Below are 68,586 nucleotides of genomic sequence, written 5' to 3' on the forward strand. Positions count from 1 at the left end.
CAGTCAAAGGTTGAACCAAGAAGTTTTTAAAAATTAGGGTTTTGACACTTAACCACTTAATTTTCAGAATTAAAGCACAAATATGAATTGACAATTTGCAATAGAAGGGTAGATCTGAAACAAGCATTAACAATTAAACATTTCACAAGGTTAATTACTAAAAAGAAAATTTTAGGGTTTTTATGCAATTAACCTCTAAAATTTGCAAAAGATTGCAAAAGATCAAACATGGAAATGTAATTAAGGAAGCAAATTTTTCAGATCTAACAATGAATAATCAGAATTAGGATGTTCACGTCGGGTTCACCAAAATGTAAAGCGGAAAAATCGAACCCTAGTTGTTCTCCCCTCCCCAACTCCAAGGAGAGAGAAGGGAGGTCACTAGGGTTGATGGTTTTCACTTAGGAGAGACTTTACATTCAAAAGAGGGGTTGAAACCCACAAGATTTAATCCCACACAATGCAGGATTGGATTCTAAATGAGTTTCAAGGGTTAAGACATCAAGGATACCCTCTTTTGTAAAGAAATGTAGATAGAATGATTGAACTAGGAATGCATGTAGAAGCAAGAAAGATTCGCTTGTAAACAGAGATAGGGATATGGGATGAAGCTGCGGACCTGGAATTAGCAGTAAAATGTCGAGACGGTGCTGTTCTGCAAATTTGAGCGAAAGTTGACGGGACGATGGCGCCCGGCGTGCACGCGGTCCTCTGAAAAATCCGCGAAACGAAGGGGGATCTGCTCGTCTCTGCACAAGGATTCCAGATCTTCAATTACAGCCGCGTACCTACAACATGCAAAGGTGTAATGTATGTTGTATGTAATGTGTTGTAAGTGATCTCCTCTTTAATGGTTGAATCCTTGTCTTTGAATGCAACACCTAGCCTTGAATGGAGACTTAGAATACTCAATTGCTTGAAGGAATGCTTGAATGCTTGAATGTTTGAATGTTTGAATATCGCTTCCGCGTCTTGCCCTTGCTTCTTTCCTTCCTTCCTTTCTAGGAGAGGAAAAGTAGTTTATATACTTGTCAATTAGGGTTGAGAGACTGATTTTTCCGACCTTAGGCCGACCTAGAAACATTATTTTCCAATTTGCAAACTTCAAGACCCGATGCCCAAAAGGAGACCGGGCCCAAAATAGGGCCAGGGACCAGGGCGCTGGGCGCCATGGTCCTAGGGGACCATGGCGTCTAGCGCCATGGTCCTAAAGGACTAGGGCGCTGGGCGCCATGGTCCCACCTCCCGGGACAGCAGGGTGCAAGGAGGGATCATGCCAAGGTGCAGAAAAATGCAGTTTTTGGTGTCACAAGCAGGTTTCGAGGTCTCCATTCAGGTTCAACATTGCGCCGCCATCGTGAAGACCCAAATGCAGTCGAAATTGCAAGTGTCGCAATTTTAGGACGCTACAGTATTATATCCCCATCAGCTACCAATAGGGGGCATAGGTTTCAAGCTAATATGAGGGGCACTAGTTTCAAGCTAATATGAGGCGCACCATGGTTGAGATGGTCCAACTCCTAAAAGGACTATATGAACCACTGAGTACTGGTAAACCTATAAAAAATGGGATCAAAGGGAGTAGCTCTAGAGTTGATAGGGAATTAGCTAACCCAAATACAAGAGCCTTTAAAGCCAATTTTTTGGAAAAGGAAGGGACAACACCAATGAAAGAAGAGCAACCCAATCAAGGAGATAAAATGACTTTATCTACTTTATCTAAGTTAGTTGTTCTTGTTCTTATTTGTTCTTTTCATAAGTTAGTTGTATGAGTCACATTTGGTTTGCAATGACTTTATCTACTTGAAACCTACTTTGGATGTTTTTCTTAAGATTATAGCCTTTGACTCCCTTGCATGTTTTCAACATTTCCCCCCATCAGGTTTCCATTTTAGGTTATCAGCCTAATGGGAATGGTACAACTCTATCTTAGTAGAAAAATCCATTTGCCTTCAACATATTCTCCCCAAGTTTGGTATCTAGCTTGAATGACCATTTGTCATATTCTATAAAAACTCTAGTACCATAAAAAATTTCATAGCACCAGTCACATAAAGGTTCACATTCACTAGAATCAAGATCTTATTCACAGACCAATTGTTCATATCCAACACCTCCTAAATTCCAAATAGATGTCAACACCTTCACAAAACACTTTACAATAAGTTTTTTCATATATGATATTTTCTAGAGATGTAAGAGGTTACTTCTTTAAGGTATACTTAACTCTTCATTTCTCTCTACTTGGGTAGTTTTTTTTCCATTATTTATGAGTTGGGTTTTATCTCTCTTTTGAAGGGGTTTCTTCTCTTGAGGGGAATTTATTTGTACATATATATCTCATAAAGATTCAATTGCTAGGACCCATCATTTCACCCACCTAGTCTACACATAAGGATGGTGTTAAATTCTAGGTTTCTAATTTATTTTTAGTTGGATTTATTTTATTTTCCTACACATTTAGTTTAGTTGGATTATTTATAAGTGAGTGGGTCAAACTGACCATAGACGAATATTATGGTAGGTGGCATATTTTATGAGTGTAAATCCCACTATTTTTTGGTAGTTAGAGCTATTTTTCTCATTGATTGGTTTTGTCTCCCTTCCTTCCAATATATGTATCCACTCCTCTAGCTTATTTTGTATTCATGTTATTATAAGCTCTTGTGATTTCTTGTTTCTTAATTATTTACTTATCTCTCTTGATAACTAACTCTAATCTTCTATTTTACTTTCTGTATCATTTGTTATTGTTGGGAATTAACCTTTACTTGGTAGAGTTAATTTCCTTTTACTTGTTACTTGTAAGAATATTCCTAAGGAATCCCTACAAGTCCTTTGTCTTATTTGAGTTGTCTCATCTCATTTTATTTATTCCAAATATGTAGAATTTATGTTGTACAAGCCCTTGATATGGGTAGTAACCCAAACCACAATCTAGATTTGGTGATCTAGTGGGTTATTATCTAGGAAGTTTTGGTGATCCAATTTTCCCTAACCACCCTTGCTTATGCCCCAATGTTTGTATGTATTGTAAATATGATTTTTTTGCTCATTAATGGGGCTAGGCAAGTTGAGTCATGAAAATATTGAAGGGAGGCAAAAGGGCAGCCACCTCAAGAGGTGTATAAATTGAGTTTTGATGGTGCTTCTAAAGGGAATATCAAGAAGTGCAAGGTGGGATGCATCATCCATGACTAGTTGAGGATGATAGTATGAAAGGCATCTAAGCATCTTAGACCTAGAAATAATAATGAGGTTGAATTGCAGGGTCTCCTTCTAGTTGTGCACCTCTACACTAAGATGTCGAAGGTGGAGATTGAAGATGACTCTTAGTAATCAATGTAATAAGATCCAAAAATTTGAAGGTTGAAAACTTATTCTCTCCTTAACTCAATGATTTCCCTTGTGTCAAACATGGAAGGCTATCACAAAAACCATGTGCATAGGAAAGCTAACAATGACATGGACAACCTTGACAACTTTGCTATTGATGGCCAAGGAACTAGTTGTAGAATCATCAATAACCTTGAAGTGTTTGGATGATTTGAATGACATTCACAAGGACACAATAATTTGATTAATTCTTCTTCATGCAAGTATATTTAAAGTTAGGGTGTCAAATGGTTTCGCAATTCACTATGCAATATTCATCAAATCAAATCCCTACACCATTTGCTCATGTGAATCCATTGATGCTTTTCCTATTTCATTATGGAGTCACAATGTATTTGCATCCTCGTATGGTGCATTTCTCCTCATTGCCTTGGTGCCATAAATAACCCTACGACTAGTATGCTCTCAACGTCAAATGGCTTTCTTGGAGATGGTCTCGGAGCAACATTTGTAGAGTGTTTTTAAAACCCAACATGACCTCATTCTGTTTGTAGTTCGATGAGTTTTGGTAATGATTTATTCCATGCAAATTATCAATACAGGGTTAATACTGATCTTTCATCAATGTTTTGTTGAAATGGTAGAGCCAACATAGAACAAAAAAAACTAAACCATGATTGCAAAGAATGGCACAAATGAAAAATCTTATTGATTTGATTTTGTAGGATAAAATATATTATCAGATCCACATATTCATTCTAAATGTGTGCCTTTAAATTGGCAATACAAAATAGCAAATGGTTGTGTAACTACACAACTGAAAACACAACCGCCGGTAGTTTTATTAATTAAATCTAAACTAATGTAATAACACCAACATTCCCCCCCTTATTACATTAATCTAAACAAGAGTGGAAGTTGCAAGGGTTTTAATCCAACCCTCGAGTGACTTTGATGAAGCGCATTCACCAATCCTCCTCACTCGCCCAAGAAACATCGAACTGACTGCATCAGTGGATCTCTTGACCGCAAAACCTGAAACTGTCTACACAAGAACAAAAGTTCCCACCTCCCCTGCACAATGAGACACATTTCCTCCAAAATTCCACATCTCCTCTGAGTGTGTTTAATGCCTCCTCCGGTGCTGCACATGAGACGCCTTTCCTCTAAAAGTCCAGTCCACATCTCCTCCGAGTGAGTCTAACGCCTCCTCAAGTGCTATGGAAACTTGACACTGCCGCTATGCCTGCACAATCTTGTCCCTCCCCTTGCTCCTAGAAGGGACAATCACACTACCAAGCTCCCTCTTCTCTTCAGGAACACAAATAAATCGCGCCCCCTTTTTAGGGACAAATCTACCAAGCCCCGGCTTTACAGGGACACAGATAGGTTGCTTCTCATGCAATGATCATCTCTAAGCGAGAAGCTAACTCGAGATGATAAAAGATCCTCCTGCCTCCGTTGCCTTCGACCTCCTGTCAATATTCACTATTCTCTAAAGTAGAAATCTTGTATCAACCCCTATATCATCTAATGGACTGTCACCATCAGATGAGTCATTTTTATGTACTGCAAATCCACAAAAGTTGGCCTCACCTTCTGTTGCAACAAAAGATGTATCTTTCTTTAACTTTCCATCGATTAGATCTTTGGCCCATTGAAAACAGTTCATCTGCACATGCCCATTTTTCTGACAATAAAAGCATTTGAAATCTCTTCTACTGGAAACATTAGATTTATTCCTAGCAACAAAAGCACATTCTTCAGGAAGTTGATAGTTCTTATTAGTTCTATTTCCTTCATCAATTAGAGAAGAGATTATTGTTTCCAAGCTAGGATTTATTTTGTTTAGAGTAAAGACAATATGGTCAAAACTAGAAGGCAAACTGTTAAGTAATATTGCCTTGGCATCATCATCAGCGACATTAGCATTTATACTTGCAAGTTGATTAAGGAGAGCACGAAAAATGCTTATATGCTGAATAATATTATCACCTCCATTCATCTTTGACCCGAACAATTTCTGCTTAATAGACATCTTGGCACTGGAAGCCTGAGAACCAAACAAGACATTGAGCCCGTCCCATATTGTTTTTGACGTCTTTGATAAATCAATATGATGCAAGTATGCATCTAATAAACCAAGACCAATCAATGTCGTGGCCCTACGATCTTTTATCATCCACTTCGTTGTTGCATCTGCATCTTGTGGCTTTGTTATAGTCCCATCCACAATCTCCCACAAATCTTTCTCAATTAATGACAGTTGCACTTTAGTTTGCCATGTGTGAAATTCATGCCCTTCGAATTTAGGAATTGTAACTATTTTATCCATAATCTTTATCACTCAAAGACAAATAAAATGATAACAAAAGATTTGTGATGTCATCCTATAAAGAGACAGTCTATTTCATACCTCTTTTCTTGAAACATGATTGCAAGATTCTAGTTTGGCGTTTGGACTTGAATCATATCTCCATTTTCACTTCCACCTTCCTTTTATTGTTCCTCTCTCACCATTACAAACACTGAAATCATATCACTGCCATCTACAGTTCTTCTAAGTCACGCCCAATAACCGCTTTGTCTCCTCTGCAATGCAGCAAATGCAGAAGCCAACCCCTATCTTATTCATCCATTAGCCATAGATCATAGAAACAAGTTTTTTCTCTGATACCATGTTGAAATGGTAGAGCCAACATAGAACAAAAAAAACTAAACCATGATTGCAGAGAATGGCACAAATGAAAAATCTTATTGATTTGATTTTGTAGGATAAAATATATTATCAGATCCACATATTCATTCTAAATGTGTGCTTTTAAATAGGCAATACAAAACAGCAAATGGTTGTGTAACTGCACAACTGAAAACACAACCACCGATAGTTTTATTAATTAAATCTAAACTAATAACACCAACATGTTTGTGGCTTCTCTCTTGCACCTAGGGGGGCTAAAAGATATGGTGAAGAGTATGTCCTTAACGTTGATAAAAAAAAATACTTTTTGGGAAATCTGGATGTAGCGTTGGATGTGGCATGTTATGGCACGAGTGTTCCCCTTCCCGCTAATTTTCACACTCTTGGAATGCAAGGAATTGGTGGGTTAATATGCATTTGTGACTCCCTCCTGTCCAACATCGGTAGTAGAATGGCACCAAAAAGTTACCAATGGGGCCAACTTTCTGAAGAAAACCTTGTGCTTGGTGGTGACGGATGGAGTGGAATTTGTTCAAGACTTTCCAAAAGATTAATCAATGTCTCCTCAGCAATATAACAATGTTTGGTTCTTTGCTTTTGTTCTAAAGCTACTAAGAAAAGTTTATAGAATAGATTATAATCTTTCACCAAGATTTTGTAAATGTCCTGACAATTGAAAGGGATTAATCTGATATAGATTATAATCTTTGGACAAGGTTTTGTAAATGTCCGACAGTTAAAAGGGCTTAATCTGATATTTTAAATCTCAATATAAAATCTACGTAAATTTTCACACGTTTTGTTTAATACCACAACACACAGAGAGACGAACAGTCAAGTTGGAGCCTAATGTAGTTAATGTAATGAATGGGTATGTTTTCCCAATTTGTACTTAGTTTCCACGTTTAGTTAGTGATTTAAGTTTTGTATTTCTATGAAGTCTTTTGGTTGGAGCCTACTGTAGTTAATGTAATAAATGGGAATGTGGTCAGAGGTAGATGTGAAGTGGGAATCAGTGAAATGGCCTTGTCGAATGTACAAGCAAGCCCAACCTAAATGCGTCATATGGTAAGATGGTGATGAAGAATGTGGTAAGATTTGATGAGAAGTGAGAATCAGTAAAATAGCCTAGCAGAATTAACATGCAAGCCCAACCTATATGCATCCTCTATTAAGATGGTGACCGTTGAACCAGGTGCACTATCATTCACATATTCAACCACTAGCTATTGTAGGCAGTGAAAGTTGGTGTTCCAGTCAAATATAACCACTTATCCAACACTTCGTTATACAACCATTGTTGTAGTGTCCCCTTTTGGAAGGATCCTAAATTTTGACCTAGAATCACAAATTTAAGTGAAATAAATCAATATAAACCTCTACTTACATCTTACAACCATATTACAAAATATTTGAAATATAATTTATAAGAGCAAATATTGGAACGCTGATGCTCATTCCCTCTTGCACGTAGACCGGAACTACCTGCTGATGCATTCCCTTCTATTTAAGATTTTAGGTATCCTAATCAACAATTATAAGAACTTATGTAGCAATAATTAAGTTAAACTATTTAGATAATTCATACAATAACTATTCGTGATTCCATTCCCATAATTAATCAAATTTAGGGTTTGGAGAGGAAATCCACAAAGGTGCCCCAATTACTATTGAGTACAATTAAGGTCAAAAGCAAGCAGCACCTGACCAAGACAACTCACCCCTTGGTCCACAAGCAGCAAGAACATTCCATGGAGATTTCATCCCTTCAAGGGGCTACTTACTTCGAGGGAACCCGGGTTATAAAGGAAGACTATTCAGCCCAATTGAGCCCAAGAGTACACAATGCTTGACCAAGACAACTCGCCTTTTAGCCCATTAGCAATGGAAAATCCCGTAATGATTCTGTCCTTGAGGTGGGCTACTTAATTCTAAGGAACCTATGTCTATCACCTCTCCCTACCATGTTTCCTTCCATTCCCATATGATTGCTTATGGGGATAGATTAATAAGCATAACAAGTTTATTAATACTTAGTAAGAAATAATAAAAGATGATAGATGTATAAAATAACATTATCCACATTGCATATAATAATGCCACAACCTGTAATAAATAATTATTTCTTTTCTGATCTGATATTGATCTCTATATCTGATTGCTAGTGTATTGTAAAAATTGTTTACTCTTAAAAGCTATGTTACCTAGAGACTTGTTTCCTACCCTGTGAGACGCGTATCGAAGACGGAAACACATTTCTGGTACCGCAAACATTTCCAGGAACTTCCTTATGCACAAGCCACTTAGATAGGCTATGGTACCAGTATTATAAGGAATTTTAATTTCAATTTTTGTTCAATTTTAAATTTAACATTAAACTTTACCACTCTTCTTGTTTTCAAAGCTCTATGTCATGAATTTTTCTAGAAATCATTAAATTATATTTAAAAAAATGACATCTCGAAATACCTGTTGTGATCTAATTCACACATCTCCCCATCGCAGATGGGAACCCCTGTTTTCACTTTTTTTAGGTTTTGCCTTAGCTCTGCATTTTCATAAACCTTCATTTTGAGAGAGTTGGGAGTTAGAGTTTGGAGGTCATCCAAGCCAGATTGAGAATTTATGCTCAGAATTAAATTTGAATGTTGCCAAAGTGTTTAGAAGGTCTGAAGGACGAAAATCGCAATTGCTTTGGGTCATTTCTGAAAACTTGTTATTTTTAGAAATTTTTGCTCTTTTTTGCTTTTTTTTGCTTTTTTGAAACTAGCATCTAGATTTTGTTCTTTAAGCTATTTTATTACTACCTATTTTGTCGTAATTTGAAAAACTCGCCTCTAGATATAAAAAGCAGGGCTTCAAAAAAACAAAAATCTCAGATTAGGGTTTTGTTCTTTAGGTCATTCTGACCCTATCCATGTCTTCAGATTTGAAATATTTTGCTTCTAAGTATAAAAAAGCAAGGGTTTGAAAAAAATTTATTTTTTCGAGAATAGAATTTTGATCCTCATGCCAAATTATTCCTACCCATGTTCTTAGATTTTGAAAATTGTGTCTTTAAGGGTAAAAAGCAGAATGCAAACCCTAATTAGGGTTTTGTTTTAGAAGATCAACTATAAAATCAGTACCCATGTTCTCAGATTTCATAAATGAGGTCTCCAAGTGCAAAAAGAAAAATGGAAATCCATATTAGGGTTTTTGTCTAGATGAACCAACAAGGTATGAACATGGCATGAACACTATTAACCAAGTCATAAGAAGGCAAGTAAAGTGGCACATTGAAAATTTCACTCCGGATCAAGAAATAAAAAAATGGCAGACAAATTTGACAAAGCCCAAGGTTAAGCAAGAGGAATGGCAAACGATCAGTTAAAATTGTCTAAGGATGTCAAATGTGGAAGAAGTTTGAGCAGGATCAATTAAAAAATTGTCCAAGAAAAATTGTCCGACAAGTGTTAAACTCCTACCAAGGGTTAACTAACTCATGGAAAGGGTTACTTAACTCTTGTCTGAGGTTAACCTTATTAATGCACCAAAAACAAAGTGCACCTCATGTGCAAGCAAGAAATTCTTTCCAAGTCCACTTTAAAAACATGGCATAAAGAAGATGTGCAAAATTCACCAAAGCTTGAGAAAGAATGTAGGGCCCACTTAGGTGAAATTGAAGATGGCATAGAATAAAAATGATATAAAATTCCTCCTTGGCAATAAAATCTGGCATGAAATTCCAAGAGAATAAAAAATGGCAAGTATGATGACTTGGCATTTAAACAATTAAAGTCACAAAAAAAAATTAAAAAAAAAATAAATTTTGTGGCATGCCTTCCTCAAATTCGAATTTCTAGAAGGAGATTTAAAACAAATAAAACTTTCTAATTTTTTAGAATCTTTCAAGCTTCCTTCTAGAAGAAGGCAAAGGGTTTCAATTTTCTAAAGAATAAAACACAAAGCTTCTAGAAATCGCTAAGAAGCTATAAAGATATGATTCCCATTCATTAATACTTTGTTTGCCAAGGAGAAGTTCGTAAAGCAAAGAAGGAAGCATGAAAACTCTGTCAAAATTCGCCAAAGTTAAGAGAAGCTAGTAGCTTCAATACATGATCAGATTATCCAACTTCAGAATTTGCCATGAGAATAAGAAATCAAGCATGTCTATAGGTTTGGAGATCAAAGTGAACAACTCTCAGGCATAAAAATTATTAGATTCATGCCAAAATCCAACTAGATTAGCAAATTTTCAAAAGAATTTGGATGAGAAATAAAGCAAAATCAAGGGTTTGAAGGAAATAAGTTCGATATTCTCCTTAAATTCGCCATTGATAACAGTTTAAAGGTAAAAAATTTGCTTTGATCATCTCCAAAAGGAAGAATAAAACAGGTCCAAGGGTTTGAAAAGACATTCAAAAGATTCAAGTTCGCCATCACCAAGGTTTGCTGACAAAATTATGAGTTCACCATGATCATCCTTGAATTTACCTTGGGAAAAGAATTCAAATCTGCACATAGACTTCTCAAAAATCTTTCAAAACTGCCAAAAAAATTCATTCAAAATCGTCCAAGACAGCAAATTGAAAGTGGACTTGCCCAAGGAAGAATAAATTATACCATGTCAAAAAGAAAGTAATCTAAATTCACATTGTCCAACTATTGCTATCATGATCTGCAAGGAAGCTTTAATCATCCCTAAACCCTCCTTGGAAGAGAAAGATTGTTCGAATCTGATATACATGTGATAACCTTCCAAGTTTGAAATAAAGCATGAATTGAAATTTGTCCAAAGATGTGAAAAGTCTGCCCTTCCATATCGAAGGAAGAAAGCCTTCCAAAATTTGCTAAGGAATGAAACATGTCCAAAGAAACTAAGCACAAAATTTGTCCAATAAATTGAGAACTTCGCCTTGTCAAGAGGAAGACATATAAGCATGAAAACTTTTCTATAAAATTTTGACATCATCCAAGTCTGTCAAGAAGGAGACAAATAAAGCATCACATAAAGATGGAATAAATTTTGCCAAAAAGATGTGACAAAAAGACAAACTGTCTATGGACACCAAACACAACAACTTCCAAAATTCACCAAGTATAAGAAAAATAGTCCAAGACAAAAGAGATGCATGATTGTCAAAGCTTACCAAGACATAAAGATTCACCTAAACATGATTGACCAAAAGTTCTTCCAAAATCAGATCCAAGATGTCAAGACTGAGACAAAATTGTCTGAACTTATCAGACCCTAAGACATAAAGAAATTGTCCAAACCTTTGCAAGTTTATTCCAATTATCTAGACATGAATGAAATAAGTGAAGATACATAGCCAGAGACCTTAAATTTTAGGACAAATTTTCTATGCCAAGAGGATAAAATTTTGATCACAATTCACATGAAATCAGACCAGCAAGTTGGAAGATAATTTTATTTTCCATAATTTGCGAAATTATTATTTTCAACACTTGGAAGATTTTCAAAATTCAAAATTTCTAGAAAGTTCTAGAAAATTCCTGGATAAAATCAAATTTTTGAGAGAAGAAATAAAACTTTCCATTTTAGAAAGATTAAAACAAAAAATAAATAAATAAAAAACAATAAAAAACTTATTTTAAAAAAAAGCAATAAAACAAATCAAAACTTCTAAATTTAAGAACCCTAAACTCTGAATATTTTCAACCAATTCACTTTCACAATTCATTATTCAGGTTGAAAATTTTGGAGAGCTCTGAAGAGAAGTTTTCTCTTAAAGTTCTGAAGAATTGTCCAAAAGTAAAAATTTCTAAGTGTTAGAGGTCAAGAAATCAAGAACTTTCTCTGATTTTAGGACATATTTTCAGAATTAGAGGTAAATTTAAATCATAAAGAGGATTCAAAATCTCAATTTGACTAAATTTCCACACCCTTTTGTCTTAATTTTATCAATTTCTTGGCCAAACCCTTCACTTTCAATCTGCTTTTTCGAAGAAAAAAAAACCCTTTTTCAGGCTGAAAGTGAAAATTTTAGGAAAGAGAATTAAAAATCAAAATTAAATTATGGAAATAATGTTAAGTTTCATTTGTTTTGTAGATAACAATGAAGTTCGCCAGCAAGGGAGTGCAACAAGAATCTAAAATCAAGTCAAAAAGGAAGAATATCACTGACATAGATCTCAGGCATGTTGATATGGAAGAATTCAAGAAAAGAATGTATGGATATGATGGACATATTCCTACACCGATTGCTCGCAAGATGATGTAGAATGGAATTTTCCAAATTGCTAGATTTCCACCAGCCAAGGAATGTACTAAATTGATAGTCGAATGTGCTTTGCATTATAAAGCACAGCCGAGAGAAATTATTGCACCAGATAGAAGAGTCTTGGCTAATCTTTCAGAATTGTCCATCCAAGAGATCTTTGGCATACCTGTTGTGACGTATTCACACATCGTCCCATTGCAAATTGGGACCCCCACTTTTTTCTTTCTAGGGTTAGCCCTTTTGGTTTTGTTGTTAGTCGTTTTAGTGTCTTAGCCTTTGCATTGAAGGGATTGTGTCAAGTGGATCTCAAGAGGTCAGGTCAATTGAGTGATTAGGGGTTATTTAGATCATTCCTAGGGTGTTTTTTGTGTACTATCCAGTCGCACTTCAAGTTGCTAAATCAAACCTTGGTTGAATGCATAATGTCCTCATAGGTCCCATCCCTTACATCAACGACAGAGCGAATTCGCCTTGAGTTTGGAATGTCATCCTGGTCCTCAAATATCCTGAAATTTGGCTAAGTCTGGAATGTCATCCTAATCCAGAAATTTGACTAAGTCTAGAAAATTGAAGAATCCTCCAAAAACTAGATTTTGCATTATAACTCCTGGAGCTCCGAAACCACTCTCAAACATCCTGACAATATATATGGAATATAACTTAAAGTATAAGAAAGAAGAAATATATATGAATCCTGACGGAGAGACTGACATGTCAATTTTCGCTCCTGACCCTTCCAAAGGGTCCAAAGAAAATTTCCTTATATCTCCCTTCTTGGTCCTAATTTGCCTCATAAACCTTATCCCTATGGCGTGGTTGAGAGAGTATTGAGGTGTGAAACAAAGTGAAGTGATGAAAAGTGAAGGATTTGAGCATAATTACAAATTTCACTCTTGACCCTTCTAAAGGGTCCAAAGCGAAATTCCCATATCCTTTATTTTGCTCTTTGATATGACCAAATTTGTTGACTTCTAAGGCGTGTTGGGAAGGCTTTGATGCATGTTTTCCTTTTGAAAGGAGGTTTGAGGCGATGAAATGGTGAAAATCAACCTAGAGCGAGAATTTCGCTCCTGACCCTTCCAAAGGGTCCAGAGCGAAATCCTCATTTTGACCCTCTATTTTGCCTTAAGCACTAGAAGTACCTTGTTTTGAGCTAATTTTGTGGTGGATTGCCTTGATTATGGTGAAAGGAGGTTAGATAAATCAAGTTTGAAGTGAATTGAGGAGAGAAGAGGTGTGAAATCAATCCAAAGTGTGAATTTCGCTCCTGACCCTTCTAAAGGGTCCAGAGCGAAATTATCTACAAACACTATTTTCTTCCTTGTTTGGACCAACATTCGTGTTCCTTGGACATGGTGGGGCTAGATTGATATTTTCTTCCCTTAGGAAGTGAATGAAAACATTGAAAAGTGAGGATTTTGTCTAAGATTGGGAATTTCGCTCCTGACCCTTCCAAAGGGTCCAGAGCGAAATTCTTGAAAACACCCATTTTCTCCTTAGATGAGGTCAAAACCTTGGCTCTTACGGGATGATTGAGGGTGGAGTGATGTAGTCTTTCCTTTTGAGGTAGATTGGAGTTGAAGAAATGAAGAATCAAGCCTAAATTTTGAATTTTGCTCCTGACCCTTCCAAAGGGTCCAGAGCGAAATTCTCAAAATCTCTTTTTTCTTTAAATTTTGTGTCAAGACAAACGTTGATCAAGGTGAATTGAGCTTGAAGATACCTCTAGGCATGCCTTTGAATAACTCGCAACCACCAAAAGTGAAGGTTTTGAGCTAAAACAAGAATTTCGCTCTTGACCCTTCCAAAGGGTCCAGAGCGAAATTCTCTATAGGTCTTGTCCTTGGCCATGATTTGGAGTGAATTTCTCCTTTCAGGCCTTCTTAGGGGTCAAACAAGTGTTTCTTTCATGAGAGAGGGATCCAAAGATGAGAGTCCAGGAAAAGAGAGGAGAAAAGAAGTGTGAAGTGAGCCTAAGGAAGAATTTCGCTCCGGACCCTTTTAAAGGGTCCAGAGTGAAACTCTTAAAACCTCTATTTTGCTCCCAATTTTGCATCAAGCCTAGTGTTGATTGAAATTATAAGCATCCTTAGGCATGCATTTGAGTAAGTTGTGGTCACAAAATGTGAATATTTTGTCCTAAAATGCAAATTTCTCTCCTGACCCTTCCAAAGGGTTCAGAGCGAAATTCATTATAAGTCTTGTCCTTGGCCAAGGTCCAAAGCGAAATCCTTCTTTTTGGTCTTTTTGGGGGTCAAGTCAATGATGTCTTCAGGAGAAAGTGATTCAAAGGTCAAGTGAATTTCAAAGCTAAAGGAATGTGAATTAAGCCTAAAATGCAAAATTCCGCTCCTGACCCTTCCAAAGGGTCCAGAGCGAAATTCCTAGGAGGTCTAATATTTTGCCTAGGTCCTTGAGCAAAACCTATTCCTAGGCAATTTCGGAGGAGATTGACTTGATCTTGGTAAGGTAATATTCAAAAGGATGTCTAATTAAGCTAAAACTCAAATTTCACTCTTGAACCTTCCAAAGGATCCAGAGCAAAATTCTTATAGGGCTTGTCCCTAGGGAGGATCCTAAAGCAAATTCCATTTTGATCCCTTTTTGTTAATGATTTAAGGTAAAAGTGCTATGACCAGGATAAATATATCATGTGTGCTTAATCATCTTTTGGTTTGTTTTGTAGATGGAAGAAGGTCAGGTCAGGACAAGGACGACCTATTCCAGTCCCATCATCATCAAGGACATTCCAAATGCATTAAGGAGGACTTAAGGTGTTTTGAAGCGTTGGAAGACTACAGGTGTTCGAAGAGTTGCAAGCTATCTCCAAAACCTTCATTTCGCCACACAAAGGAACCACATGATGACAGAGAAGAAGGATCTTACAAATACTTCAAGGCAAAGTATGCTATCAGAGAAAGAAATGACTTGACCATGTGAAGGCCTCATCAAGCACATGGAAGTTAAAGAGGTACATCATTCATCGCATCAAAAGACAGAGGAGGATTAACCAAGACACAAACGTCAGACAAGGTGGCATCCCAGTCACTTTTCCTCCAGTTGGATTGGTCCACCTCAACATGTCTAGATTCAATGTACCTGACTCATCGAGGATGACACAAACTTCAATGTACCTACCCCTGCTTCCTATTGGTCCTCACTCCTTGAATTTAATTTTCTCATTGGCTAAGGAAGTTTGTTATAACAAACCCTAATTAGGGTTTCTATCTTGTAATCCTAGTCATTGATTCTAAGTCAATAAGAGCCATCAATTTGTAAAGGGTTCTCTATATAAAGCCCTGGCTCTTCATTTGTAAAGGTTAATAGTGAGAGAATAGATAAGAGTTAGGAGTTAGTAGCTAGAATAGTGAATAAAATAGCAATTAGAGTAGATTAGGAGGACAAGGCAAGAAATTGTTGCCCTTGATTGTAAATAAACTCCATTTTCATTGAATTCATGGTGAAATGTGTCGTTTCTTTACAATATGCATGGTCTCTTGTTGAATCTTCGTATGAGATGGTAAATAATTAGATTAAATGGAGAGAACTGTTGAATGTACTTGAGTGGAATCCGCCTAGTCCAAACCACTAGCCTCTTGCTGACTATAAGTGTGCCTTGCGTGGTCAACTGGCATAGAACAAGCTTAACCTCGAGTTGTTACATGTCCATTGCTCATGCATTATCTTGAATGATGACCAATGTCTGATGGTGTACGATTTGAACATATTTGAAGCATCCCTTAGAAGATCGCATTGAGTTGGTGTCGGATTGTTCGATGTGATGGTGAGACCCAGCCCAGTAGGACTACACCTAGTCATTCATCCATCTTTTCGCATTCTAGGTCTTAGGCTAGACTCTTAGACCCTGCATCTTTTGCTATTTCTTCATTCTCCCAGTGAGTAGATAGGACTTGAGTTCCAACAAATCAGACGCTCAAGCATTTGGATGTAAGTCCCCTTGTGATTCCAGCAAATCACATCATACTGTAAGAGCTTATCCACAAGTAGAGAACCTACATATCAGAACCTTGGAGTTGCCTCGATTGATCCTTAGGTGAAATCTTCAGCATTCGGGGAAGCTTTTTTCAAGAGAGGATAAGATAACTTTAGGTATTTTATTCTGTGTTTGGTCATGTACAAAAGACACATCAACAATACCGAAGCACAATAAAACTACCTATAAGACTAAGGAGCAAGCACAGAGGGTTTATGATAGTCATTCTAAACTCTATGATACGAATGTGAATAAGTTTTGGCTGGAGAAGAAGAGACCTCAAGGAAAAGTACCAAAATATTTGTTGTGTCCATTCTTCAAAGAAGAATATGGAGATCTCATCCTACTGCTGAATCGAATAATGGGTAGCTCTAAGGGTCAATTGCTCCAAACATAGATGTATTATTTCATGGACGAGATCACTGCAGGAACCAAGTTGTTCAATTGGTCACGTATAATCAGTGAAAATCTTCATGATCAGCTAATCAACTTGGATAGGATGAAGGCATTCCACATGAGTTCATACATAATCTATCTATTGGTTGCAACCTATAGATATTCAAGATTGATCTATAAGGGCATAGTAGGGAATGGTGAGAATGAATTTAAGTCATATGATTGTTATCCTCAATTGCAACTTAAGGATAAGAGTTTCTGAAAATGAGGCATTCCTGATGTACGTCACCAGAACGCTATAGGGAGGCACTCACAACTGACTTTCTCATGAATCTAAAAGTTTGATTAGCAGATATATTGGATCCTAGTTTATCCAGTTTTCAAAGTTCACCTATATCAGAATACAAGGTTTCACTGGTCATCCTTACCAATTGCCAATCTACGCAGCCAACAGGATGGCCTTGCTAGAAGTTCTCAGACAATTGGAGACATATCAGAGCTTCAAAAGAACAAAGCAGAAAGTAGTTATATCATTTCCATTCTTTATTGGAAATATGGAAGAATCTTGTTCGGCACAGGCAGTTGAAAGTGTTAGGCTAGAGATGCAGTGGTACCCTTTTACCTTCTACCAATTCAGAGCTAATTTTGATCCTCACCATAACATCATATCAACAAAGGAAGACAAATTCAAACATATAGTGAATATAGAAGACTATTAGGCAAATGCGGAAAATGAATTTGATATTAGAAAAAGAATGTGTTCCAAGCTGTCATTAAATTTCATCAGGACAATCAGACCTTTCCTTGTGCCCGATCAGCTGGAAGATGATGGAGAACATATTCAGCCCGACTTTGATGAGCATGCACCCCTTTCTCATATCAAGTGGTTGGAGCCAGATCATGCAGACTTAACCATCCTAATGAAACCAGTCATGAAATATACCAGGTGGTGGGTTGGTCAGCAATGTCAAAGGTTGAATAGGAAAAATGTAACTTTGACTTATAATCTTATGGGAGTAGCAAAAAGATATTCTTCAAATGAAGAAGCAACACAAAGTGCCAGGCCAAGCGAGAACGCTAAAAGGAAAGGAAAGGCAATTGAAATTGAAGAACCTATTCAGAAAAGGAAGAGGATAGAACCATCTCATTCCGCCACATCAAGGAATGAAAAATACATATTAAATATTGATGAATCATTGGTTGAATTAGAAATTCCTTCTCTGGTCCATAGAGAAAATGCAGAAGCAGTCCATCAAGAAGATGAATAGCCGTCATCGCCTACTAGAATAGAAATCCTAGAATCAGAGCATGATACAGATTAAAAATGAACACACAAGCAGAAGGAGAGTTTCAAGAAGGAATGATTTCCGCTCTCCGAGGAATTGTAAATGACCAAGAAAAAAAATAGGATCAAGAAGTGTAAGGTGTTGAGCAACATGTTGTTCCTGCATGGTTGAGAGAAATATTAAAAATGAACGCACAAGAAGTGGAAGAGCCAGAAGAGGATGACATGGCTGATTTCTTAGCCAGGTTAGAGCAAACTATTGTGAAGAAGCCGGCTAAGAGATATTCTACCATCCAGAGAGATGAAGCAGGCAATCACATAGTACAAATAGCAGTGCCTAAAGTAGATAAGGCAAAAGGGGACATTAGTCCACATGAGTTTGAGATCACCACTTTTGACGTGGGACCAACTACAAAGGCCCAAGCAAAGGAAGATCCAGACAATTCAATTGCATCCATAAAGGCGCAGGTGGATGAAGAAATAGAAAAGAAGCAACGATACAAGAAAGAAGTGGAAAGTCTAAGAGATTATATTCGACAATTGACTACCAAGCCACTCAATCAAGCAAATCCAGAGACACTCCTACTTTTGGATTTGCAACAGGTGGTCAAAGGTTTTGAGGAAGATGCAGTAACAGCCAGAGAAACTAGAGATTGGATAGAGAGTATAAAAGAAGCAGCCAAGTTCGTAGAAGGGATCACATCAGCATATGATCAAACTTCTTCTTTGCTTTCCAAGATTGAGACTTTGGCAGAAATATGGGTCGATTTCCAAGATGTCCAAGATAGAATCATTCCATCCCTTAGAGAGTTGAGAGGAATCTCATCTCAAGAGTTGGTCAATCAAGAGATAATTGAAGCAAGGGCTGCTTATGATTTCCATAGTTGGCTCTGGACACTGATTGCATAGAATGAGGTCTTGGAGAAAGTGAAAATTGATGTTGATAAAATAGAAAAGCAGATAAAAGCCATTTGGGATAAGACTTGTCTTATATTTGCAGAAGTACTTGAGAAAGGAACAATCCGAGAGAGGGATATGCAGTTAGAGAATCTGAAGATCAAAATACAAGACATCTGCTTTGCCATCTCAGGACCGGTCTTGAAAACCACCTGGCTAAAATATCAAATCGTCTTTCCATCAGGGATGCCTTTCAAAAGAAGCAAGTAAACTAGGAAATCACCTTTGCTTTGTGTGTCGATGACTTGGAAGGATTAAAATTCAAAGTCAACCTATTGCCACATCTCCATGGATGAGATTGACTAGATTGTGTCCAAGTTCATCGAATATCAGAAGAAGGGGATGCAATCCTAAAAGATAGTATCTTGTGCCACTTGTCTTATGTGCGGTTAATCATAGATTTTATTTTGGGAAACCCTAATTAGGGTTGTGTTGTTTGAATCTTGACCATTGATCTTAAATCGATCTCAGCCATTCATTTCTCTTCCAAAACTCTATATAAACCCCTCTCATTCTCTTATTTCATTGTTGTGGAGAGTTTTATGGGATTGTTGCTCAGAGCTATTTGAGTAATAAAATATTCATTATCAGTATTGTTTTGAAATCTTTTTATTGCTAAATGGTTCCATGGTTACATACTCTCTTCAACAATTAGATTAGATTTGCTTAAATAATTTGTGTCAAGTTGTTAGATGAATGATAGATCTGATAGTATTGATTGGTAAAATCTTGCTCATACTTTTGTTGGATGGATGTTTTTCTTTCAATGTGCAAAGTTAGTCTGAGTTGTTTTTAATATGGATGTTTAACTTCTACTTGGAATGATATTGTTCAATTGTTGGTATCCTTCCTAAGTGTGAAAACCTTAACCATAAACCTTAGAAGATTGCACCCGCTTTGTGTAGTTGTCCGAGTGTGGCGAAACATAGCATCGTTTCCGGTTTCACCCAGTCATTACCGTCTCTTGAGTTCATATGAATAGCTCAGAAGTAGTATAGAATCCCTAAACTTTCATCCTTTTATCTTTTTTTTTGAAGTCCTAAATCCAAAATCCAAAAACATAAAGCAAAAATTGTTAAATCTGCCTAAGTTCAACCTGTGAATGATTTGAGTTTGCATGTAAGTCCCCCTTGAGATTTTCAGCACACACTACCCAAGCAGCTATCCCACTAAAGTTGCTCATTCGCACATATATACCTTGGAGTCACCTTGTGGTCTTCTCGCAATCTTGGCACAAATAGTGATTTTGTTCAAAAAAGGATGATATTTTATTCTAATGTTCGATAGATGATAAAACGTACTCCAACAATACCCCCATCTCCTATTTTTTAAAATTAGCTGTACCAGTACGGATACCAGCCTCCAGCGTCGTGTCAGTATCCCCATCTCCCGATAACCTTGCTTATAAAAGAGAAAAATTTCTATATACATATGAGATCTTATTCGATTTCTTCCTTGTACTTTTATTTTCCTCTTATCCCCCTTTTGTCTCCCTCCTTTCTCCTCCGATTTATATCTTCTTGACCTTTTGTGAAGGAAGACGTCTCTTCATTAAGAGTCACATCCATTCTTAATAAGCACAAGCGAATTGATTGATTCATGAAACATCTGAAAAGTTTCATCCTACGTATCTCACGGAATACGCGGGGAGCAAGTATAAGCAAGTCACGTGAATGCAACAGAGGCTTTGTGGGACCGGTACAAGCACGCAAATAAGGGCTTTTGTTGGCTCTGATCATTTTGTGGGATTTGTACAAGGTTGTGTTGGTTCTGGGTCCCATTTGGACTGCATCCCATCAGGTTAGATTCTTCTTTGTCTTTTCTGAATTGTTTTTGCTGCCTTTTCTGTCTCTTTCTTGGCAATGGAAAAACAAACTCTTCCAATTTCAGAGAATATTCTTGAACTTCCAGAACTTTTTGAAACAAATCATTTGGGGCAAGTGAAAATTGCCTCAACTACTAAAACTGGTAAATGGATCTGGGTTAATGCCAAACAGTTTAGGGGTATCTTGAAACGTAGATGTGCTCGGTTAAGATATGCACAGGAGAGAAAAAAACAATATCGTAAGAGAAGTAATCAGAGTCTCAGTTGCAAAGGTCACTCCAAGAAATCCCCTTGGTTAGGTAGAGGGAATTGCATGCCCTTTCGCAGCAGCGACCCTGGCGACTCTGACATTTATAGCCCTATTTCCACTCCTCTAACTTGGTCATTTGAATTATATGTGCAAGAACTATTAAATGCCAAAAGGAGGTTGGAGGCTTTGGAGGCTAAAGAACATCAAAAAGAGATTAGAATACAGGTGTTGATAGCAGCTTATAAGTCCCTAGCAGACAAAAATAAAGCATTAAAAGAACAAATATCATTTCTGTAGGATGCGCTCGCTGTTGGGAAATCTGAGTGGCAAAACATGAAGGATGGATGGCAAAATGTGAAAGATGAATGGCGAATTTTAAAGGTTTCAGTAGCAGCACATAATGAGGGGCTTAATGCCAAGGCATTCCATGGTGGGATGGAGGAATCTTTGGATCAAACACGCCTAATTAAGAAGGCAGAAAGCATAGAAGGTAAAAGCAGTTTCTCAAAAGTTACCAAAACTTGGGCCAACATCAGCAAAGAGACTACAAACATGGGTAAGAAAAAAAAAATTCAGGTAGACGAAACACAAGATAAAGAGCTCAAAGAAAGGCAAAGAAGAGCAACAAATGTAATCATCAAGGGAGTGAGGGATTATGGGAAAAATGAACACACTCTTGACCTTGCAAGAGACTTCTTAAGAGATATGCTACTTTGGCAAGGGCAAATCACTAAATCTTGGAGAGTTGGCAAATTATGTGATGGGAAAAATAGGCCTATAAAGGTTATCTTACCAAGTGTTCGCGACAAACAAAATTTGTTAAGTAAGAAGCAACTTCTAAAAGGTACTCATTTTTTCTTGGATGAAGATCTAACTATGAGACAACTAGAAGAAAGAAGGGCTGAAATGGCAAAGATTAGGGCAGCTAGAGATGAAGGAAAAAGAGCGTGGTTGTTCAATGGCAAAGCAATAATTGCATATTTTGGTCCCCAAAATAGGACAGAGCAACAAGAGAGCAGCAAAACAACAACAACAAATGGAGCTGGGTACATTGCAACAAAAACCTTTCAGCCACATAGAGATGAAGACTTAGCACCGAGTCTTGCATCCCAAGGCAAATAGTAATCAAGATCTACCCAGGCCTCTTTGAGTCTAGTTTGTTGGAATTGTAGAGGCTACCCTTGGACACGTGGGCCTGGGTTAGGGCCTATTGCGGAAGGTAGAGACGTTATTTGTCTTGTTGAGACTCATGAACACGAAGGTTGTAAAACTCCCATGTTCGAAAGTTATTCAAAAATGACAGTGTGGAACAAAGCAGCTAGCAATGGCAAGGGTCATGGTGGGATATTGGTGTTAGTGAAAGAAAAAGAAGGGTGTCTCATTCAGCTTGAAAAAGAGGACTCCAATAAACAGTTTTTATGGTTTAAGATCTCAGAAAATTACAATTTTATTAGGATTGCAGCATGTTATTTTGCTCCGCAAGTCTCCAAAACTTACAAGAAATGTGGTCTTGACAGCAAAGACCCCTTTGCTGCCCTAAAAAAAGATATTGATGTGTTCTCTCAGCTTGGCAAGGTCCTCCTTGTGGGAGATTTCAATGCTAGAACTGCAAGTGAACAGGCTTGCATCTTTAGCTGTAAAGATGATTGTAATCCTATTTGGCTCCTAGAAGAAGAAAATCATCAATGGGAGAGAATGTCAGAAGACACCAAAGATTGCAACCAATTTGGGGAAGAGTTGCTTACTCTCTGTGGCATGTTTGACTTAATTATCTGTAATGGTCTGATTAGATGGACAAATTCCAGCAATTTCACTTGCAACACTTACAATGGGGCGAGTGTGGTTGACTACGTTGTTTGTTCGCATAGCCTATGTGAAAAAATCGAAGATATGGTGATTGGTGAACATTTATGGGACCTCAAATCAGATCACAAACCGATCTATTTAAGTATTGTTTGGGCAAAAAAGAGGTATTATGTGGAAAAAAATCAACCTTCCCTACAACAACATTCAAAGGGCAAAATTCTTTTGACGCAAGAAAATGCTTGTATCTTCCAGGCTGCTTTGGAGAGACTTCTTAAATGGGAGAAAAAGACATTTCATGATCTTAACAGTCATAAGTTAACAAATCTGATCCATGTGGCCCTCTTAAAATGCAAAAGAACAAAAAACAAAAAATCTGAGACAAATTGTTTCCCAGTGAATGCTTGGTTTGATGAGGAATGCAAAATGGCTAGAAGAGGTTTAAGAAAGTCAAATAATAAAGAGACTCACATCAAAGCTTACAAACAGATTTTAAAGAAAAAGAAAGCTGATTTTATGTGTACTAGGAGGGAAAAGTTAATTTTTCTTAGCAAATATAATCCCAAACTTTTTTGGAAAGAGTTGCAATCAAAAAAGAAACAGATTGACAATAGTATCACAGCCACTCAATGGTTTGATTATGCTAGGCAACTTTATGAACATGATTTGGTGGTGGCTCCCCCACCCTTGGTCAACATTTCTACTAATCTTTTCACCGTGCAAGAAATTGAAATGGGTATTAAGAAATTGGGTGTTGGTAAAGCTAAAGACTTAGGTGAACTTCAAGCAGAGTTTCTCAAGTGGGGCATGAAAGTCCTTGCCCCTCATATTGCAAAAATATTCAATAACATCATTCCTCATGGGTTTCCTATAGATTGGACTACAAGTCTTGCTATACCTCTTTTCAAAAATGGAGATGTCAATAACCCCTCCAACTATAGGACTATAATGATCAATCCTTTGTTTGCTAAGTTATTTGGCAACATGATAGAAAATAGAATCAGCAAATGGGCAGAAGAAAATCATAAACGTGCAAAAAGCGAAGCCGGTTTCAAACCTAAACATTCCACAGTTGATCATGGTATTACTTTGAGACACATCATCGAAAAAACCTGGGAGAAGAAGGAAGATGTCTTTTGTTGCTTTGTTGATTTCAAAAAAGCTTTTGACAGTCCCACGTGACAAACTGTGGCACAGAATGGAAGAGCTTGGTATCCCGGCTCATCTTAGAGTTGCTATTCATAGGCTTTATGAGGAGGTTAAAGTGAAAATCAGAACTCCTGATGGCATTTCAACTAGTTTTCGGAGTGATATTGGTGTCAAACAAGGGTGTCCTCTTTCCCCTACCTTGTTTGGCTTATACATTGACAAACTTGAAGAATGGTTAAACATGCAGAATGGTGATGGTATTCAATTGGGTGAATTTGTGATAAGGCTACTCCTTTATGCTGATGACATCATTTTGCTTGCTAATTCCGCCCTTGGTTTGCAAGAGCACTTATTTGCCCTTGAGCGCTTTTGCAATATTGTGGGAATGCAAGTTAATATCAGCAAGACGAAAATCGTGGTTTTCTCGAGGAGGAAACAAGAGCAACATAAGTTTTACTTTGAAGGTAGCATTCTTGAAGAAGTTGCAGATTACAAATACCTTGGAATTGATTTCAACAAGAGTCTTAGTTGGGAAGGTTGTAGGAAGAAGAGAACTCTAGGCAGCTGGAAGGCACTCTATGCACTTCAAAATAGATGCAAAGAGGCTGAGCTTTGGGATTGGAAAACCATCCAAACACTTTTTAGGCTTTTGGTGTTGCCGGTTATTCTATATGGTTGTGAAGTTTGGGCCAGCAGTACCTTAGATTCTCAATGGAAGCAAATTGAGAGAATTCAAAAACGTTTGATCACAAGCAAGTTCAAAATTAAAAGCACGGTCCCATATGATATCATGTTAAGTGAAACGGGTGCTGCCCCTATTGAAGCAGCTGCTATGGTGCGTCTCATTAGCTATTTAAAAAGAACCGAGCAAATGGGAGAAGATAGATAGCCTAAGGTTGTTGTCAACGACACTTTGTGCAAAAGGAAGAAAACATGGATGAAACAAAACATCAAATGGTTGAAAAAATGGGATATTTATTTGAACTCATGCCCCACAAATAGCAAGGAGATAAAGGTCTTCGTTATGGAAAAGTTTTACAAGAAAAATTGAAGCATTGGGTTTGGAAGGAAGAAACAATACTATATTAATGAGTTCAACCCCAATTATGATCATCTTCAAAAAGTCTATATAAGGGCTAATATATCATGGAAGGCTAAAATTCTAATCACACAGCTTAGAACCAACTCTCACCAACTTTGGTGTGAGACAGGGCAGGGGAAAAGGCCAAAAGAGATTTGGGAAGAAAGAGTTTGCTCGTTTTGCGTCAGCGGGAGTGTGGAAACTGAAAAACATTTTATCTTGGAGTGTGAAGCACTTAAAGTCAGCCAGGAGAAGTTTGCCAATTTCCTAACTGCCAGCACATGGTATAACCTGTTCAGCGAGGAGCATATCGTGAAGATGGGTGCTCTCATCATCAGCCTGAATAAGCAGAGATCAGACCTTAAAAAACTGATTCAGCTTGATCAGATTGTCCCATAGACTATTCTTAGCCTCGTGGACGTTAAAATTCTTTCTTCTTCTTCTTCCATAATCAGTGGCCTATTAATTTTAACGCTGCTAACACGACCTATTCTTGCCCATCGATTTGATTAAACATGGTATTAAAAAATGCTTGTTGCTGTTTACAATTTCTCCATATTATGGATATGGATCACTGGCTTAATTTATATTAATCGTTGATATTAATCATTGTTTAGACAATTATTCTGGCAGAGAATCGCCGATCATGGGCTTCAGTTTGGCTTAGTTAATTAGTAATAATCGTAAACGTTGTTTTATGCAAGCCGTTGCCAAACTTATTGTCTTTAATATTTGAAGTTGGTAACATTATCCACAGCTCTCAAGTATCAAAACACAAATTGGCCCTTCAAGGAATCATTAGTTGTAAGGATTGAAAGTTCGGTGCATGGCAATTGCACGGTGCAAAAACCAATCATTGTCTATTCCATAAAAGCAAAGATCTTTATAAGGATTAATTCAGCCGACCAATAGAACGATTTTTTCAACTAATTGAAATTTGATCAGGAAAAAAATTGGATATTTAATAAAACCCTGAGAATTACATCGAGATAGAGGAAAAATGCTGTTTTTAAAATTTCATGCCAAATTAAATTAAGTCACAATTTTACAGATACAATCAAGATCTAATTGAGATTACCGATACAAATGCAATTAAATCACAAATTTGTCAGTTTTTATATACCTCAACATTTGTGCCCATATACAGGGAGAAATTAGTGATCTGAACCTGTTGTGGGCCAATTACTTGCGAGTTAACACAATCTTTTACAGAGTTTTGCTACTGTGGTGTATTCAATGTGAATGAACCGCCAAAAGACCTCGTAAACAAGTTAAAAAACAAAGTGGAAATGTTGTTTAATTAAATCTTAAAGGAAGTTTAATTAAATCTTCAAGGAAATTTACAAAGAAAATAGTAACAAATTAGTTCAATTTTTCCCCCAACAATGTTAAATATAAATATTTTACAGATTTGTGTTTCAGAGGACAAACAAAATAAACAATAGACTGTTGAAATACCCCTTTGCTTTTCTTTAGTTCTATAGAATGACAGCATATGAACATGGTATCCTACTTTAAATGCGGCAAAAATTGAGTAAAACCAAGAGTGCAGAAGTTTTCAAAAATGCTGTGGTCACAGCCTACATTTGCACTTCGTATCTTCATAAACGACTCTTACACAATATGGTTCTGCCATTCCTCATTTGTCGCAAGCGAAAAATTCATTGGTTAAGTGAAACTCTGTAGTGTAAATTTGCAGCAACATGTTTTATTTGGACTTGACACCACACTTGACAAAAGATATGCTGAGAGCTTGTAGTACAGTTCAATTTCATCCATAACAAATACAAAACAAAACTGATACTGAAGGCGTCTTAGGGCTTAGAGTTGTCATCTAGCAGGTAAAATGACTTCCAATGCTGCAAGATTCAACTAAAAGAGCAACAATAGGTCATCAAAATCAAATTCTGCTCGATTTTCTAGGTTTCATTCTTATCTTCTTTTTTAGCTTCAACCTCACTGGACTCCTCAACTTCATACTCATCAGCATCATCGTCGTACTCATCATCACCATCTTCAAACCAACCACCCTTTGCGTATTTATTGTAGAGGCTTCCTTTGCCCTCAGATTCACTTATGAAATCCATGCCGTAAGACGTATTTCTAGATTTCACTAAAAGCCAACGAAGTAACCTATCATCTTTATTCAAATATTCCAGCTCCTTAGGGAATTTTGGAGTAACCATCATCGTCATCTGCATCATTTGACCCTACAATCAAGATAACCAAAAATGTTTTATCATAATCTGCAATGTGGACTAATTTTCTTGTGAATTAGACAAGAACTAAATCAATAATTCATATTCTAAAAATGCTGGAGTTTTTTTTATTAGCTTTCCTCCTGATACTAGAGCATATGAAGACGAGCAATATAAGAAATGAAACAGAGCCAGTTACCCTGCTAGATTAATCACAAACATCCACTTTCGAACAATATTCAGAATGTGCTAGTGTTTAGATAGAGAAGGTCCAGCATCCAGATTTTACTTTGCAATGTCCTTTGGGGAAAACTTAAATGGCCAAAGTCATACTGAAGTTTCACTCTTCTTGAGCAGGATTGAAGCATGGAATAGGCACAAAGACTTAACTTACATTTTAAGGAAACACCATGGGCTGGTTGTAAATACTACCTCTTTCCTACAACATGCAAAATACTGCCACAAAAAATCTTCTTAAATGGTTAATAAGGAATAAAAGAAATACTCACAAGGATAAATAGATGGCTCCAAAGTCGGCTGAAGTTAAATTTTGATGGGGCCTCCAAAGGCAACCTAGGTGTTGCAGGGGCTAGATACGTGATAAGGGATTACTGTGGTGCTTTTGTTTTAGATGAGGCTAAATTCTTTGGTACCAAAATGAATAATGAAGCAGAGGTGGAAGCCCTTTTGCTAGGCCACAAGGCTGCTTATACAAGAAAAGTTATGCAGAAATGGTGATTTGCATATTAATGTTAAATTTTAATGCAGTGAATAGGTATTTTTCTCCAAATTGGAAACATCCAGAAATTAAGGTGAATGTTGATTTGAATATTAATGTTAATGCAGTGAATAAGCATTTTTCTCCAAATTGGAAGCTTTGGGTCCTTTTGGAGGAAGCATTGTTGTGGAAAGCGAAGTTTCTTTATGTTTAACTCATTCATTGTTATAGAGAACAAAATGGTGTGTCGGATTTTTTGGCTAATGAGGGGGTACCACTCTTGGAGATTACTCATATTGTTAGCAAGAATAGTAATGAGTGGCCCAACATTGCTTTGTTGCTAGACTAGTATCAAACTCCTTAGAATGGGTCTTATGATTGGCTAATTCTGGTTGGAAGTCTCTAGATTGTGTCTTCATAATTTGGACATCAGCAGCAAGGAGGTTGCGCATTTCTTAGGTTGCCTAAACTATTTTCGTGTATGGAAGCCTCATATTTGGTTTGTAAGTGTGTAGCAATTGTGAAGTGCTATATTGATTTTATATTGGCATTGGGCTGCAATGTGATATGGACACTAGGGGAATGGGCAGTGGTGGCAGGTGCAGTGTTTGGTTTTTGCTTTGGCACACTACTAATAGTGAGGCAAAACAGTGTGCAGACCCATTAGATTTGGGAAGGTGACAGATCGTCACCTTAAAAAGATCTTCTGCTGTAACAATGAGCTGAAGTTGCAGGTGATAAAAAGTAATATTAGTTTCTACCAGCTTGAAAGATACTGGGTATGTAGGTTTCAGGGGCTCCATTATGGACGAGTTCTTGAGTAAATTAGAGGTAGTGGTTGTGGATAAAGTTGTGCACAGACGTGTCTTGGCCATATTGGTGAAATCCCTAAAGGTAAAAGTCTCTATTAATGAAGATGTGGAGGGTTCCATTGCTGAATCAAGGATGGCCAGAGTGGAAGGAAAAACTTCCATGGATTGGATAGAAGTGGATTTAAGTGATATGAATGTGACAATCAAGGAGCTAATGTTACACATGAAAAGCTGGAGCTAATGTTTTGTTAAGACCTACACCAGGTAATAAAATACATGGTTAGTGACTTAGAATGGAGGTCACTATGGAGTTGACAAGTGGCTATACAATGCCACTTCTGGAGAATGACAAGCCAGTGCATACAGTAAGGCAGACAGAGCTCATTTATGGTTTAAATTTCTCTGGCCTCGAGGTGGCAGTGGGGCCAGCAGTGCCTACAGTGCAGCTGGTCACTATTTCTAGTAAGGATATTTACATTAAGGTGCATGACTGTTGGTGACAGCTCCCCCTATGTATGGCATGGCACAATGGTTGACTTGTGTGTGGTGCATAGGCAATATAAAATTTATGTTGATGTTTTACTGTTAGGTTGCTATGCTTTTGCTAGTTATAATGCTAGTATGTTGGTCTTGGGGTGCATCTTGGTTCTTACAATACATCTTTATGTTGGGTGGTGGTTCCAATTTGATGGTGTTGCATTATGGTATAAGTTATAGGAGGAGCCCCATTAATTGAACCCCATATCATATCTAAAATAAATATAACCAAGAAGCAGCCCTTTCCTAGTAACTTAACCATTTCATATCAAATAAATACAGCAGAGTATATAGTGTATTAACGCTTCTAAGTTTTATATTATTATTTATAATATACATTCTATAAATACTTAGTACAGCCAAATCACTATTTTAGTATTACACAATATGCTAAAATATGATCTTTTTCATTTTTTTTTGGTTACTTGAAAGTTTATTTTATATTATTAGACAAATCAATATAAATTGTTTAAAACATTTCTTATTGTTTTTTTTTGAAATCACGCTATGAAAACTCTGTTCTCTATGTTTTTTTATGCACTGCTGGGGAGTGAGTGAACATAGCTATCTATACAATTGGGTATATCTTTCAAAGTGACATGAAAGCAAGTTATTTGAAATACTCAACTTCTGATTGGAAAATTACTGGAATTATAAGAAAAGTATACTAACATACCTCAAGGGATCGTAAACAAAGCATTCATCAGCATTACAAAGTTCAGTATGAGAGCCAAATGTGAATTAATATCAAAATAAAACTAAGTCCTGCAACAAGTCACAGTTATATCTTCCAATAGCTGCACTATTTCAGCGTGTATCTTTAGCAAGTGAAATTGCATCTCAAATGTCCTCACAATCTTCTCATATCTATGTCGAAGCCAACAGAAAAAACATGATGTAGACAAATCAGTGGCTACATATTTTCATGCAAATGAAGCCTTTTCAATGTTATCCAAAGTCGTATGTGTTAGTTAACAGATTTGTCCTTTCAGAATAACAAACAAATTAACTCTCTTCACCCAAGTATGAAAAAAAACCACTAACAAACAATTGGCGAGACCATTATTGTATTAATGATCTTCCTCTGAATTTTAGAAGAACAGCTCCCTCTTATGATATAATTTGGGTTTTTCAGGGGTGTGCTTTTAACCAGAAAGCACATAAGGCGAATTAACACCTGAGCATAGGCATGCTACAAATGCGATTACAGATTTAAAATTAAAAGGGGAACAAAGATAGATGACATAAAGTTCACCCGCTTAGCACCCACAGTGGATAAACAAGAGAAAGATTCGACAATTCCATTCCAGATATATGAATAGTTCAGAATTCAAAGATTCTGCATTAAACATATGCATAACTTAATAAGGATGGGAAAACATCAAAAAGAAACACATGGCTCAAAGACCATTCTGCCCCTGCACAACAATTATGTCTCAAACAAAAAAAATTCACTCTCCCTAATACAAAACTTACATTAAAATACCTCTGATGTCAAAGCATCAGGAGGATCAATACCTTTCAGTTACAGTAGCCGTTCTCGTTTCTTTTAAAGAATCACTTATAAAAAGGTATAAACTCTTCATATTCCTCTTTTGACTTATTCTTTATGAAATAAGAGATTCAAGTATCATAATCACACTTTGTCTCAAAACTAGAAGAAACACCATGGAGAGACATTAGTGTATCTTAACTCATGAAATTGCCATCTTTATATTTACTTCAACAGGCGTAAGTCCTTCCAAGTTCGGCAATTCTGCTTCAAGTTCATTAAGTTTGAGGCCATTAACATTTGTTTGCTGTTGAGAAACAAGTTGTTTCTGGAACTTTCCCAAACAATGGACATTATTGTTAAATCCTCCTGTACTAATACCAAATGCAGTACTCCAGATGTTGGATGTTATGTATGCTGCACAGAGATAAGGCAGCAGGCACCATGTGATATCACCAGTACCACCCATGTCCAGAGACACACCTAGAGCGCTTGATAATGTTTTCATCTTCCTAATATCTTCTTTCTCGGGAGGAGAAACATGTATGTGCTTTGTGAAGTTTGACATTGTGAGAAAAGCAGAGGAGTATTTGCATCAAGTACTTGTCCTGTTGCTTCAGCTAATAGGGAGCTAAAGCACAAATAGAATTGGAAAGAGAACCTGGGCTGATGACTCCCTTACCACTAATAGGAGGCATCCTGCCCCTGCCTTAGCATTTAATTTTGCTTTCTTAGAATATCTTACTCGAGTTCTTCACTAGAACTCTTCAATCTTTCAGCATTTCCCTGTATATACTGAGATTTAATGTGGATTGGGCAACCTTGATATCAGTGAATCAGCTATTGCCTTTGTACATTTACTCTGAGTGGCTTGGGAGCAGAAAATCACTGTTACAATTGCCGGCTGAATCTTGGGATGATTGTAATTGAATGTGTTGCCATAGATGGAAAAATTATAGAACTCAACCCTGGGTGCAAGCATGTGATACACACTATTATTCAGGCCCCTAAAAATGATATTGGACCCATATCATTTCTGTCCGCAATATAGTCGAATACCACATCCGTTGACACTTCAATCCCATGCTTGTGTGCTTCTCCCACAAGCACTTCTCATTCTTTGATTGCATTATGTCCACCTTTCGCAGATTAGCAGGTTCCATAGCATGTTCACAGGGATTTGCTGCAATTCGCAGAGCGAGCGTAGTACGACACCCAAAACTCCTTTATATATATGAGCTTCATCTATGATCATAGGCCCGAAATCTAATAAGATGCGAACAAACTTTCTGTGCAATGGCGGCATGTATGGGTTTGTGATAAACAGCCTAGCATTGTCAAGAATTCAGATTTGGTAAGCAGCCTTAACAAATTCTGAAAATGATGTAGGAAGAAAACCCTATACTTCGATCTTGCCAGTGATGTCACAAATTCAAAAACAAAAACAAAGAAAAGGCCTCTTCCAAGCTTCCGCCATTGTTGTTCCCAAAACTATGGTTACAAGACCATTATAAAAAGCTGAAATGGAGATGTTGGGGAAATGGACAAATTTTGAACCTTTGTCAGCACTTCACTTGATTTTGGAACCGAGTCGGAGATTCGGGTGATTTTATAACTTTCGAACCTAGTCAGAGACTTGGCTGGTTTATGAACCAACTTTACCATCCAACTCAAAGCCTTTTCAACAATAATATACATTTATGTGACCATTTCCTATTATAGTACCTGACCAATTAATTATTTCTAATGCGTTGTCAAGACTTTATATCTCGCACGGACAGGGAGCTTTGTCATCCCTTCCATATTTTGCATGCGTTGAGCAATACTCTGCTCGAATCCTCCTTCCTGATGACTACTATCACATGGCATGAAAACCTTCAAGACAAATGATCTTTTAAATTTTGAATCCCAAGAGCACCACTATGTAGGTTGTGGTTGCAGTAAACCATCACTGATCTGCTTAGTGATATCATGAACAGCACCCAGTCCATGAGGGATGAATACAGATGATAACTTTGATGAGGCCCCTATATCCTTCATTGTGTCAAAATAGAGTTACGAGGATTAAATCTGTGACATCTTTTGCATTTATTCCAAGAACACTACTGGTAAAACCTAAGACTCTGTCTCTAAGACCATGAACAATAGCTTGTCGTTGACAAGCCATGCCCAATCCAGATAGATATTTTGATTCTGCTTCACTTTCAGCCTGCTTGATTTGAACAAATTTCTCTGCCTCAGATTTCTCAGTTGTATTTATCTCCTTCATTGCTCTTGCATCAGGAACCGTGTCAACAATAAGTGTCTTGAACTATCTCAAATCCATAATTTGTCGTTGCATTTTCATGTTCATGCTTCTTCTCATAAGAAATTGCCTTCTTACTGTATAGTATGCTCTGCTTCTTAAATACCCGTCCTTATGAATCTTTGACACCACTAACTGTCTTTTACTCATTACAGTCGACAGGCTCCAAGACTATAGTTATCATTACGACTATCCTCAAGCAGTCTTCATAATGTTCCAATCTTTTGATTTCTCCATGATAATCTTCACCCATAAACTTTGCCATGAAGAAGCACGTAAAGTAGTTAACGAGGTGCAACAAGATGTTTGTAAGTTTTAGATTCGGATATGAGCAAGGTTTTATAGCAGTTACAAAAAGTTTAAGATTTGGCCAGTATCAAATAGGGGCTAACAGTATGAAAGCCACCATAGATGAGATTTGGAATTTGAGGAGGGTTATACGATGCCATTTGATGGGATCGTAAGAACTAATCTGCAAGAAGAAATGTCACCCTATGTGTTATACTAGATGAACTGAAAAAGAATCTGAAAAAACAAGCTCAACTGCAGTATGTATGGTTAGTTGATGCAATGTTCATGAATTCTATTGAGACAAGCAAGAACATGAAGGTAGATGATTCTATTTTCAGATGCATTGAATTCTCCATTCTGTATAGCAGAGAAGAAAATGTTCTCCAAGTTAGTACAAATAATGCAACTTTTTTTAAGCAACAAGTGACCTGCCTATCAATGAGTGTCCTCACCTATTTTGGACGGCATATGCAGCATATCGTTTGGCACAATTTGAACAATATAGCAAAATTAGAGTGCATGAGAAATCTCGGGCAAGTAAAACAAATTCCAATTGTATATTTAATTGTCACTCGAGTCTTGTATGATTCATTTAAAAAAATATGAACTTCTCTTCCATACTGAAACTAGGTTTGCTAAATGTTTATCATTGAGAAAATGGAAGATTAGTCAGAAATGGGCACACTCTAAGCTTTCTGAGGAAAGCATTTAAAAAAAGATTGGAAGAATTGTCTTAGGAAGAGCAATTTAGGAAGGGGCAGAAAAGGGTGCTTGAGCTATGTGTCAAAATTTTGGGAATGCTCGATGATGGTGAACCTTGCATGGCCTTTTTGTATGGGGGTTCTGATAGAGCAAAATAAAAAAATAAAAAAATAAAAAAGCACTAAGCAGATTTCTTAAAAATTCAGCCTATTCGACAGTTCAGATCTCTGGAACGCTCTACGAGTCTACGTCATTCTTGTTGATTTTGTAACTAGGTTAGGAAAACAAATGGATTCGGATTGCCTTAAGGCAACATCCGAATCCTTATAGGGCTGGGCCCAAATGCATTAAGCTCACCAAACGTAGGGACACACCCCTTCATGTAACGTGTGGCCCTAAATAGGTGCGCTCCCCTTGCAATATAACTTAATCATTATTAGGACGCCAAAATAGGGCAAGACATAAGGTAACGTGTAAGACCTATAATTGTAATTAAGTCTTGGCACAAAACTTAAGGTGAAGCCGACTTGAATTGGTCTCCACGCCACATATAAATAGAGATTCATTTGTATGCATTCATCACTCAGTTTTCATCATCAATGTGAAGTTAGCTCTGCAAGATCTGCCCACTCATTCTGGAGGTTAGCGAATCCTCATTGAAGGCAAGCGAACCACTTCTGAAGGTCAGCGAACCACCTTGGAAGGTCAATGCATCACCATTAAAGGTCAGCAAATATCTTAGAAGGTCTGCAACTATTGGTGAAGGGATTACAAATCTGGTTCAGACTGGAGCATCATCATATACCTGCCGAGTTCTGATTCAGACAACAAGTTCACCATTCCTTATCAGCTAAGTCTTTATATTTATGCCCTAAGGCAGGATAATGCTGTAATTGTTACTGGATTTACATCAATCAAATCAGGGACACTTAATGCTGGGTTTTTCCTCCAAGAGGGAGGTTTTCCTAGGGTAGACTTGTGTTGTGTACACTTCTAGTTGTGTGTGTTGTTTCCTGTTACTGTGCATTATCATTTTTCTGTTCATTCTTGTAAATCTGATCACTAAATTAACAATTCTTTAAATGCAGTAGCTGGTTATTTCAATCCTAGGTTAGTAAAGGTGGATCAAGATTCAGATGAGTAAATAAGGTAAGGCTATTGACAATAAAAATCCTAAGTTGCCAGTTTGGGTTCAGGCACCGATTCAAATTCGAAGAACCGGTACGCCGGTACGACAAAATTTTGAAAAGGAGTTTGGGTTCGTTAATACATGAATTACGATTAGCATGTCACATAGCATCATATAAACAACAAAACCAACCTAAACTCGTAATCATAGCATCATGATCATACCATAACAGCATCATATACATCAAGTTTAATATCAAAATGATAAAATATTCAAGTATCATTGTTTCAACTTTCAACAATTTAAAGTTTGATCATCAAATGGATTCTCTAATTCATCATCCTCATTCTCCTCCTCCTCATCATTGACATTGACATTAGATGAACCAATGCCAATGCCACTTACACTTGCACTTGCACTATAAGTTTGCTTGCTATCTACGTCATCAAATGCAACAAGCTGAGAAGTGAAAGCATCCAAATCAATATGCTCTGGCTCTATATCCCACATCTTCATTTCCCCTTGCTTGTAGTCATGTTGCTTGTGTGAAATGAGCCAAGTTAATGTTTTAAAAATCACTTCTAGGGTTATATTTTAATTTTTTATGTGGTGGATTTCAAAAAATATTAAATTTTGCAAAAAAAACACCATTTTTGGGCCCGTCAAACACCCGGGTTCGACCTGGGTCCTCTTGGATTCCACCTGGTCCGAACCAATCCTGTGAATCACGGACCCTATCTGAACCACAGGTGGACCAGACCAAGACCGAACCGGACCAGTACCAGGCGTCTAGGGGGCGAACCCTGCAACTTAGGAAAAATCTATAAAACAAGAACCAAAAGTTCAAGAAAGCAATTTCCCATTTTTTAATACTAACTGAACCTTTTGCCCTTAAGAAAACAAAACAAACTGAAGTGGAAATACTATAATGGTAACAAACTCACAGAGTTTATTATTCTAAGTTGCATAATCATGTCATGCAAATCCACAGCTATGTTTATCTATAACATTGTTAATGATTGCTGGAAAACTCTTGCAAAGTGTTGATGTGTTTTTTATGCACATGCGAACACAAAATAAAATACCAAAGTATCTTATCCTCTCTTGAACAAAGTTTCCCCGAATGCTGAAGATTTCGCCTAAGGATCAATCGAGGCAACTCCAAGGTTCTTATATGTAGGTTCTCTACTTGCGGATAAGCTCTTGTGGTATGATGTGATTATGTTGGAATCACAAGGGGACTTACATTTGATGACCTGAGCGTCTGATTTACTTTGGTAATGAGAGTCCGCCCAAACTTGATAGAGAAGATGGTAAAGTTCTAAAAGTCTACCATGCATGGTGATAAGGAGAAATGCCGCCCATGAAGAGGAGCTCTAAAAGTCTGCCCAAGCATGAAATTGAAGGCAAACAAACATGTTGGAGTCCTTCCAAAAGTCCGCCCTACTCTTGGAAGTCAAATAAAGTCAACAAGAAGCCAAGTGATGTCATCAAATCTTCCCAAAAATCGAACTTATAATCAATTTAGAAAGTTGGAAACTGAGATTTTCAAAGATCAACGAGCTGGAAAATCAAAATGGAAATTTGAAATTGAAATTAGAAAGAAGATATTTGCAGATCAAGATGATTTTCAAACTGAGTTCCAAATTAGAAATGTTTTGGAAGATACTAATTTATAAGCCTAGTTCAAATTTATTAACCAAAAAACAATTTAGAAACTTGCACAAGTAGAAGATTTTCGAACTAAAGAAGATGACAACACAACTCAGAAATGGATGAGAAACTTTCCCAAGATTTAAGTTGGATTTAGAAACATGAGTTGGATGATTTTTTGCGTGTTTCTAATTAGGAAATAAACTTCACTACAAATGCATATTTTGTAACTTCATTCTTACACCAAGAAGTTCGAAATTCCTTAGCAAGCTAAGGAAAACATTAAGAAGTATTTGCAGATAGGAGCTCATCTGGAGAAAATATTGATATTGCTTGCAATTGGGCAAGCTTCTTGACAAAGAATTCACAGATTTTGGAGTAGAGCCAGCTGGTATAAGGGAGAATTGTTAATTCTTTTTGAGTTTTCTGAGAAACTTCTAGCCTTATTTCAATCTATTCGAAGGTGAAGTTGAATATACAATGCAGATTTGTTGCATTTTCTGAGTTTTTTTCAGAGTCATTGAAAGTGATTTTAGTGGATCTATTCGAATTGTTAGTGAAGGAAAATCATTTTATTGGCTAAGTAAAGAAAAGTTTTGAAGCTATAACGCTTGGTGTTGGACTGCAATCACAATTATCCGTAGGATTGAAGAGTTTACATGGGAAAATCCATTTTTTCCAGCTAAGTATGAAAATAAGATAAAGTCTCCAAACACTTGGCCATTCGCAGCCTCTATTTTCTTCAATTCGCGAGCCAATTGCTAACTTAAGTTTCATTTTTACTTGCAGATTTTAAGCACGATGAAATTTCAGGTGGACAAAGATGCTCCTCCCGAGTCAAGGATGACTTCGAAATGGAAGAACGTTAGCGACACTAACCTCAGGCACATCAATCTGAGGGAGTTCAAGAAACGGATGTTTGGTTTGGACAACCTTGTGCCTACCACAATTGCACGAAAGATGATGAAGAGTGGCATCGTGCATGCTGCTGGTTTTCTTCCCACCATGCAATGCACCGAATTAGTAGCTGAATGTGCTAGGCATTACAACCCCGCCAGTAGGGATATTGTTGTACCCGATGGGAGAATATTGGCAAACATCAACGATGAGGCCATCAGGGAAGCCTTCAAAATTCCAGAGTATCACAATGTCGTGTATGTGACCAAAGATGAAGTTGATCGCATGTATCAAGACCACTTGGAGGAGTATGACGCCATCGTCAATCATTCCTGGCTGGATAAGCCAAGGAAAGGTGCCTCCAAATTTCAAAGGAAAAGCTTGGTGAGAGCATACTTCAAGGAAGATATCGTAGATATGATCGTCCTGCTGAACAGGATAATGGGGAATCCTCAAGGTGCTCCATTCGAACCCTGGATGTATTATTTTATAAATGAAATAATGAACGGAGTGAAGATGATAGACTGGGCTCAAATGATAAGTGATAACTTGGATAGCCAACGGAAGAACCTAGAAGCAAATAGGACCTTCTTCATGAGTTCATACCTGTTTTATTCCCTGGCAGAACCTACAGATACAAAGGTCTCACCTGCAGAGGGGAAGTGGGAAACAAAGAAAATCAATTTCCAGTCTATGATTGTTATCCCCAACTTCACATGTAAGAAAAGTTCCATTTTAAAAGGGTGAATGACACATTTCTCATGCACATCACACGGATGTTGCAAGGAGGACTAGATCAAAAACTCTCTCAAGAGTCTATGGACTTCATCAGTAGATTTGGATATCGGTATATCCAATACCCGAAGTTCACTTACCTTAGAATTTAGGGGTTCACCGGATCTCCCTATAAGCTTCCAACTTACCCTACCAACCGAGTTGTGTTACTCGAAGTTGTGAGGCAATTGGAGGGGTATATGGCAATTCAAAGAGATAAGCAAAAGAAGGCAGGAACCTCCTCTCTCATGATTGGGAATGGACTAGAAACATGTTCGTCATCACAAGCTGCCGCCACTGCTAAGAAGGAGCTGGCTTGGTACCCTTTTTATCAGTACAAGGCGAGGAAGAATTTTGATCCATTCCACAAAATAAAAAGGGTCGAAGGGATGACATTTGAGCACAGAGCTGATTTAGAAGATTATTGGGCTAATGCAGCCGACAATTTCGTTTGAGATCAGGAAGAGATTTTGGTCAAGGATTCCCTTGAGCATGGTAAGAGCAACGGGGGTGTTTAGAGTTGCTGACCATGTAGAAGATAGCCTTGAGCTTCAGCAGAAAGCTTTGAAAAGATGAAAAATGAACTACTGACCTTGATAGATTGGTCAGAAGGAGAGAAATCAGATTTGGCAGACCTCATGAGGTCGGTGGTCAAATATTCTAAATGGTGGACCTCTGAAAGGACGGAACCATTGACCTCTAAAGGTGTGGCCCTGACCTACGACTTGATGGGAGTAGATGACTCTCTATCCTCCAACCCTTGTATCCCTACAGGCAATGCTCGGAATCCAGAGAGTGTTGGGTCCCGAAAGAGGAAGGAGTTAGTTGGAAGCTCTGGAAAGGCCATAGGAAAGAAGATTGTAGGGGAGAGACGAGAGTCTAGCGAAGGTCATTCCATCCTGAGTGTCGCATCTGAAGTGCCTGATCAGAATGCAGTTGAAGAGCAAGAGATGGGCATATGTATGGTTAATAAGGGAGTGAGAGTGTTTTCCCCTTCGATTGAGGAAATAATGAAAGCAGTTGTCCAAAGTTCGGACAGAGAGCAAATTTTAAATGCAGCTATAGAAGTTGAAACGTCTGCATCTCCATTAATCTTCTTGGATGGTATAGTTACTGAACCAAGAAGGGCAGATGATGGGTTTGATCAAAACACTATGGAGCAGTCAACTGTCCTTGATTGGATGAGGGAAAGGATAAGGGCTAAGGTCCCTAAGGAAGCCCATTTTGAAGAGGTCACGGCAGCATTTTTGGAGAAGGTGAATGAGCCAGTCATAGTCAAGCCACCCAAGCCAACCAGAAAGTTCTCTTTGATTCAAAGGGATAGTGCAGGATTCAGGACAATTCAAATAGTTGTGCTGAAGGAAGGGAAAACACGGGACAATATTGCCTCAGAGAACTATAAGATCACCACTATAGAGTTGGGTAAGCCTACCCAAGACCAAGAGGTCCAGTACTTTGACGACTCTTGTAACGCCCTCAAGGCGAGTTTAGCTCAGGAGAGAGAGAAGAGAAAGAAGGTTGAGGAAGAAAATCAACAATGGAGGAAGTATGTTCTCCATCTTACCAGGCCACTCAACCATGAGATATCGATCACCCCTCCACGGCCTCTCCAGCAAGAGTCAATGGAGGATTACGAAGATATGAAGGGCACATTCACGCAGGCCAATGAGTGGATTTCAAATGCTTCAGCACGAGCTGATATACTTGTGGAAAATTTAGTGTCAGCACGTGAGTCTGCCTCTTCGTTGGTCAGTCGTATCCAGGACCTAGCTGCAAATTGGGAAGACGTGGAGGAAATTCAGGATGAAATACTTCCACATCTGAAGGTTATCTGAGGCTTGTCGAAGAGAAGTTTGGTGGATGCAGGTGTCATACAGGCTGGGGATAGGTATGACTTCAACACCTGGTATTATGCATTGGTCACCCGGATTGAAGTTTTGAAGAAATCTGAGACTAAGTGCTTTGAAACAGAGGACAGTGTCAGGGAGATTTTGAGTAAGATGTTTCATGTAGCGTCTGAGATCTGGAAGAAAGAGAGTATAAGGGAGAAGCATTTGCAAGCAGAGAACTTGAGAGCCAAGATTCAATAAAGCTTCTTCAAGGACTCAGGGATGATTGACAAGGGCGATCTTTCAAGGATGGCAAATTTTCTCTTCATCGATGAGAACTTTCTTACTCAAGTAGTTGAGTGGGAAGCATCCTCGCCACATGTACCGATGATGTGGACATCATCGACTTCCAGATTAGTAGCTTGCCAAATGTCACTATGGAGGAGGTCAGGCTTATCATGTCCAGGTACATCGAATCTACGAAAGAGGAAACTGGACGCTCACCTCAGTGAGAATAGTAGTTGTGCCACATGTCACTTTCTCATTCTTTCAAACTAGCAGAATTTTGGGAAACCCTGATTAGAGTTTGTAGCTTTCAATCTGGGCCCTTGATCACTGTTTGATCTCGGTCATTCTTTTACTTTCTGAAAACTATATAAGGCTCCCTCCTCTCATTTGGAGAGTGTGAGGTTTTTGACATATTGTTGCGTGAAGGTCATTTTCGAATAATATATTGCATGTGTGCTTTCTCTTAAGGCTTTTTAATCCCTATTGTTTGAATGATTAGCTTGGTTTTAATTTCCTCAACACTTAGTTATAGTTAATTTAGATTTGCTTTCATGTTATTACCGTTGAATGAAGGATTTGATAAGTGTTAATTGACGATGTATCTCCGCTCATACTTTTGGTGAATGGATGATTTCCATCTCATTGTGCAAAGTTAGTCTGAGCCCATCCTCTGTGCATCCCAACATCTTAATCATAAGCACAATCCATTGAAGATTGCACCGGCTTTGTGTAGTTGATCCTACCATCCTGTAGGATAAAGGTGAATCAATGAATCATTCTAGTCAATAAGAAGAAATTTGACAATACGAGTGGTATCAGAGCTATGATCCTGCCATCTTGTAGGATAAAGGTGAATCAATGAATCATTCTAGTCAATAAGAAGAAATCTGACAATACGTGTATTCACGTGTATGCTTTGTGTTTGCAAATATCCATGTGTATGCTTCGTGTTTGCAAATATCCATGTGTATGCTTCGTGTTTTTCATGTGTATGCTCTGTGTTTTTTATTCATATTGGCAGATGATTTAGTTTGAGAAAATTAAAATTGTCATTGCTTGAGGACAAGCAAATTGTCCCTACTTTAAAATATAATTTAATAATAAAAAAAAATTAAAATACAAAAGAACAAAAATAAAAAAATTAAATTAAAATATAATAAAAAATAATTAATTAAATTTAATTAAATTAATGAATGGTCAAAAGACATAGAAGGAAAAGTTGCGACTCCCTCAACAATGAGATATAAACGGGAGAAGAGAACCTCATTTGAGAGGGGGATAATTTAAAAATCAGAAGCGCACATCTGATTTAAATAAGAAGTGCACATCTGATTATGAAAGGTTGTGTCTGTTTCAAAGGGCAGAAATAATGAAGAGTTGCACTCTTTCAAAAGATGCTAATGGTGAAACGGTGTCTCTTGCCAAAGGGCATGCATGATGAAGAGGTGTGACCTCTCCCTCACATTGAGAGATATAAAAGAAAGGAATAAAAGCATCCAGTAACAGCACCATCAAGCAGATCAGATCAGAACTGTTATTATTGAGTTATAGGCAGTAACATCCTTGTTCTTGGTGGTATGCATGGGGATGTGTTTAATAAGTATGCTTAATATATGAAGCCTGATAATGTTCCTATGCAGAACTAATAGTAACATTAATATGGACTGCAATATGTATGACAGTCATACTTAATTTCATATATATTCATAATACATAAGAAATTAGTATACTTATAGTCTAAATCATGTTATTACTGTCAATATTTAAAGAGATGGGAATGAGATGTTCCAAAGAGGGGCAGTCTAAATCCAAGCAATAGGTTAAGTCCCAAGATAGGTAAGGGCTTAGATCTGTAAACTTTGAGGGAACCTATTGTATTTGGTCTCTAAGCACTTTGGTAACATACATAGACCCTTTTCCCTTAAAACTGAAGTAGTAGCAGGGTCTGATATCTATATTAATAAATATGAATAATGAAATTAATCACCTTATGAGGAAAATAAATAAGCACGTGTTTATAATTAATTGAAAAATATTAATCAATTTTAGTATATTGAAATAGATCAGATAGGAGACATTACAGGAGTAAGGGCATGGCAGCAGGGAAAATATAGATCGGCCAAGGCAGAGGGAAAGTGGTTGCAGTTGGAAAGAAGAGTTATTGCAGATTGCCTTTAATGTTTATATGAGGATGGGTGCGGATGAGAGTTGCCAGGTTTGAAATATGTTTAGAAGGATGCTATGAACATTGAAGAGAGAAGAGGCCAATAGAAGGCCATAATGCATTAATTGTGTTTGTACGTTTGTTGCAGTATGAGTGTTTGCTTGAAACAGAGAATCTCTGTTTCATGTTTATGTTTTAAGTTTTAAATTTGCAGGTCTTGGAGCAGATTTCCATCAGGTTGTAATGTGGAGTTAAAAAGCCAATAAGCTTAGCTCTTTGTCATGTAAACATGTTCCAGATTTCCATCACAATTTTCCAAGTTTTGGTGCATATATTTGGTGTCTAAATTAACTTATTTTGCTCATTAGAAATCAGATTAGCATTAGTGTTGAAGTGTGTTTCCAAGTGTCTGTTGAGGGGTATTACAGCCCCTTGCATCAAGGCAGGAGTAACACAGGTTGCTGAATCTTAATCATCATACTTGGCATGACTTAAGGGAGAAGCGACTGGCTTTATTGTCTGGTCATGTCATGGTGTCCAAAACATTGAGGAAGACTTAATACATCAAAGCCGAGCTTCTTGAGCGCAAGTTTCATTATTCGGTATCATGTAATATCCCCTAATTAGTTATACTTTAAATACACCTAAATTTGCCCAAATCTAATATAGGTAATTAAGTTTATGGGAGTACCTTTGTATACCGTTTTCCATTAGTATTATATTTGTTAGATAAAATCAGATTTGTAGGTTAAGTGCCATTCTTTATGATCCAATTCTTAGTGCACTAGGGTAGGCTAGCTGGATAGTGTGTCCAAGAGAGCCTCCACCCTAGGCCCAAGAGTAGATGCTAGATCCCTCTTGGCTCCATGTGGCAGGTGTTAAGCATCCATCATGGAGTGGCGTACCCAGTGAGATGTCCTATCGCCGTTCCCCCTCATCACAACCACCTCTTCTCTTAAGCCCAAGAGCAGATGCTTCATCCCTATTGGCTCCATGTGGCAGGGGTTAGGCGTCAACTATAGAGTGGCATACCTAAGAGAGGATCCCACATACATTATGCAATGAGTTTGCAATTGATATGATTTTATAACAGTCTTGTAAGGGTTACAAGTTCCCTTAGTTTAGCATTATTATACCATCACATTAATTAGTCCTTATATTGTCCATATTATTGTGTTATATTAGATTTTGTGACTGTTAAACTTGAACTAGAATATAGAAAAACTGAGAACAGAAAATAAAGAATGAAACACAAATACACAAGCCCTTATCCTAGGAAAACCCTCCACCTGAGGTTGCAAAACCCAGCCCACTCAAAATGAATTTTATTATATCTTAGAAAAGAATACAATTGATGATAGTCTCAGATTAGTATCAATCACAATAATATGAGTTTGATTCTCTAGAAATCAATCATGAGAATGAACTCAGATGATACATCTCGCATACAATCTAAAAACCTTCATATAACTGAAAACTCTGGATGCAGAAAGAACACATAATATCTCTGATCTATCAAACACAATCACACGATTTTTACGAAAGAGAAGTCGATATTGAAACTGCCGAAGAAGAAGAACACGAGACAAGGAAGAATAATCAATATAACATATCGGAATTTCTAGTGAAGAGTCACACGAAGGGAGAGGGAAAGGCACGGACAGTTACATCTGCACTGACAGCCTCATCACCTTCACTGACAGCCACATCACCTTCACTGACAGTCGTAGCAAAATGAGTCACCGACAACAAACAAGGCAAGAAAAGAGCGGAAGCTAAAGAGTCGATAATAGACGAAATAAATAAGGAACATTGCATTGATGATCTCTATCGCAGCTATATCTTCAACACTCCCTCTTAGCAAGAGAGAGATCTTCATTATGTCAACATATGACAAGTACACATACCTGCAACTCAGAAGATGTCAAAAAAAAAACTATCAAAGTTTTTATTCAATAAAGTTGTTATCTTAGTATAACAATATTCATCATAGCTACTCCTAGAGGATAAATAAAACCAAAATATAAAAATCATAAAGTCATAAACATGACTTCCACCATAGCTAGTCCGAGAGGGTGGATCAAGGGATTTCACCTCGAACTTCTCTCGCAAAGAAGAACTCATTAATCAAGGGATTTCACCTCGAACTTCTCTTGCAAAGAAGAACTCATTAACCAAGGGATTTCACCTCGAACTTCTCTCATAGAGAAGAACTCATTAAACACAAGCAATGTATCATTGAAGCTGAGACTCTCTCTCAACAAGAGCATCATTCTCCATCATACCAAGCTTTTATCAAAAGTGGCTTGGTGAGAATGGCTACAGTCTGCTCCTCTGTAGAAATGTACTTGAGTTCAACTGCTTTTCGCTAAACCATGTCTCTCAAGTAATGATATTTAATTTCCACATGTTTGCTTCTATCATGAAATACTGGATTAACTGAAAGTTTCACACAGTTTTGATTATCACACATAATCACAGACAAAGTTTTAAAACTCGAACTCGCCACAGACTCGGCAAACCAACAATTTGGACTTGGACTCGGACTCGCGAAAGACTCGGCAAAAAAAAACCGTAGTTTTACAAAAAAAAAACATAAAGAAATTAATGCATTTAGAGAACATAAGAGCCATAATTGAAACATTACACATGTCATATGATCTACAAACACGCTATATTTGAAATTTCATCATTCATACTCATAGTTTCAACTCTAAAATGTATAATAGCAACATAAGTTTATAAATGTTTACAAAATTACATATAATGATATGTCCAACTCCAAATGTGAAAAACAACAATGAACAAACTAAAGAGAAGACTACGTCTTCCTCTTTGTATTTCTCCTAATATAGCTCAATTTTTCAGGCCTTGAGCTAGAAGTAGTAGCAGTGGGTGTTGTGGTATCTAAATGGTGAGATGGTTCTTCTTCAAAGTCAAAGTCCTCATCTTTGTCCTCATCTTCATCCTCCATTTCATCCAATCTTGCTCCTTCTGCATCTTGTGCTGCTCCTCTCTCTATTTCTACAATTTCTTCTTCGGTAAGGAGGACATCATCACCATCATTTTGTTCATTCACGGTCCAAACACCATATGGATCAATTTCCTCCAAGTCAATGGCCTCGTGTGAAACACCCTCCACATGTCTAACTCGAAGGCGAAGGTTGTACCGAATGAAGACTAGATCATTGAGCCGTTCTTGTGTCAATCTATTTCTCTTCTTTGTGTGAATGCTCTCAAATACACTCCAATTTCATTCACACCCAAAAGCACTGCATGGCTGAGACAAAACACAAATGGCTATCTTTTGAAGATTAGGCGTGCCAGCACCATAATTCTTCCACCATAAATCTACAAAAAACATTTAGAAATATTAGAATTGAGAAAAAAAAGTAACAATCAAATTTGTAGGTTTTTTCTTGCAATATTGAACTAAGTTACTAAATTTTTTACCTGGTTTGTTTTCCTCTCCTATCAATTGCTAGTTGTGATGACAAGAGTCTCCCCTCTGCACTCTTGTAGATCTTGAACAATGAACATTTCCAAATTCATAAATAGATAGTCAAAGTGTCAAACTCAAATTCAATAATGAACATTTCTGAATTCACAAATAAAGATAGAGCAATTGCGAATGTCAAATCTCACCTCCAACTCATCAAGAACCTTGTCTCTCAACTCAGGACCAGGTGCCATGTTATCAATGCATGCAATAACACCTGCCATGACCTCCTCATCAGCCCTAAATGAATTAGAGAAGTAGAATTTCGGGTTCAAAAAGTAGGTGAAGTCATGTATCGGTTGGTGGAGTTGGTTTGTCCACCTACGATCAATGATGCGCCAAAGGATTTCACATTTTCTTGTATTTCCACGATAGTAATGTGAAATGGCCTCTTTGGCCCTATCCATGGCCTCATAAATGAAACCCATTGGCATGCCCTCTCCATCCACCATACGAAGAACCCATACCAAAGGTTCTATCACCTAAAAAATGAAAACAAATTTTAAATTAGTACAAAATTAACCCCTAAAAAATAAAATCAGCAAATAGACAAGATTGTATAAAGTTTACTTTGTGTTTGTTACTTATCGCAATCAACTCCTCTCCACTTTTGGTGAACCCTTCATCAAAAACAATGCTCACAATCTTCTCTGCTTCAGGTCTTTTGGAGTATGCAGACCCCAACCAAGCATCAGACACAAACATCTACTTAAGATGAGGAATGGCACTAAGAATGCTATGCAAAGTGATGAAGTGGCTAGCAAATCGTGTCACTCCCGATTGCACAAGGTCCTTGCCATTTGTGTGTTTTCTCATCAAAGCAAGCACCCAAGTATGGTTGTAGATGAATTTGGTGACACTTCTTCCATATTCTACCATCTTTTTCACCCATCCAATCTTCCCAATGTCCTCTAGCATCAAGTCCAAGCAATGTGTAGCACAAGGACTCCATGTCATCGTAGGATGCCTCTCAATAAGCATTCTACCTGCAGATACATATGGAGTTGCGTTGTCCGTGATAATTTGGACAACATTCTCAACTCCAACTCTCTGAACCAGCTGTTGACGTGTATTTTGTACACTATCAAACACAAAATAAAATACCCAAGGGTACCTTATCCTCTCTTGAATAAAGCCTCTGATTGCTGAAGATATCGCGGAAAAGGATCAATCAGGATGACTCCAAGGTTCTTGTATGTAGGGTCTCTATGTGTGGATAAGCTCTTTGTGGTATGATGTGATTTGCTAGAATCACAAGGGGACTTACACTTGATGATTGAACTTCTGATCTGCTTTGAATATTGCTGGAACACAGGCTCTTACTAGCTTTGATTTGAAAAAAAGGAAAAAAGATGAGGGCGAGGAAAGGATCTAATCCTAACACTAAGAATGTAAGAGCAATGAATGATCTTTGATGGAATTCTAACTAAGTCTTGTTTTGACATCGCAGGACCATCTCCACAAGGTTAGTGCGATCTTCGAAGGAAAGCTTTATGATGTTCAAATCATCACTGCAGGCATAGACACCATCAGGTTGATGCATATCAATGAAAAAGCAACAATTGAAGTTAAGCTTAAGCTGAATGATTCCAGTTGACTACACAAGGCAAGTCTGCAATCAACAAACTGCTAGTAGTATGGATATACGAATTTCACCATCAATCAAGCACATTTCTTCCACTCATCTAATAACATGAAATCAAATATGAGAAGTATAGAGACCATGCAAATTGTCGAATCGACCCATAAATTTCACCATTTCTTCAATGAAGTTGCAAGTCTTTTACAACAACATCTTGGCAACAATCTTTGCCTTCTCTCTCTACTCTACTCTAATTGCTATTCTATCAACTAGCTAATCACCTTCTAACTACTCTATCTGTCTTCTAACTGCTTCCAACTATTCCCCTTTACAAATGAAATGCTAGGGCTTATATAGTGCCCTCAATACAATTCGATGGCTTAGATCAATTCGGCTTAAGATCAATTTGAGATCAATGGCCAAGATTTTACAATGAAAACCCTAATTAGGGTTTGTTACAACTATTACATAACATTTAATGCTTGACCAATGAAATAATTGTATTGCTTGGACACATGTCCTCTCTGGAAAAATCGACCAATGGATAGCTGGGGTAGGTACATCGAAGTTTGTGCCACCTTCCATGAGTTAGGTACATTGAATCTGGACATGCTGAGGTGGATCAATCCGACTGGAGAAGTGATGACTAGGATGCCACCTTGTCTGATACTTGGTTGATGCCAACTTGATGTTGCTGAGAAGCTAGCTTTAATTAATTCATCTGGAACTATCTGCTTCTTCAACGAACCCTTTGCTCTGACTTCTCATGTCCTTGATTTGCAGGATGATGATGTACCTCGCCTTGGAATGCCGGATTAGAAGAGGTCGCCCTTGATGATGTTAGTCCGAAGAAAGCTATCCTTGTCGATGCTAGACTGGATGAGGTCGCCCTTGTCCTTGCTTGATCTTCTTGGAGGAGACCGTCCTTGATCTGGCTTGATTTTACAACTCCGGGATCTCCATTTGATGCCTACACAAAATATTAAAGTTAGTCTTTTGAGCATCAAACCTCAAAGCATGAAATTTAAGACCTTTCAACAGTAAAACTTAAGATATTAATTTGAAAAAAGTCATGATAAATCAAGAACTACACATTTTCAAATTAATAATGAATGGAATTTGGATCTTCAAGACTTAGACTTTACAAAATTGCAATGGGATCATAATAAGTCTTGAATAAGAACTTCAAAAAATGATTCTTCATACCTTCCCTTGAGTATTTAAGTACAAAACCTTGAAAAATGAAGGAAGAGGACCGGATTTTGTTGGGCAAGATTTATAGTCCTTCTTTGGATGAAGTACGCCTCCTCTAGTTTGAAAAAGAATAAACTCCACTAGCCTCTTCAAAAATCTGGAAATTCGCCTTCAAATGTCTTCAAAAAATCTGGAAATTATCCTCCAATCTAGCAAGAAATTCGCCTCTCCAATAGCCTTCAAGATGAATTTCGCCCTCCTTAGTCTCCACACTTAAGATAATTCGCTCCAACTAAACCAGATTTCGCACCTCCTTCCTTGCTCTTCAAATTGCACTTGAAATAATGAATGAATGTTGATTAAAATTGCTCAAAATACTCCCATTATATAGGGCGTTCACCATTTCATCTCCCCATAGGCCGACTTGACAAAATAGGCCAAAAAATAAATAAATTTGCAAAAACAAGAGACCGACCTAATAAAATGGATAAAAATAATACCTCAAGCGCTCCTTTTTCAATTTTAATTTTAATTTCACAAAAATTAATTTTAAATGCCTTAATAATAAAAAATCGATTTTTTGAGGCTCAAAATTAATTTATTAAATGCTATGCGCTTTTAAATGCCAATTTAATTAATTCTTTTTTTATTTCGAAGTTGATGATTTTGGCATTTCATGCGATTTGGAGGATGTCAACGTTGGGATATGGCAAAAATAAAGAATGCACATGTTAAGCACTCTGGTCCCTTGGAGAGGGACAGGAGCACTTTTTCATTTTTAGGCTAGGATTCTCAATTTTTTAAAGTCAAATCTTTGTTCACCATGTTTTAGAGGATCCTTACCATCTCACACAACTTTGCCTTGGCATAATCTCGGAGGGAATTTGTTGTTTCATAAAAAAGTGCTCTGGTCCTTCAGTGAGGGACGGGAGCACTTTTTGCATCTTGTGCAAATTCTTGATCACATTAATCTTCAATTTACCCTCGAGGCGTAGAATATCACATTTCACTCCATCTTGAGCCTTGGTAATAAAAATATCCTTTCAAAATGCAAGGTAAATGGTCATATTTGGAAAAAGCGCTCTGGTCCCTTGGTGAGGGACGGGAGCACTTTTGCCAGTTGTCGTCAAAATTTGCAACTCTCGCATCTCAATTCCACTTCAAGGCATTTTAAACACTTTTTCAAACTTGCGCCTTGGCCTCAATTTGTCCAAAATTGGCGAGAAAGGCTAGATAACATGTTAAGTGCTCTGGTCCCTTGGTGAGGGACGGGAGCACTTTTTCAATTTCAAGCTTATCCGGCCTTTGCTAGCTTCCCAAATTATCTTCAATGGGCTAATCATGTCCTCTTCCATTCATTTCAATCACAAACTCGCCGTGTCCTTGCAAGAAATTTACACTTTTTTGGAAAATCGCTCTGGTCCCTTGGAGAGGGACGGGAGCACTTTTTACACCTTGGCATACTTTTTTGTTCTTTAAACCTCTCAATTGCATCCAAGGCATAAAACATCATTCGTCCTTCCCATCTAAGTCAAGTTTTGCCATAAAATCTCAAACAAAGAAGAGAAACTTGAAAAAGTGGCATGGTCCTTCAGTGAGGGACGGGAGCACTTTTTGTCATTTGGGTTGATTTACTCCTTTGTAGACTGCTTAAATTATATTCAATGGACAGAACATGCTTCCCTTAACCTCTTCAAATCATAAAATCACCTTAACCTTGCAAAGATAGTGCGAATTTGAAATTCAGTGCTCCGGTCCTTCAGTGAGGGACAGGAGCACTTTTTGCCCTCTTAGCCAAATTGTCTCACTTTTCGTCTCGAAATTCCTTTGCTAGGGAAGATTTCATCTTACTTCATGCTATGAATAGAAGTTAATGTCCAATAAAGGTCTAAAATTGTGCATATAAAGAAAAGTGCTCTGGTCCTTCAGTGAGGGACAGGAGCACTTTTGACCTTCTAGGCAAAAACTTCATCATTTCATTGTTTTCAATCAAGTCTGGATGCTTTATCATGTTCATTTCATCCTTCACCATGCCTTTGATGTCTCAATTTAACCAAACAAGGTCAGGAATGGCTCCAATAAGTCTTTTCGCCTTTGTCCTTCAGTGAGGGACGAGAGCACTTTGCCTTGGTCCCTTGGAGAGGGACGGGAGCACTTTTTCCTTTAACCTTCAAAATTCACCATTTTTGTGCCTTCAAAATCTTCAAAAGTATCAAGTCATGTCCAATTATCATTCTGGAAGACCCTGCACAAAACAAAATAGAAAAGTCAGTGACAAATATGCGTAAAATAACATTTGTGCTCTGGTCCCTTGGAGAGGGACGGGAGAACGTTTGTCCTTTCTGGCTAAAATATTCAAAATTTAGGTCTCCAATCATTTCACAAGGCAGAATTAGGTCATCTTCAAGGCCAGGAATCAGTTAGCAAGCCCTCACAAAACAAAAAATTGCACTTAGAATGAAATTCGCCCTGGGCCTCCAATGAAGGACAGGAGCACTTTCTTTGTTTCAGGCATCATCTTGCCTCCGAAAATTGATCAAAATTTACCTAGGCAAGAATATACAATTTCATCTTCAAAATGCTAGCACTTAGACAAAATTTGAATTTTACCCCAAAAAATTCCCGAATCTAGACCTAACCTGGGACATATCTGACTTCCTGACAGACTCACCTTATCAACTCAATCTCAATCCTCGGGAGGACGCTTAATAACTTTCAAAATTTGACTGGACTCAGCTTGAAAAATATCCAAAAGAAACCCCTAAGGTTTAGCCCTAGCCCAGACAGACAACTCACTCATTCAAAACCCTAAAAGTAGAGAGAAGAACAGGCAAAACAAAAGCGAAAAGAGGGGGTCCCCATTTTAAATGGGGCGATGTGTGAAAACGTCACAACACCAGCCCATCCAACAAATTACACAAAGTCTTTGCATTTTTTATTTCATTTGAGACATCAATAGACTTTAAGAATACCATTGCACCATTTGAAGCCACCAACAAGTTGAGAAGAGTCCTATTTTGTCCATCTGTCCATCCATCAGATAAAATGTTGCATCCTTTACTCTTCCAATACATTTTCTGATCATCAACCACAACTTGTGTATTTTTTACAACTTTCTCTAGCAATGGCCCACTGAAGTCATGACCTGTTGGGGCCTTAAACCCCTTACCCGCAATTGTTAATGCATTGAAAGATAGATTATTGTAAAACCAAAAGTCTGAAGCTGCTATCTTTGCTTGTTCATGCTTCTCTCTATTCCATCATGTACCTTCAAGTGAAGGTTGTGCACCTGGAACATTGTGTGGTACAAAAAAATTAGGGTCTAATCTAACAGGAGTGCCACTAGCCTCACCCTCATTGTCACCAAAAGATGAAAGTGACTGACGACCACGAGTGTGACCAATGGGACCTAAAGCGGACAATGTGGGATTCATTGCAGCTACCATGGCTTCTTTTGTTTTTTGCCTTTCTTCCTTTTGCATATCATTCTTAGCAAGAATAGCCTTCATCTCTCTAATAATCTCAAGAGTTGATTTGAGGCATGCCTCCAAACCATATCCAGGTATTTGTGCAAGGTGGTATTTTAATTTATTGATTCCACCCGTCATTCTTTTTGTACATTCGGTGCAAGTGACCTCCCCCTTTTTGCTTCCTGGAATCCCATATTTCCATGCTTTATCTCTTTGTCTTTCTGACCTTGGGGTTGCCCTTGGAGTTGAACTTGCCATTGCTGATTTAACATGAAAAATTAAAAAAATTAGCAAGGTTTTATGCAAAATCAACAAAAAAAAATGACAATGAATCATTTGGGAAAAATAACAAGAAAAAACAAGAAAAAAATATGAGGAAATAACTTAGGAAAGGAAATAGAAAAATTTTTGGCAGCATATCCCATTGTTTTTCAAGATTTTTTAGATTTTCAAAACATGGAAATAATTCAAATGAGAAAAAAAAGAGGAAAAATCCTTACCTAGATCTCTTTTGCTGATTTTATCTTCTTTCCTCATCTCCTTCAAACTCTACAAACCTGTTATAACCAAGCAAAAATGCCAAATGAGGGGAAAAAATTAAAAAAAACTGAGTTTTATTGGTTAAACGGCGTGTTTTCTGGGCTACGCGAGTCCATATGAAAGACTCACAAGTCCAAGCAAAAGACTCACGCGAGTCCTTGCAAAAGACTCGCAAGTCTTTCATATGGACTCAGAAAAATCCTTACCTAGATCTCTTTTACTGATTTTATCTTCTTTCCTCATATCTCCTTCAAACCCTACAAACCTGTTATAACCAAGCAAAAATGTCAAATGAGGGGAGAAAATTAAAAAAACTAGGTTTTATTGGTTAAACGACATGTTTTCTGGGCTACGCGAGTCCATATGAAAGACTCACGAGTCTGAGCAAAAGACTCTCGAGTCTTTCATATGGACTCACGAGTCCTTGGCGAGTCAACTCGAGTCTTTCATATGGACTCTTGCAAAAGACTCTCGAGTCTTTCATATGTACTCGCGAGTCCTTGGCGAGTCAACTCGTGGCTCCCATGGACTCGCGAGTCCTTGGCGAGTCAACTCGTGGCTCCCATGGACTTGCGAGTCCGTGGCAAGTCCACGAGTCTTAAAACCATGATCACAATAGGTTCCAAAGGCTGTCCAAACAAGCCTGCAAGTAATTTCTGAAGCCACACAGCTTCTCTTGCAGCCACACAAGCTGCAATATATTCTGTTTCAGCTGTACTTTGTGCAACACAAGATTGTTTCCTGCAACACCAAGAAATCATAGTTGAACCTAGACTAAAACAGCAACCTGAAGTGATTTTTTTGTCATGCACACAACCTACCCAGTCTGAATCAGAAAACCCCTGCAAGTTCATCTCGACACACGAAGAAATTTTTTTGCCAAGTCCAATTGTACCACGTACATATCTCAAAATATGTTTGGTTGCCACAAGGTGAATATGCCTTGGTTCACACATGAACTAACTCAAGGTATTAACTGCATGGCATATATCAGGCCTTGTGTTAACCAAGTACATTAAAGAGCCAATTAATTGTCTATACATAGTAGGCTCAACTAAATCTGAAGTAGCTGCATCATCATGTAATTTCTTCAGATTTAATTCCATAGGAGTCACCATAAACTTACACTCTAACATGTCAAATCTTTTCAAAGTATCAACTACATATTTACCTTGACTCAATATGATTTCATTTCGTCTTTGCCATACCTCAAGTCCAAGGAAATAATGTAACAAACCAAGATCCTCCATTTCAAATTTTGAAGCTAAATCCTTCTTACATTTGACAATGAGATCATCATTACCAGTGAGGAATAAATCATCAACATATAGTACTAAAATCAGCACCTTATCATCACGTACCTTGAAGTATAAGTTTGGATCAGCGTCATTCTTTAGAAAAAGATAGTGGTCTATCCTTTCATACCAAGCACGAGGGGCTTGTTTAAGACCATATAAGGCCTTTTTCAGCCTGCATACATTAGAGTTTCTATTGTGAATAATAAAGCCCTTTGGCTGCTCAATGTAAACCTCCTCTTCAATTTTACCATTCAAGAAGGTTGTTTTCACATCCATTTGATGAAGTTTCCAACTCTTAACAGCTGCAACAGCTATGATAGTCCTGATAGAAGTGTAACGTGCTACAAGTGCAAAGGTTTCTTCGAAATCTATACCTTCCTTTTGGGAAAAACCTCTGGCTACAAATCTGGCCTTGTAATTTTCTATACTCCCATCAGTTGCATGTTTGATTTAGAACAGTCACCTAGAAGAAACCACTGATTTGTTTTTAGGCCTTGGAACAATATCCCATACATCATTTTTCATAATAGATTGATATTCCTCTATCATGGCATCCTTCCACACTTGCTGATTTAAAGCCTCTTCAACATCTGAAGGCTTGGATGCTAAGATATGACTCATCAAAGATACATAGCCAGCAAACTTGTCAGGTCTTTTGCTTTCTCTGAAAGACCACGAGAGGCTGCATATTTTTCAGCATCTTCCATAGTATATCTAGCCCACAAAGGTCTTTTCTTGTTAGCTGAACTAATACTGGGACTTGTTGATGTAACTATAGAGTCAATTGGATCAGCTGAATCAACAGGATCTTCTAAATCTGTAAACTCCCTTTGAATGTCTGAAGATGGATTTGGATCAGCTGTATCCAAATCTTGAGGATGCTCAAAATCTTCTTTATCAGATTCTATGCTAGATTCTTTGAATTTCATGCAAGCTACATCTTCATCAAAAGAAACATCCCTACTAATCTCAATCTGTTTTTGTCCTGAAATGTAGATTCTATATGCTTTTGAAGATTCACTATAACCAACAAAGATGCCTTTCTTGCCTGAAGGTTCTAATTTAGATATTTTCTCTTTAGGAACATGAATATAAACAGGGCATCCAAAGATTCTAAAATAACTTACATCTGGTTTGACACCTGTTAAAGCTTCTTCTAGAGTCAAGTTGTTTAAAATCTGATGTGGACTACGATTCTGAATGTGAACTATTGTCCTGCAAGCCTCGGCCCAAAGAAATGTTTGAAGACTTTGGTCATGAATCATAGCCTTTGTTGCTTCAACAATTGTCCTATTCTTTCTTTCAGCCACACCATTTTGTTGAGGATTATAAGGGACATAGAACTCCCTCTTAATCATAGCTTCAACACAAAAGTTATGAAAAACACCAAAAACATATTCTCCTCCATTATCAGATCTAAGAATTTTTATTTTCTTGCTAGATAGGTTTTCAACTAGAGCTTTGAACTCTTTAAATAGAGAACACTTCATTAGACTCTTTAGACTTAAGAAAGTAAATACAACACTTACAATAAAAATCATCAATAAAGGAGACATAATACCAAAAACCACTAAGAGAAGCAATTGACATTGGTCCACATAAATCAGAATGAATTAATTCTAGAGCATTCTTTGCCCTACTTTCACTACTATGAAAGGTGCTCTTAATGTTCTTACCTAGAGCACACCCCTTGCAAACACCTTCATGGTTTTGATTCAGCTTAGGAAGACCAATGACAACCTTCTCCATTGAAGACAAAGTTTTGAAATTTAAATGACCAAATCTTTTATGCCACAGCTCACTTGAACTTGAAGAATCATGAGCTAAGACTTGAATAGGATGAGTCGAAAGCTTGTAAAGACTATCATGACGAACACCAATAACATGAGCTGATTGAATGTTAGAGTTCTTCTTCCATGCAAGTACTTTTCCATCAGCAAAAGCAACATGATAACCTTTGTCTTCTAATGCAAAAATAGAAATCAGATTCCTCTTAATACCAGGAACAAATAGGACATCACTTAAATGAAGAGGAATACCAGAGTCCAACTGAAAAGAAGTATAACCAGCACCCTTCACAGAATAGCAAGCATCATCACCAATGATAACTTGAAGATGAGTCTTTTTCTTTCAAGTTTGAAAGGTGCTCATGAAAACCAATGATATGACGAGATGCTCCACTATCTATCAACCATGTATCACTGTTAGTAGGAACATTACTAGAAAGTGCAAAAATAAATAAGAATCCTTTAGAATTTTCACTTGACTCTCTTTGAGGAGAAGGATTCTCAACATTTGCAGCAACTGCTTGAGGCTTAGCTTTTGAAACAAAATCTCTACCAAAGTGACCAAATTTGTCACACCTAAAACACTGAATTCTAGAAAGGTCCTTACACTTTTTCTTGGCAACAGGGGCTGACTCATCATTCTTGTCTCTGAATCTTTTGAAGTTACCTTTCTTTCCTTTCCCCTTAGATGCATCGGCAGCAAGCACATGATCATCTTCATGATGAGATTTGCGACCATAACCTCTTGCTTCTTGTCTGCATTCTTTCGGAACACAATCTACCCTCAACCTATCAAATTTAGGAAGATCGTCTCTTCCACTAATGCCTTGAATGAAGGATTCCCAGGAGATGGGAAGTCCATTCATAGCTAACATAACCAAGTCTTTATCAGCAAAAGTATCTCCAATTGCACTGAGCTGATCTTTTAACTCACAAATCTTCATGACATAAGAAGTAACAGATTCTCCTCTAGACATTTTCAAATGCAACAGTTGACGCCTAAGGGCTAAAGCTCTGCTGGTATTGTTGAATTCATAAAAAACCTTTAGAGTCTGAAACATTTCCTTAGTTGAATCCAACTTAGAGATGATAGGCACCAGATGATCCTTAACGGAATCAATCAGAATTTTCTTAGCCATGGTCTTATTCTTTCTCCATTGAACTTTCTCTGCATCAGCAGAAGGTTCTTCTACATCTTTCGAGACTTAGTCAAGGAGATCATTCTCTTCTAGAGTAATCATTATTCTAAATTTCCAAGAATAGAAATTTGACAAACCATCTAGTCTATCTTCTACTTTCAATCCGTTCACCATAATGAATAACTTAGGCAAACAACTGAAAGAAATAAAGAACTTAAAAATTCTGGTTCTGGATCGATCTTCTAGACCCGCTCTGATACCATGTTAAAACTTGAACCAAAATAAAGAAAAACTGAGAACAGAAAATAAAGAATGAAACACAAATACACAAGCCCTTATCCTGGAAAACCCTCCACCTGAGGGTGAAAAACCCAGCCCACTCAAAATGAACTTTATTATATCTCAGAAAAGAATACAATTGATGATAGTCTCGGATTACTATCAATCACAATAATATGAGTTTGATTCTCTAGAAATCAATCATGAGAATGAACTCAGATGATACATCTCGCATACAATCTAAAAACCTTCATATAACTGAAAACTCTGGATGCAGAAGGAACACATAATATCTCTGATTTGTCAGACACAATCACGCGATTTTTATGAAAGAGAGAAGCCGATATTGAAATTGCTGAAGAAGAAGAACACGAGACAAGGAAGAATAATCAATATAACATATCAGAATTTCCAGTGAAGAGTCACACGAAGGGAGAGAAAAAGGTACGGACAGTTACATCTGCACCGACAGCTTCATCACCTTCACCGACAGCCGTAGCAACATAGGTCACCGACAGCAAACAAGGCAAGAAAAGAACGGAAGCTAAAGAGCCGATACTAGACGAAATAAATAAGGAACATTGCATTGATGATCTCTATCGCAGCAATATCTTCAATAGTGACAGCATTAAATTACATTCATTATCAACTTTATAAGTTAAGTTCATCACATTATATTTCATGTTATTATCATTATAGAATTAATTCCCATCACATTTATATTCTTATTATATCTGATCATGTTTATGTATCAGATTGTAGTATCCACTATTTTACTGTATACCTGTGATTATTTATCAGATGATTAGCTATGTCACTGCTTACAACTTAATAACAGTTCTGATCTGAACTCATCGATGCTGATGTTATTGGATTCTTTGATTCCTTTTCTTTATATATCTCAATGTGAGGAAGAGGTCACACCTCTTCATCATGTATGCCCTTTGGCAAGAGACACGCTTTCACCATTAGCACTCTTTGAAAGAGTGCAACTCTTCATTATTTCTGCCCTTTGAAAGGGACACAACCTTTCACAATCAGATCTGCACTTCTTATTTAATTCAATTCTGCACTTTTGATTCCCCCCAAAATTATCCCCTCTCAAATAAGGCTCTCTTCTCCCTTTTATACCTCATATTTGGGAGAGTCACAACTTATCATTTCATGCCTTTTGTCCATTCATTAACTTATTTTCAATTTAAATTTACTTTTATTCTTTTAAATTTTAATTTTATTAATAATATTTTCCATTAAATTCTATTTCAAACGGGGGACATTACATATCAAAGCTGCAAACTGTTCTGAGAGTACAATTAACACCAGCGATTGGGGGATGGCCTTGCCATAAGCAGGTATTAAATGACAGAATTAATGTCTGATGAGAAGTGATCAGTATATACTCACCGGTAGGAAGGACTCAGCTGAATGACCAATTCTTTAGCCAGGTATGCAAAGAAAGTCTGTAAGCTGTTACTGTTAATCCTAAATAATATTAGCGACTGACAACGCTAAATATTATTGTTTACCAAGCAAACTAATTCAATGTAATTGTGTGCACCAATAAAGAGGCCAGGCTTTGCATAATTTCCGAGTTTACTGCCGTTTACATCATTACTGTTTATTAAGTTCTTGTAAACAAACATTGATTGCATCAAACAAAACAATTACAATACACCCGGAACCTGTAATTCGGCAAATAATAAACAGCACATTCTGAAGCCTGCAATATCTGAGATTATTTGTGAAATGTGTGAAATTTGAGGCAAATATATGAGGGACATTACACTAACTAAGCAACCTGACATGAGCGAAGTGCATAAGTTCCCTTAACCTATCAATCTAGCGGTTCGCTCTGGCGGAAACCTCAACCTAAAACTAAATTTAAACAGAATTAATTCTATTTTTTAAACTTAAAAGAAGCCTCCTGTACAAGAACTACATATGCTAGGATAGCAAAGAAATCACGTCTTCTAAAATCCTAAACCCTAAAAATCATTGTAAAAAGAAAGAAATTACCTGGTAATATCTGCCATCCAGCTTCTTAATGCCATATGCCGTATGAACATTTCCAAACGACTTGATATCCGTTATAACGCCATTCAATGAATGAACCCTCTTTCCCAACCTGGATAGTAATTCAACCATGGCCCTCCTTTCAACATGGGGTTTCAGCATTAGCACAAGATCGTACAGAGGCATTTTCACATATGATCAGGACCAAATCATTAAGGACGCCACCCTATATCGAAGTCGCTAAACCCCTCAATCTTTCCTCAAATTGATTTCTGAAAAAGTATACTGGAAAAAATCGCTAGACCTGTTCTGGTTATTAGTTTTTGCAACAGCACAAATAGTAACGAATTCATTAAATTTTATTAGATTATTATTATTTATATTACTGTGATGTGAATTTTCGAACTATTTTCTATTTTGAATAAAAAAAAATTTATAGTCAAATTTATTTATAAATGATATTATATTTTTTTATCCAAAAAAGTTGTCACAATTTATTTATATTCTCATATTTGAGAGAATTTTAATTTAAGGAAAAAGGGAAGTAGAAAAAATATAAGAAATTTGGTCCCTAAACAAAAAATAATGGTTTTACTACATTCTATGGTGAAACCCTCATTTTTCACCATCACATTTTGGTGAACCCGACATTTTACACCTTCGTTTCTAATTTATGTTCTGAGAATTGATTGTTCATGCATTTCAAATTCAATTTTACATTCACAATTTTAATTTTCAATTGAACTACATAAATTTTAGAGGTTTACATTCACAAAAACCCTAAATTTTAATTATAAAATTGAACTTGTGGGTTGCTTAATTTGGATTAATTATTTCAAATTTGATTATTTATGCAATTTAAAAATCGAACTTGCACTCATGGATCTAATTTTCAATAGAATTACATAAATTCAGTGGTTGGATTTACAAAAACCCTAATTTATAATTCTAAAATTTACTTGTGGGTTGCATAATTTTTCAAATCTATTTTCAGATCTAATCTTTATGATATGTTATGCTATGATTTAGAGGCATTTTTCATCAAATTCACAAATCAAATTCCTTAATTAACTCGTTAATCAATCACATTTACAAAATTTTGCATTGTTTAATCATAATTTTTCAATTTCAAATTCAAATTACCCTCCTTTGTGCATGCATTTTGTTACCATTAGCCCTACCTACAATATTCTCGTGAGAAGAAGTTTTAGAATTAAGGATTCCCAAGGTTTAATTACTATGGATATGGAACCTAATTTGGATCTTATTTCATGATAATGTTGGTAGTTCCTCTCACTCGACAAATGATGTCATTTATCCCCTTTCTTTTCATAATTCTTATGGTGTGGATGAATCACTAACTAGGGTTTTTATTGACCAGTTGGACAAGATTGACAGTGAATCTGAAAATCTTCAACAATGGATGAGTCAACAATAACCAAAAAGTGAGGCAATCCCATTGATTGAAGGATTAAAAAGAATGGTGCAAAGTGATAAAATTGGTGTTGATTTGTTACTTGACCTTGCTTGTATTGTTGACACTAATATCATGCCTATCAAAAGTTGTGTCGAAGTCCTTGGTGACACTCAAACCACTAGTCAAGTCAATCATTTTATTCTTATGCCTACATCTTTGCCTAATGTGCCTAAATTTACATATTCTATCAACTTCCACACAAAATGTTAATCCTACACATGTTAGTCAAGGAGGCAACTTTGTTAATCAAAACTCTTTTACACCTCCTTCCATGAATCTTCCATTTGTGTCCTGATCATTTCCCATACCTACATATCATAGTGATTCACCTCCTTACTCTCAACCTTTACCTACATACACCAATGTTACTCCTCCATCACAATCCAGTATGTCCAATTTCAGTCCATCCACCGAAGCAACCATCAATAACTTAGCCTAAATTGTTTCATCCCTACAATAATAGTTGGCTTCCATTATCCAATCCAAGATTAATGTGCCCACATTTGATGTAGTGATCCCATTATCCAATGACATTGTTTGTGTTGTCCCTCATAAACATATGTAAGTCCCTCAATTGGAGCTTTATAATGAAAAAATCAATCCCTTGACTCGTGTGAAAACATTTTAAACTTTGTGTAGTGACTTTACTCATAACCAAACACTTATGGCTAAATTGTTTACTCGAACCTTTAAGGATAAAGATTTGCAATGGTATTGTTCTTTGCCTCCTTATTCTATTACATCATTTCAACAATTAGCTAATGCTTTCATTCAACAATTTCACAATAATATTGGTCCTAAAATTACTTTGACTGATTTGATTCATTGTAAGCAAGTTGTTAAAGAAAAAGTGACTAATTTTATTGGTAGGTATAAACATTTGTATTTTCAAATAGTTTATCCTATGCCTAATCATGTGATGTTCAAAGAATTTTTATTGCTAATTTACAAAAAGACATTAGGGATAAGCTTCTCTTTTCTGAGTTTACTTCCTTACACAGTGTTTCATAATTATCAACTTCAAGTGAGTCAATTTGAATCATCTCCTTCAATGGCCCTGGTTGATAAGAATTAAAGTGCTCAACAATCTTTTGTGAAGTTTAAACCGAACAAGGGATACATAAAGATAAACGATAACATCAATACTCAAGTGGCAGCCATGACATCAGGTGTGGCCCCTTTATCCAAATGCTTTAGAAAAGAATTTACTCCTCTTTTTAAGTCTTTGCATAGCATAATGACAATTGATAAATAAAAATGTGTTGAAGCTTCCTCCCATCCGACCAGTTGATACCTCAAAACCTTTCTCATCTTAACATGATCCCAAAGCCTTTTGCCAATATCATCGTCAACCCAGTCATGATACTGAGAAGTGATATACCTTAAGGAGTGTGGTTCAAGACTATATTGATAACAATATCATATATGTAGTTGGTGTGAATGACAAAGGAAACAAATCTGTAGCTCCTCCTAATCAAAACCTTCGAATATTTACTAGTCATTTGCCTTCCCACTCTACTAATGTGGTTGAGTCTAAGCCTCTTGCATATTCTCTTAATGATCTTGGTATTGAGTCTAATAATGTGGTGAATCTTGTTGACAAACCTACACCTCCTAAAGACTTATGCATTACCTTTGATCCTAGTGAGACTATTGATGCATGATGGCCCACTATATATCATTGTAAAGATCAAAAACAAACTCTCACGAGGGGTGCTCATTGATCTAGCGTGTATGGTGAATGTGATCATTGAAGAATATATTTATACTTTACAATTGCATCAAGTAACATATGTTATATCTGATGTAGTGGTCAAGGTGTATGATGGTTTCCCTTGCCCTACTATTGGTTCTATTACTCTTCCCATTGAGGTTGGTACTAAGTTCTTAGATGTCATTTTTGTTGTCATTCCTACATCGAATAAATTTCGTGTGAAGTTGGGACATCATTGGCTCTCTTCCATGAAAGATATCCCTTCTACTATTCATAAATGTCTAAAATTTCCTCATAATGACAAAACCATAACAATTAATCATAACATGCATCAACCCATGGTGAGGCGTGGAGATGTCATCCTTGATTACTTTTGGCCTAAACAATTTGAGCCTCTTAAGCCTCGAAGTGATTATCTCTTTCTATCTTATCAAAAGTGGAAGAATGAGATTATCTTATCCTTGAGTAAGCCTAGAGATCCTAGACCTATTCTTCCTCCTCATGACGGACCTGGTATCCTTCCTACACCTTCTATTCCTCCTATCTATGATGTAGTTTCTCCTCTTACATCCTACAAATGGAAGCGTGTGGTATCTCTTATTTTTCAACCTAGTAAACCTTCTCCCATTCCTCCTCCTTTAAAGGAAGAAAAGAAGCCTATGTTCATTGATCCTAAACATTTACAACTTTCAGCTATAACTAAAAGAAACTGTTGTGCGAGAGAACACCAATGTCGACATTGTGCTAAGGCTCGTGAACTTTCTTCTCAACCTATTTCCTCCCCAAAGACACCAAATGTTGACTTGGTCCCATTTGTCTAGCCTTCTCCTAACCCTAGGGAGGAAGTTCAACCTAAATCACCAAGATAAAAAAAAAATGCTTAAGAAAGATGATGATCCATGTTCTATTCGTATTAGAGATCCCATTTTTATTAATCTTGATGAAGAAATGGATGATTATCTTCATGATAGCAATGTTGATGCTAATGATTCTGATGATATGTATGAGCTTGTTGATGTTGACAATGATTTATCTAAACAATTTAAAAAAGCATTAATCCTAGCTCTTAGTGACAAACAAAGTGCTCATCATTAGAGCATGGTCCTTGTTTGGAACTTGTAGTAGCTCCATCTATTGTTCTTGAAATTGCTCCTCTTGCATCTTGTCCACCTTCCCAAACCAATGTTCAACAAGATTGGGAGGCGGATGATTTTCTTGATTATCTTCATTCGTGTCGTAGATTTTTTCCCCTCTCTTGCTTGTTCATAATGTGTTTTTCTATTCTCTTTAGATGACCCTTGTCACTCTATTGGTGCAAGGTAATAAAGAGCCCAAATCTGTTATAGCATTCTTCTATTTGTATCTCAATTCTTATATTTGTTGTTCCTTGTGTTGTCTAATTGGGGACGATGTAAACCATTGAGATCTCTTTAGGTCTCTTCCATGTTGACTCAAAAGACACATGTGCCCTTCTTTCATTGTGTTTGTGGTTCCACTACCTTTGGGGGATGAGATCAATTCAAAATAAATATTCATGATAAACATTATTTATCATAAGAGCATACTAACCCCAGAGTTAGTGGATCTCTTATGTGTTTTTATGTTTTGTGACCATTATCTTTTGATTTGTCCTTTCTTGGGGCCATATCATTGTGGTAACATGCTTGTCTTTGGATGCATGCTACCTTAAAGCAATTGCTCCCAATAAGGTGTATGCAAATGCTTTGACATGGGGGCATGCATTCCATTCAATATTTCACTTTATGTACACACTCACATGTCTCGATACTCAAGTTACTTTGCAATCTGAGCCTTTCGCTTTGTAATTTGCTACTTTTCTTTTCATGATTGATAATAAGTGAACCTTACTAGGCTAGCAATCATGATTCTCTCTCTTTCCTCTCTCTTATGATGTCCCTTTTATCTTGATATTGAAGTAGTGAGATCCTAAAGTCCCTTGGGGGCTTAGCGTGTCTTGCCTCTTTCATGTCTTGATGAAATTTTCCAATGCAAACCTTTATACTTTACTGAGAGTATGCTTTGTTTCATACTCCCATTAAAGTGGGGGCTAAATGTAGTGTCCTAAATTTTACTCTCTTACAATTTTGTTCTCACTTGGGCCTTCACCTTAGTGTTTGTCCCCCGAGGCCTGATTGAAGCCTTGATTCTCCTCACACCATATATCGAGCTCAATTTTTCATGATCTGCATTTCTCTCCCCAAGATCCTAGGACCTCGATGTCTAGAACCATGGCATTGGGAGCCATGGTCCACTCCAAAAGGGCCCATTTTGGGGCCTCATAATAGTAACATGATTTGAGCGGTAACCTAGATCTCGTGTCAGTTTATGTCCAAAAATTAATCTATTTTTTGACTAACATGTATAAAAGGAGGTCTACCCCTCTCATTTTGACATCAAGCATTCACAAGTTGAATTCATAAACCACTCGTGAGATCCTTTAAATTCAAATGAGCAAGCAATCCGTCTTTTTTCAAGCATTAGAGAAAAAGAAAATTCAAGATTAAAGCATTGGAAATAACATTCATGTTATATAATTTATGTAAAGTATTCTCATGAAATCCTAATTCCTTGTGAAGACAAACAAAACTTCATGAAAAGATATATCATTAGTGTTTCAAATATTTTTAGCCTTTCCCTCAAAAGGAAATCATTTTCATTGCAGTACTTCATTTACATTTCAATTCTATTTCATGGTTAATTCAAAAACCAAGGTTTGACCTAAGGCGAACCCCCATTCCCTACCATTTCCTCCTTTCTATTATGCATGAGCAGGTACAAAGCTGCAATTTCATAAACAAAATTATTGATAGACATGGACAAATTCTCTTTTGGATGGCAAAAAGTGTGAAAGACCATGATGACCACCACCATGGTCTCAATAATTTAGGTCGAGTTTTTGGGAATAGTTTTGAACCTTCATCTAATACTCAGATCCAAGTTTATGGCTTTGTTCGACGAATGTAGCTCACTATTTATGCATAATTGCTTCAATATACACACATTTACCCTAATTTCAGCATCTTTAATTAATTCAATTCAATTTAAAGAAAATAAGAGTTTCCACTTAGGAAATGAGAATCTTATCAAAATCTAGATCTATCAAATTCTTATATTTCCCCAATGTAATGGCCCCTAAGAAATCATTGGTTTTACTGTATTCTATGGCGAAACCCTAATTTTTCACCATCACAATATTGTGTTTTATTTTCTATTCCATTATCAGTTTATCAATCAATCTATCTGGTTGTTTGTGGAGGTCAAAACATCAAAATGGGGGTTTTCCTGTGACAGACCTCTAGACACAACCCCAACATTTTTCCTCTCTTGCTTGTGTGCAGATTTTGTTAGCAAAGAGCTTATTGGTGGAGACTTCAATCATGGACCAGTTGTGAGATCTTTCTTTCCTTTCCTTTCCTTTTATTATTTGAAATATTTGTATTCATTTTCACTTGATGGTATTCATTTGTTTAGTCCAAAACCTATTTGGGGCACATATTCGTCACTCTTCATTTTTTCGTACAAATGTTGCACTATGTTTGTATAGGACGTCGGTGCACTACACTATCATCTACGACTAGTGCGTCCGTCCTTGGATAGAGAACTATCAGAAGCCGTCAGATTATCTTTGTGACAGATTTAGTGTCATTTATGGGGTACTTGACAACCTTAGGCTTTGTACTAATCCTGAGTGGAGAGGTAGACTAGTGAGTCCTCGAGAGGTTGTTATCTACCTATCGATGTGGTTCACTTTTCCCCCTCTATATTTTGGTGAACCTAACATGAAAGTTTGTTTTGCATTTGCATAGTGGGTTGAAAATGATTTAGTACCTTCTTTAACAATTATTACTCGTCAAATTTTATCTCTGCATCATCAAACTCTAAGCCCAGTGGTGGCCCATTTGTTAACATGGTCACTATCACTTTGATCTTTCCCCCCAACCAGAGAATGAAAAAAGTTGATATATCTTTCACACCTCTAAATGTTCCTTATGATGGGGAGTATGCCATGTTATACATCCTGACTAAGATAAATAACCATACTGTTACAGGTGTTATGGTTGATCCTACACGTCGAGTTGACGTCATTACAGAGAAGACTCTATTTATCAATTGTTTGCATAGGGTGAGGTATGATGAGTTTTGTGCCTTTGTTCGCATGCATGCTGGGATTTTTGTTCTTGGTTAAGCATGGTATCCCCTAGTTGATCACCAAGGAAGCAATCCCTTTGATTATTCACAAGTGTTTAAAATTTCCTCACAAGGGCACAATGCACACTATGCAGGATACTGGATTTCAATTGTTGATTGTCTGTGGGAGGTTTTCATTGGATCATTTTTTACTTGCTTTGATTGGACCTATGCTTCCCCATGGAGATTTGTTATATAAATCTTATTATAAATATAAGATAGGGGAGTTGGTCTATGCATTGACTCAATCGATGGTTTCTCTAGGTCTCCTCCTAGATCGATTTTCACCCTTGTGTGTTCTTGTTCTACAGTGGGTTGTATCTTCTACTCCTCCTTCATCGAGGGCTAAGGATAGACATTCTCTCCCACCTAGGCCCCCAGAATATCCAATGGTGTCTTTTGTTCCTACATCTGCACCTAGTACAAATAAAGGAAAAGACACCCACACTGCCCCGCTTCGAGCCTCTAACCCTTGTGGATATCTCTTGTCCTACTTGGTATGGTAAGGGTACGTGTACACCTTGAGCTTGCTTGTCACCCTTGGATCCTACATCACAGCCCCTAAGAGCATATCCTATTCCTCTGATCACTCCTAAAGCAAAACAAGAAAGGGCATTCATACTGTGTGTGGGACCCGTTTTGGTTGCACCTCTTGTTTCATCGTTTGGGCCTTCTCCTTCGCTGATTACAACTTAAGAGGCCTCTCCCATGGAGCATGATGTCGTTGATCTTTCTCAGACTTTTGTTCCTAGTCCCCATCTATGTTGAAACTAGTGTACACGTGAGCATAAACATCATTAGTGGGTGATGGCCCGAGAGCATGAGGTCGCTTTGAAGGTTGCAAGTGAATCATTTGTTTCCACTCCTAACTCTGTTGTTTCCGTGCCTACTCTAGTTCCCATTTCTCCTGCTACCCCTATGCCTACTTAATCTTTTGTGTTGCTACCACTCGTTTTGTAGATCCCTAATGAGCCTCACCCCAAAGGGTTACAAGTTTTCATTGCTCCCTCACTGGGCCTCCCCTCATCACTTTGTTGCCTAATGTTCCTCCATTTTCCCAGCTCGTTGACATGCTGCATACACAAGTCGTGTCCAGTGTAGCTTTGTCTTCTTTGTCGGTTTCCAGCTGCCTCTACATCAAAGTTTTTATGAGGTACTCAAGCTTGCTACAGTTGATTAGAGACCTTCACCTTAGCAAAAATCTAAACGAAAAGTTTGAGCAAGGCCTCGTGCCTGAGTTTCATCTTCGGAAGTTAGCTCAAGCGCCTTCAATTTCTATTTCTTTGTCTATTTCAATTTTTGTTTCTTTATCTGCTTCTATTTGTTTTGTTGAGGAGGTTCCACCTTCTCTGGAGTTTGTATTTGTCCCTCTTTCTTAGGTCAATGGTACAACTCCTATTCTGCCACCTCAAGCCGAGTCACCTGTCTCTTCTATTGAGAGGCATTTGTTTGACTCTTTAGAGGATATTCTGACACTGTCTACAATCTTTACAGGGTCCTTGACTCTCACTTCTCAAGAACTTTTGGATTAGAATATAGAAACTATACCATCCTTGGCTCTTGTTGTTGGTGAAGCGCTTGGTGTTGCCCTT

At 37.3% G+C, this 68,586-nt stretch overlaps 2 protein-coding genes across 2 annotated transcripts; both read right to left on the reverse strand.

Moving 5' to 3' along the window:
* Positions 1 to 26,448: 26,448 nt before the first annotated feature.
* LOC131065653 (uncharacterized) lies at positions 26,449 to 59,997 on the reverse strand. The gene is made up of 2 exons (XM_058000237.1): positions 59,598 to 59,997; positions 26,449 to 27,214 (listed from the first exon to the last, which is right to left on the reverse strand). Exons 1-2 carry the CDS (start codon positions 59,778 to 59,780, stop codon positions 26,924 to 26,926), a joined length of 474 nt encoding a protein of 157 aa, XP_057856220.1. The 5' UTR covers positions 59,781 to 59,997; the 3' UTR covers positions 26,449 to 26,923.
* Positions 45,528 to 47,392, reverse strand: LOC131065654 (uncharacterized). The gene is made up of 3 exons (XM_058000238.2): positions 46,439 to 47,392; positions 46,247 to 46,317; positions 45,528 to 46,144 (listed from the first exon to the last, which is right to left on the reverse strand). The coding sequence occupies exons 1-3, from the start codon at positions 46,742 to 46,744 to the stop codon at positions 46,108 to 46,110; spliced, it is 414 nt and encodes a 137-aa protein (XP_057856221.1). The 5' UTR covers positions 46,745 to 47,392; the 3' UTR covers positions 45,528 to 46,107.
* Positions 59,998 to 68,586: the final 8,589 nt, after the last annotated feature.

Source organism: Cryptomeria japonica, chromosome 3, assembly GCF_030272615.1.
Source record: "Cryptomeria japonica chromosome 3, Sugi_1.0, whole genome shotgun sequence".
NCBI lineage: Eukaryota > Viridiplantae > Streptophyta > Pinopsida > Cupressales > Cupressaceae > Cryptomeria > Cryptomeria japonica.

Coding starts and splice junctions, on each gene's coding strand:
- LOC131065654 (XM_058000238.2), bottom strand. CDS start 46,744: ATGGTGGATGGAGAGGGCATGCCAATGGGTTTCATTTATGAGGCCATG. Junction 46,318..46,438: donor AGGTTCTTGATGAGTTGGAG/GTGAGATTTGAC, acceptor TCATTGTTCAAG/ATCTACAAGAGTGCAGAGGG. Junction 46,145..46,246: donor AGGAGAGGAAAACAAACCAG/GTAAAAAATTTA, acceptor TGTTTTTTGTAG/ATTTATGGTGGAAGAATTAT.
- LOC131065653 (XM_058000237.1), bottom strand. CDS start 59,780: ATGCCTCTGTACGATCTTGTGCTAATGCTGAAACCCCATGTTGAAAGG. Junction 27,215..59,597: donor TGGATGGCAGATATTACCAG/GTAATTTCTTTC, acceptor TCTTGATTGTAG/GGTCAAATGATGCAGATGAC.